This window comes from Castanea sativa, chromosome 6, assembly GCF_040712315.1.
Source record: "Castanea sativa cultivar Marrone di Chiusa Pesio chromosome 6, ASM4071231v1".
NCBI lineage: Eukaryota > Viridiplantae > Streptophyta > Magnoliopsida > Fagales > Fagaceae > Castanea > Castanea sativa.
In genome coordinates this window covers 33,747,217-33,819,305 of record NC_134018.1, presented here as the reverse complement: position 1 = coordinate 33,819,305, position 72,089 = coordinate 33,747,217, and the positions used below count along the sequence as shown (strand labels likewise).

The 72,089-nt window shown below is 35.7% G+C and overlaps 4 protein-coding genes across 8 annotated transcripts in view; 3 read left to right on the top strand and 1 right to left on the bottom strand.

Annotated features, from left to right (window-relative positions):
- Positions 1-5,604, bottom strand: part of LOC142639830 (uncharacterized) — a 6,360-nt gene extending 756 nt beyond the window's left edge. The window contains exons 1-7 of the mRNA XM_075813967.1: positions 5,556-5,604; positions 4,591-5,435; positions 4,052-4,235; positions 2,540-3,415; positions 1,706-2,193; positions 1,327-1,573; positions 634-779 (exon numbers count right to left, since the gene is read on the bottom strand). Coding sequence (XP_075670082.1) covers positions 634-779; positions 1,327-1,573; positions 1,706-2,193; positions 2,540-3,415; positions 4,052-4,235; positions 4,591-5,435; positions 5,556-5,604 — 2,835 coding nt within the window. The remainder of the gene's footprint in view (positions 1-633; positions 780-1,326; positions 1,574-1,705; positions 2,194-2,539; positions 3,416-4,051; positions 4,236-4,590; positions 5,436-5,555) is intronic.
- A 25,326-nt stretch (positions 5,605-30,930) lies between these two features.
- On the top strand, positions 30,931-55,223 carry LOC142641584 (geranylgeranyl transferase type-2 subunit beta 1-like). 3 transcript variants are annotated; one of them, XM_075816031.1, is made up of 7 exons: positions 30,931-31,092; positions 31,535-31,632; positions 47,519-47,658; positions 47,747-47,845; positions 47,980-48,055; positions 48,609-48,699; positions 50,977-55,223. In XM_075816031.1, exons 3-7 carry the CDS (start codon positions 47,548-47,550, stop codon positions 51,044-51,046), a joined length of 447 nt encoding a protein of 148 aa, XP_075672146.1. In that variant the 5' UTR covers positions 30,931-31,092; positions 31,535-31,632; positions 47,519-47,547; the 3' UTR covers positions 51,047-55,223. The 3 variants fall into 3 exon arrangements, with proteins under 3 accessions (XP_075672146.1, XP_075672147.1, XP_075672148.1); XM_075816032.1 differs by lacking the exon at positions 50,977-55,223 and adding an exon at positions 49,328-49,596; XM_075816033.1 differs by lacking the exon at positions 50,977-55,223 and adding an exon at positions 48,936-49,261.
- On the top strand, positions 41,769-42,983 carry LOC142639829 (uncharacterized). Its single transcript, XM_075813966.1, has 3 exons — positions 41,769-41,849; positions 42,562-42,691; positions 42,763-42,983. Exons 1-3 carry the CDS (start codon positions 41,769-41,771, stop codon positions 42,981-42,983), a joined length of 432 nt encoding a protein of 143 aa, XP_075670081.1.
- Positions 54,217-71,270, top strand: LOC142641583 (putative terpene synthase 12). 3 transcript variants are annotated; one of them, XM_075816028.1, is made up of 7 exons: positions 54,217-54,339; positions 68,279-68,549; positions 69,023-69,395; positions 69,527-69,745; positions 69,830-69,968; positions 70,364-70,612; positions 70,745-71,270. In XM_075816028.1, exons 2-7 carry the CDS (start codon positions 68,330-68,332, stop codon positions 71,039-71,041), a joined length of 1,497 nt encoding a protein of 498 aa, XP_075672143.1. In that variant the 5' UTR covers positions 54,217-54,339; positions 68,279-68,329; the 3' UTR covers positions 71,042-71,270. The 3 variants fall into 3 exon arrangements, with proteins under 3 accessions (XP_075672143.1, XP_075672145.1, XP_075672144.1); XM_075816030.1 differs by having other exon boundaries at positions 54,220-54,339; positions 68,397-68,549; XM_075816029.1 differs by lacking the exon at positions 54,217-54,339 and adding an exon at positions 66,650-66,929.
- Positions 71,271-72,089: the final 819 nt, after the last annotated feature.

Sequence of the window (72,089 nt, the reverse complement as noted above, 5' to 3'; positions counted from 1 at the left end):
ACTTTTGCTGGCCGGTGCATGAACATTGATATGTGTACCATTAATAGCTCTTACGCATTTCTGTTGATAGAACATACATATCAACTGACTGGTCATAAGGTAAGAAGTGTATAAATTAATAATTAAAATGAAAAATTTCCATTGATTGCCACACTATGAAATGAAGCCCCTACTAACAAAAGAAGATCACATTTTGAAGTTTCATCGAGCCTACGTTTGGTGGAAGCAGATAGTAACAACTGACTCAAATACAACATGGGATCCCTTAAGACTAACCAAATTATTCTCTGACTCTAGAGCCCATATTATTACGACATGACAAAACCACTAACCATATCATCATTAACTCCACCCCTAAGGAAGAAATAGCTTTTATATATATATGGGTGGGTTACATATGATGTTATTTTAAGCAATATTGCACCATAAACATAAGATTTCGTACTCAAAAAATTGCCACTGCTGGACATATAACAAATTTTGTGTCAATTTGATGTTATTTACCATTCAAAGCAGAGTGGGTATAAGAAGAATATCTACCCCCTCCTAACAGTATCATCCGATGTACATATTTGTCTCAATTTATAACTTGTCATATCATTAAAGACATCTATAATAGAGATGTATTCATACCTGAAACCATGGGAAATACTTTGTATTTCCATGAAGATGATGTGGGAGCTCAACTGCATCCTGATCAGGCCTTATTATCAGGCACCCAACGAGTGAATCGCCCGTAATGCCCGATGGAATCTTCGTTGAATTGTTTCTAGTGAATGCTGGAATTGGTTTGCAGTGACCCTCATGTCAGCATTATGGCCTAAAATATATAAAAGTACGCCAACGGACTCTTGAATAGAGACAATTCCAGTGTCCTCTGTTAGAATTCAAGCTCTCATACAGTTCATCAATGGAGAAAGCAACCAAAGAACGAGAGAGAGAGAAAATGTATTCTGCTTGTATATTAAAATATCTGATGCTCTGCCTTTATATATTAGGATCAGAGAGGGAAAATACAACAGCTGTAGGTAAGGTTCTGATCTAACTAATTACAGGTGTCAAAACAGAAAAAAAAACTAACTAAATGCTAACTAAATATTATATACAAAGCTACATGTAGCTTAAGCATTTCTAATCTAAAGTATTTGTAAACTACTTGTAGTTTAGAATCATTTACACAGTTTAATATTCCCCCTCAAGATGAACTGTATATATTGATTAAGTTCATCTTGGAAAGAAGATAAAAAAACTGACTTTGTCCAAGAGCTTTAGTAAAAAGGTCTGCCAGTTGATGCCTTGTTGGTATGTGGAAAGTCTTGATAATACCAGTTTGAATCTTCTCTCTAATAAAGTGACAATCCACTTCCACATGCTTTGTTCTTTCATGGTACACAGGGTTGGCAGCAATGTACAGAGCAGCCTTGCTATCACAATACAAGTAAGCAGCTTGTGTATGATGCACCCCAAAGTTCTTCAATAAGGCAAGTAACCACACAATTTCACTAGTTACAGTGGCCATAGCCCTGTACTCAGACTCAGCCGAGGACCTTGAAACTACTTGCTGTTTCTTGCACTTCCATGAGATGAGAGAATCTCCTAGAAACACACAAAAACCTGAGACAGATCTTCTTGTGTCAATGCAAGCCGCCCTACCGCATCACAATAAGCCTTCGCCTGCAAATTTGAAGCCGCAGAAGGAACGTACCTCGCCCGGTGTTTTCTTCAAATACTTGATGATTCTATAAGCTGCTTGTAAGTGAGGAACCTTGGGAGAGCTAAGAAATTGACTCAATTTATGCACTGAATAGCATATGTCAGGTCTGGTCAAGGTTAAGTAAAGAAGTTTCCCAATTAATCTTCTATACTGGGACACATCTGAAACAGGATCACCAATAGAGTTGCTGAATTTTGCAGATGGGTCCATAGGTGTGCTTGCAGGTTTACTTGCCAACAAACCTGTATCAGCAAGAAGATCCAAGGTATATTTCCTCTGACATAAAGATATACCTTTGGTAGTTCTGGCCACTTCAAGCCCAAGGAAGTACTTCAATGTACCAAGATCCTTAAGTTTGAACTTACTATCCAAAAACTGTTTGAAAGAGTTCACTGCATCCACATCATTGCTTGCAATTAAGATGTCATCAACATATACCAAAATGATAATAATGGAACATCCTTTAACTCTGGTGAAGACTGAATAATCGATTTGGATTGTACAAACCCATGATCAACAATTGTGGTAGACAATTTAGCAAACCATTGTCTGCTAGCTTGTTTGAGTCCATACAATGACTTGAGCAATTTACAAACTTCCCCCTTGCTGCCAAACCCAGGTGGGGGATGCATGTATACCTCCTCATAAAGATCCCCATGTAGAAAGGCATTATTGACATCAAGTTGTGTCAAATGCCATCCGTAAACAAAGAAGAAGAGCAAGTAAGGTCCGGACAAGAACAAACTTAACCACAGGGGAAAAAGTCTCAAAAAATCAATACCCTCGGTTTGGGTAAACCCCTTAGCCACCAAACGAGCCTTATACCTCTCCACGAGCCATCGACCTTTAACTTAACTTTGTAAACCCATTTACACCCTATAGGAACCTTTCCAGGAGGAAGGGAACACATAACCCAAGTATTATTAGCTTTAAGAGCATCAAACTCAGCTTGCATTGCCTCTTGCCATCTAGGATCCAAGATGGCTTCAGTATAAGAACCAGGCTCCTTAGAAACAGAAAGAGAAATGGCAAAAGCCCTATGACAAGTAGAAAGTCTATCATAAGATAAAGTAGAGGAAATTGGGTAAAGAATACCTGAATTGGTGGAAGCACTAGAATCATGAGACTGAGTAATAGAAGCTGAAGCCAACACATGTGAAGAAGCCAAGTTACAATGATAGTCAAGAAGATAAGAGGGTGCTTTGTGAGGTCTAGAGGATTTTCTAAGAGGCTGAGGTGATGGTGGAGAGATATTATTAGGAATCAAAGGTAAAGTAGGGGCAGAATGAGACTGCTCTAAGTCATAAGAAAGAGGCACCAGGTCTGGGAATTCATCAGGAGGAGTGGCAATATCTGTGGTAAAGGCAGGATTGAATTCTGTAGAAACAGGTGAGGAAATTGATTCAGGCAGAACAGGTTGAGGTGGAAACAAAGAATTAGAAGATGGGAAAGAAGGAATAAAAGTGGATCTATTAGGCCAATGTTTAAACGGAAAACAAGACTCTTTGAAGACAACATCCCTAGAGACAAAACATGTCCTAGAAGCCAAATCATAAAGCTTGTAGCCTTTAGTACCAAATGGATAACCAAGGAAAATACAAGCCTTGGCTCTAGGATCAAGTTTGGACCTATCTCTAGCCAAGGTAGAAGCATAACAAAGACAACCAAAGGACCTAAGATGATCATAAGAAGGAGTCTTACCTAATAACATTTGAAAAGGTGTGAGATCATGCAAAAGAGGACTAGGAATTCTATTAATTAGGTAAGTTGCAGTAAGAACACAATCACCCCAAAACTTCAAAGGAAGGTTAGCTTGAAATCTCAAAGCTCTAGCAACAAAGCAAGGAGATGCTGATGCTTCCTTTCAACTACTGAGTTTTGTTGTGGTGTTTCCACACAACTAAGCTGATGTATTATTCCTTTGGAAGCATAAAAGGAGTTTAGAGCAAATTCAGGTCCATTATCAGTTCTAAAAATTTTAATAGGAACATGAAATTGTGTAAAAATCATATTATAAAAGGTCTGAATTAAGCATGAAGTCTCAGATTTTTGTTTCATTAAGTAGACCCAAGTACATCTACTATGATCATCCACTAAAGTAAGGAAATACTTAGACCCATTTAAAGAAGGTGTAGAATAAGGACCCCAAATGTCAGCATGAATCAGATCAAAACAAAAGGGAGAAGAAGAAGTAGATGTAGGAAAAGGCAACCTTTTCTCGCTTGGCTAAAGGACAAACAGAACAATCAAAAGTTTTATTAATATTGCAAGTAATGACATTTGGTACAAGAGATTGTAACAAGACTAATCTTTGTGGAGAAGGATGACCTAACCTACAATGCCATAAACTAGTCTTGTCAACAGCAGATGTACAAGAATTGAAACAGAAAGAAGAAAACCTAGACAGTTTGGCAAGGACAGTAGAAACAGATGCAGGCAGTGAAGCAAGAGATTGGCTTTGCAATGTGTAGAGTCCACCTTGCTTCTTACCCAATCCAATCATCTTCCAGAGCGGTAAGTCCTGAATAAGACAAAATTGTGAAAGAAAGATGCAACAACAGGAAGAAGACTGGGTCAGTTTACTAATGGAGATTAAATTGAAAGAGAAACTAGGAATGCAAAGCACATTTTCTAACAACAAAATAGGAGAAACTTGGACAGTCCCAATGTGGGAAACTTTTGCCATATCACCATTAGGCAACCTAACAGAGATGTGTACAATGGAGGTGATGGAAGTAAAAAAATGTGTAGAGTGAATCATATGGTCTCGTTGCACCACTATCCAAAATCCAATCACTAGAACTAATGTGGGTTGTGATCGCACTAGAAGAAAAAACAGAATAGTCTAAGGAAAGACTCGACCAAATACCCGAAACCTCATGTTCCTGAAGACTAATGGTCGGCTGAGTGATGATATTGGCAACTTGGTGTGTGTCAAAACTTCCTTCTGGTGGTGCCTGTGTACCAAAGTGACTGTGGGAATTCAACAACCCAAGCAATTGTTGATACTCAGATCGGGTCAAGTTCACACTTTCATCAAGAGAAGCATCAGCTGCTACAACATTATTAGCAAAAGTAGTAGCATGTGAACCCTTGTTCTTGAACTTATAACCAGGGGGGTACCCGTGAAGCTTATAACACTTATCAGCAACATGGCCCAAAACACCACAATGGGTACATTGTGGTCTGCCAGACTTAGCTTTGTTGAATGTCTTGCTAGAACCATTAGCCCTAATCGCTAGAGCAGAAGACTCACTGATATGCTTTCTTCCAACCTTTCTTTGCTTCTCATCTTGAAGTAAGAGAGAAAATACCTTGCTCAAAGAAGGAATAGGATCCATCAGTAGAATCTGCCCTCTAACTGTGGTATAAGTTTCATTGAGGCCCATCAAGAAAGACATAACACAATCTTCTGCTTGATGTCCACAAGAACAAGTTCTATAATCTGAAAGTTCTTGCCACAATGACTTAAACTTGGTGTAGTAGCTGTTGATGCTCAAATCCTCTTGTGCCAAAGAGCTAATTTCTTGCCTTAACTCAAAAATGCGTGGTCCATTTCCTTGAGAGAATCTGTGTTGTAAGTCCAACCAAAAATCCCTAGCTGTCTTGAAATAAACCACACTAGGTTGAAGATCCTTGGATACAGAATTGAACAACCAGGCTAGTACCGTGCCGTTGCATTTGCACCAAGCGTGTAGAGAGGATGATCCACAAATTGAGGCTTCAACAAAGATCCATCAATGAATCCCGCTTAGACTTAGCATCCAAAGCTATGAGAACAGCCCTACTCCATGTGTTGTAGTTCTCTTCGGTGAGAGCTTGTACAACCAAAGTGAAACACCAGGATTGTCATTATTGGACAAGTAATATGGACTAGCGTAATTCGCCATGGCCGAATTGTTGGAACAGAGGTACTTGAAATATTATCACTCATTACTTCAAATCGTAGACCAAGAATCGAAGAACTACACCTAAAAAAGATGAACTTTAAAGCAGAGACACCAAGAATCGATGAACTACAGCCCAAAAAAAGGGCTTTGAACCAAATTTCGAAACGTGTCTAAATCTCGAAGAGTTGAGAATGTAGACAATGAATTCAATCAAAAGAAAAACTTAAGGTTCTATTACAAGAATTGTGAAACAAAAACCCTAAGATTCTCGTTACAAGAATTGAGAAATGAATTTCAATGAACAAATCAAGATCCAATGTGAAATTCAATTTCGAAAACCCTAAATTCCGAATTTAGTTTGCTTAGAATTGCAAAGAAAATCGAACGAGAGGAAAAAAATTGTGCGTGAATCAAGAGAAAAATACAAAAAAATTCTACTTGATTTGCAACAATGCACAAAGAAGACAAAGAATCGAGCTAGAGTGTACCAAGAATGAAGACTCTGAAACAGCTCGGCTCTGATACCATGTTAGAATTCAAGCTCTCATACAGTTCATCAATGGAGAAAGCAACCAAAGAACGAGAGAGAGAGAAAATGTATTCTGCTTGTATATTAAAATATCTGATGCTCTGCCTTTATATATTAGGATCAGAGAGGGAAAATACAACAGCTGTAGGTAAGGTTCTGATCTAACTAATTACAGGTGTCAAAACAGAAAAAAAACTAACTAAATGCTAACTAAATATTATATACAAAGCTACATGTAGCTTAAGCATTTCTAATCTAAAGTATTTGTAAACTACTTGTAGTTTAGAATCATTTACACAGTTTAATATCCTCTTCTAACAAGTGCAGCTTTTTTAACTCACTGCACAAATTCGGAACACGTGCTTGGCCATGTGAAACGTATTATAACATGTTTGTGGATGTCCCTCAAGTGTCTCCCGCACGTACGACTTCTCGGACAGAGCACTAGTGCACATCAAAGTCTACAAATAGTGTGTTTGGATATAGTCAGCAACTATGGCAACGTAGATTGTCATTATTTCGTGTTCTACGTCACTGAATTCGTCATCTATGTCGCGGTCAGCCATTGTGGAATAACAACTACATGGTGATAGACGTTGTCAACAATTGATGAATTAATAATAGAATCAAGCTAAAAATGTATTTTAAACAGCAAGCAAGCATAAAGGAATTCCAACCATCAATTACACATGAAATTTGACATTTACAAATTCTGCACTTATTGGCATCCTCTACTATTCACAAATATCAGAACTGATTTACCAATTGATCACATAATCTCAGTCTACTTTATACACACACACACACACAGACAAAGAGATAGAGAGAGAAAAGAGATCAGAGAGGAAACTTATACAAACCCAAAAAAAGAAGTAAAGCCACAATGAATCTGAATAGCTTCCATCAATGAATCACATGGTTGAATTTATTGTCTTGGACAATAATAAAATGTTGCGTTGGTCCATACAACCACGTGGTTGAATATAATTGAAGAACCTAAAGCTCAATACCTAAAGAATTGTATCTAAGTTTTACCCATATGGATATGTTGGAGTGTTGTTTTGGAGTTGTTGTCCTTCATTGTTAATCATATCCAAAAATTTATTAATTAGTGTGATACTATAAGTGATCCAGATAATGGTGGATTTATCTTAGCTACTCAGTTCATTACATAGTTTTGAACCTATAGGAGCACGTTACTCAAAATTACGTGATTTTGAAATATTATCTGGGTTGATATTCATCTTCTCAATATCTAGATGCCAAATAAAATGTGAATAGACTGCCTTGATTGTGTATTGTTTAAATATATATCTAAAAGCTTGTTTTCTATATTATTTTTCCCTGTAATAAGCCTTTATTTTGGGTCATGTATCGCTCCAGAAATCAACTTATATATATTCGCACACATGCACATACACATACACTGCGCATACACACACATTGTTTATTTTACATATCTTTTGGGTGCGTATCTTCCTTCCACAGGTACTGCTATGCGTTGGAAGAATGTGATTCGAGTGCCACAATAGATTACCTTTACAAATCTTGTGATGGAACTGAATTTGAAAGGTCTTCCAATAAGCTTGATCTGAGATTTATTCTTGACTCTATGGAATTTAAACACCCACCAGAGACGTTGCTAATAAGGCATGATTTTTAACCTTACAATGGTACTATGGGGTTTGGTGCTTCATTTATTGGAAGTTTACACAACAATCTAGTTTGAGGGTTAATATATATATATATATATATATATATATATATATATATATATATATATATATTTGTTTAAATATATATCAAATGTTACATTTTAGTGAATAATCCTGCCAAAAATTTTCCTGGGCAAATGACTTGTAGACAAATGGAATTTATTGGTTTTTTGGATGGAAACATCCAAGGTTCAACTGCCACTCCCCTAATTAAAATGTATAAACAAAAATCCTGGTCTCTCAAGTAGCAAACGCACAACACCATATTAGGAGAAGATAACCCTGATCCAAGAAGTAATGGTCTCTATTTGCTGCCTATGTGCCAAAAGTTGTGATAACTTGTTGATGTAATTCAAAAAATGAATGTATCTGAGATTCTTAGAAAATGAAGTTCTCAATGCCACCCTTTGTAAAATGGAAGTTGCATTTAGAGTGAAAGTGATGCAAGTTCACCTAAGAATTAATTTCACACACACACATGCACGCACAAGATTAGGAGTTACCCTATTAATTTCCCCAAGATTAGAAAAAAATGTATTGATACGGTCCATTCAAGATCCCACATTTGAGCTTATAGGTAAAGTTGCACCAACTAAATTTATTCTAAAGCAATCATAGGTTAGACAATTTAAAAATCTTTGGCGTAAATGCACTTTTGGTTCATACATTTTGCACTTTTTCCATATTAGTTCTTACATTTTAATTTTACCACTTTTAGTCCCTAAATCAATTAACGCCTGACATTTAGGTCATTTTCGTTAGTCAACCAATGGAAATAGCTGACGTGGCTAACGATGGAATAAAAAAATAATATAATCACACAGTATATAATGCCACGTCAACATATAAATTTTAAAAATTAATTTATTAATTTTAATTAGATAAAAAATAGAAATAAAACCAAAAATCACTAAAATTAAGATCTAACAAGTATCTTGACTCTCTCTGGGAAGAGATCACAAACTGGGTTCAAATTATTTTCTCTTCCATCTCACTTTGTTAAATTAGCTTTTCTTCTCTCTCTCTCTCTCTCTCTCTCTCTCTCTCTCTCTCTCGTGTTTCTCACTCTCGTGGTAACTGGTGGTTCAGTGGCTCGTGGTAGGTTGAGATCAGGGTGGGATGGATTGAGATCAGGGTGGGGTGGATGGGTTGAGATTGGGGTGGGATGGGTTGAGGTTGGTCTAGGGTGGGTGGGTTGAGATAGGGGTGGGATGGGTTTAGATCGGGGTGGCTGGGGTTGAGATCGGGGTGGGGTGGGTTGAGATCTGTCTGGGATGGGTGGGCTGAGATTGGGGTGGCTGAGGTTGAGACCGAGTTGGGTTTGTTTATGGCAGTTGGGATGATGGGTTGTGGTGGCTGTGATGGTCGGTTGTGGTTGTTTGATCGGTGGAGGTGGTGGCTGGATTTTTCTGTGTTTGGGTAGAAATAAAATTTCTGGGTCTGGGTTTGGGTGGAAGGAAAATTTCTGGGTTTGTGTTTAAATTAGTTGTTTGGGTTTGTGTTTATGTTTGTTGGCTGGGTTTGATCGGTGGAGGTGGTGGCTGGATTTTTCTGTGTTTGGGTAGAAAGAAAATTTCTAAGTTTGGGTTTGGGTGGAAGGAAAATTTCCAGGTTTGTGTTTAAGTTTGTTGTTTGGGTTTGTCTTTATGTTTGTTGGCTGGGTTTGATTGGTGGAGGTGGTGGCTGGATTTTTCGTGTTTGGATAGAGAGAAAATTTCTAGGTTTGGGTTTGGCTGGAAAGAAAATTTTGTGTTTAAGTTTGTGTTCTTAAGTTCTTTGATCTGTTCTTCATATTCTTCCTGAGTTTTTTTTTTCTTTTTAAATTTTTTTATTTATTTAATATTTTTTTTAATTTAATTAATTAATGTGCAATTATATTATTTTTTTATTCCACCGTCAGCCACATTAGCTATTTCCGTCGGTTGACTGACGAAAATGACCTAAATGTCAGGCGTTAATTGGTTTAAGGACTAAAAGTGGTAAAATTAAAATGTAGGGACTAAAAATGGAAGAAAGTGCAAAATATAGGGACTAAAAGTGCATTTACGCCAAAATCTTTCAAGATGGCTTGGATCCTTTCAGTCTTCCATTGACTGATACATATACTGAATGCTCATATAGGAACGTAGACTCCCTAGTTTGGAACCTGGGGGTTCCTTCAAAAATCCATACTTGCCAAATAGGCATTGTATTTGTACAATAGAAATGACCTAATAAGCCATCTAGGTCTTGTAAGGAAGGCTTTGGTCAATGGTAAGAGCTGCTTCGTATGCAGTGTAAAAATTTCTTTTATGTATCCTATAATTTAAGAAGTTTTAATGTATCTCTTTCTTGGAATTTCACATGAGATTTAAGTTAAGTTTGTTAATTTAGTTGCTGCAAGAATTGCAAGAAAAACGAAAGCAAAAAATGAGCATGCAAGAAGAATTGGAGGAATTGAATGAATCATTGAGATCTAATAAATAGAACCTAGCAAAAGTTACTTCTGATTGTGACAGACTTCGATCATGGTGTGATGAAAAGGATAAGGCACTTTAGGTTAGTATTATTAACCTTGTGGATTTAAATTTTTTTTAAATTACCCTATTAACTATTTTGAAATTAATTACACACACGCACAAGAATATGAGTTCCCCTAGATTACTTAATACATGGTTTTGGCAGGTGAGGTTGTGTATCCATGGTTTAGGTGGGTCCAAAGGGCCTTTCCTTGGTGAGGTTCAATCATGTGGTTACAATGACTAAAATGAATCATTCCACAGAGTCAGGAATTGTGTAGAAAATAGAAATTGTCCAGAAAGCATTCATTTTGCAGAAATTGTGTGGAAATCAGAAATTGTGCAGAAAACGGAAATTGGCCAGAAAATAGAAATTTTGCAAAAAAAAAATAGAAATTGTGCAGAACACAGAAATTTTGCAAAAATTGTGAAAAAACAGAAATTGAGGCGAAAATAGAAATTGGGGAGAAATTGTGCGGTAAAAGATAAGTCACAAGTTTTTTATACAATAATAAGTCAACGACACAGATAGGTCTTAACAAGAGAAGGTAATAAACATAACAAATCACCGAATATAATGACATACATGTTCAAATATAATAACATAATTGTTCAAATATAATAACATAATTGTTCCTTAGCACAATGCAATGTGCCCCCACTAAACTATACAAGCAAGTCAACAAAAATTGGTGGTAGTGGTCATTAGCTTAGTAAACACTAACTACGGAAACTGGAAACTCTACAAAGCAACCCTTCACTTCCTCCCCTTCCTCACCAACTCCCCTAGAGTAAACTACTCACTAAATCCATCCAGCCCTGTCGTCTTTCTAGATTCAAGGTGATGAAAGCAGCCCTACTTTCGATCTTATGTACTTCGTTAAGGACCTTGAACAGGGTGTAATTATCAATATCAGGAATAGTGTTGAGAATTGCCATGGCCTTGGCCATTGAGAAGGGATCATGCATCGATGCAGATTATACGGTTTTTTGACTTTCACTTTCCTTTTCACTACGCCTTTTCCTTGACATCTATGTGAACTTCATGATAGCATCGGTGGCTCTATCAAGGGACCCTGCTTTCCTCTTCTTCCCTGTTGAGGTGTCGGAGTGAGCTAGCTATTTTTCTTTTGGGTTGCTGCATTGCCCTATATTTTGGGGGGGGGGGGGGGGAAGCTCGTCCACATCATCTAGACTATCAGGTTCAACACTGATGTGTACTCCTTGCATGAGGAAAGTAGCATCCAATTCTTGCTCTTCGTTACTGTTAGGGGCTGGTTGGGTAGAGGATATTTGTAACAATCCAGTTGTCATGCCCATGTTGAAGAGTCGTCCTAGCAACTCATAGTGGTCTAGCCCCTTTTTACGAAATTCTTTGCAGGTAGGGTTCAACTAGAAAAAGACAAGATGTGGTATAAATGAGATTAGAGACACTAGTATATACGGGATTGTTTACATGAAGAATTTACAAAATGAACGGCGTGAAAATTAATTAAACGTATAACACTCACCGACGCTGCGTGTGCCCAAGCCTCGTCACTACCTGTGATAGTGTTGGTAACAGGATCCTATCCCATTCTAGTTCGACCAATTAGTTGGGCAAACACATGGTATCATTTCTTTAACCGTTGATATTTTTGGCTTAATTGCTCTTTGCTATATTTTTTTCTGGTTCGTCGGCTAAACTCAGCTTGGATAACTATTCAAAGGTTTTTCTTGAATTGCCCAGAAGGCACGTTCCCTTTGGCATCTTCTTCCACCAACACATCAATGAAGTGCTTTTCTACTGGTGTAGGCCACAACTTGAAATCCTCAGCGTCAGATGGGTCTGCCATCTAATAAGACATACACACTTAAGCCATAAATATCCACTAACATGGATAGTAGGCATGACAGACTTTACATGGTTGCCTAGTAGATTCAGGTTTCTATTGTCCTAATTAGTTTTATGATTTCTCAACTTGAACCTAACCCTATGGTTTAAACTAGTAATTGCACAATAGTAAAATGATCGTTTGAACAGAAAACTCTACCAAACAAGTTGTAGCATTATGTATAAAAGAAAGTGATACATCTAGAGCAACACATAGTCAAGATTAACTCAAAGCAATTATTACTGGTATATTTAAAATCATTCTTTTGCAGACAAGTTACATACAGCGTGGAAAAAAAACCATATCTAGAATCACAATTATAAATGATTTGCAGGGAAGCAAATTACTAGTTTAAACCTTTATTAGCTTCAAGAAGCACATTTCACAAATTATACGTATATGAGAAGGGCATGGAGGAAAAATGTGTCTAACATCAAGAGCAACAAGCAACTGCAACCAAGAACAAATTTCAGTAACAGTAAACATGAACTTCAAATTTAACACAAACTTTAAACACTTACCTTAGGTGCAATAACTGCGTTGGAGGAGCATGATGAAATTGGTAGAATGACTAAGGAGGACGATGCGGAGTCTGCGAGGTCCATATGTAATACCAGATGCGGTTCGAAGGGCAATTAAAGGTGATTTGAGATAAAACCTGTTGTGGGTTTGACAAAATCCAACAATAAATAATTCCTTAAGGGTGTGGCTAGGTTGTGGGAGTAAATATGGTAGGTGGGGAGGTTGAACGGCCATACGATTTGGGGAGATGTTTATGGTAAATTTGGGGCTTTGATTTTGGGGGATTTGCTCAACAATTGTGAAGGAGATGATGGCCGTTGGAAGGAGTTATGGTGGATTGGGTGGGTGTGTGAGATTAAAGGGGGGTGTGTGAGATTAATGGAGGGTTATTGGGGTAATGGTGATGCGAAAAGCTTATAGGATCCTTGTTGCACAGACGTGTGGGAGAGTCGTTGTAGAGAGGCCACACTTCACTGACGCGTGGGAGAGAAAAGACCATCTGCTTATATGCCTGGGAGAGCACAGTGAATTTACGTCAGCGACAGCTAGAGCATTGGACTCTCATGTGAAACACATACGCTAATGGACGCTTGAACACTAAAGTCAAACAACGATAGTTAAGACTCATTTACCAAACACATATTTCAGCATGGGGCCCACCTATTTGGGTGTTTAAACTATGAGCAAAATTGCTTAAGATGGGCTACCAAATAGGCCCTACATATTTCGGTTTTTTGAGCTTTTAATTGTTCTTGGGAGGGGCTTGTTTGCATCTCATTGCTTTCTACCTTAGTTTTGTCTACAGAAACTAAGAGACAATTAACACTCTATTTGTTTTATTGAAAACCTTCTATAAATATAGTTTTTCACATTTTTTAGTGTTTGGTAGCATAAAAAAAAACTGGTAAATGAAAAACTATCTTTAGTCATCGAAAAACCCTAATAAAAATAGGGCCTATTTTTTATAGGTTGTTTTCCAATATTTTTTTTTGGAAAACAATCTCTCTCTTACGCTACACATAACTCTTATAAATATTATATTTTTCTAGCTTGGGAAACAATATTTTCTTTCATGCCTTTAGTCTTTCTTACAGTAATGCTCTGTATGTTTTAGTATTAACATTTCCTGGAAAATGGTTTATTTTTCAAAGAGTATTTTCTAGAAAACTATCTCATTTTCTAGTGTTTGGTAACGACCTTAAAAATGAGTTAGAGAGTGTTTTCTAGTGTTTGGTATTGTGGACGCAACGAATTTGGAGTCGCTACCTAGTTTTTGCAATGGCCTAGGAATCATATATATAATGTCCTCTCGAGGAAGGACCTTTTAATCTTATTGATTAGAGATATGGATTCGGAGTTAAGGTACGATCTTAGGAAAGTGCTAGGCACCCTAAAATGCCCAACCTTAAGGTTGGCTTCCCATCACTGTATCTTATGTCTTAACCTTATTAAAGGCATACTCAATATTGTATCTAACTCACACACACACACACACACACACACACACACACACACACACTAACATGCATCTAAACACTCAACATGGCATCAATCATCCCTAAAAATAAATCTATCATGGCATACCCTAGCATTCATGTAGCATACATGTCATGGTATCAACGCATTTCATCACACCACAAACCCTAATCATACATCTAGCATACATGCCAAACCAACCTAGTATTCATCTAGTAGGGTAAAACATCATCCTAGCATGTTACTATCATCACATTGTCATATTCATTCAAGTCATAAACATAAGAACATTAAGAGGTCCAAATAAACATTTGATAAAGCACAACTCATCATACAAGCATATTCACGTATATCATTAAACAAAACCCTACTCAAAGATGCATGTTCATGTGAATGCATGACTTACCTTTACTTACCTCGCAACAACATTAGCACCTATGGCATTATGCATAAGCATATGAATCCATGATCATAGTATCAAAATAAAGACAGAACAAACAAACCCTAATCTAAGCATGTGAAGACAAACATCTAATTAATCATGTGAAACAGAGGCTTTAATAGCAAAAAAAACATGGAAAAAAAGTCTAAACAAAATGTATTCATGTGAAAGCAGGAGCAAAAGTAGAAGGAAACAAAATTAGGGTTTCTAGGCCGGTTCATGCGTATGCATGAACAACCATGCGTGTACATAATCAAGCCTGCGTACGCAACCTTGATCATGCGGACACAGGTTTCTGCCTAGAAACCCTAAAAACACAGCAAATAGAGCAAAGATTCACAACACAAATTCTAGCAACCTAACATGCTTGAAACATAAATAAAATGTAAACCTAGTCTAAACAAACATATTATAAGGCATAAAACAAACAAAGAAACATATTAAAACATAAACTAAAAGCAAAAATGAAAGAAAAGTTTAAAACGAGAATACCTCAAAGCAAAAGCACTTAGGCTTGATTTTTGACTATTCCCCTCAATCAAATCTATCACAAACCAATAATAATGTGATTGGAAATCTTAAAATTGAATGATCAAGGTCAGAAAAGACCATAATCAAATAAAATTGGCTTAAGGATGTTTTGTGAAAAACTCACCCTTTGATTCAATATTTCTATTGAATCTTAATGTTTCCTTATGGGATTTCTATGTGTTTTTGAAAGGTATCATGCATGGTTATTTATATTGTGAAATTGGGGGTTTGGAATGGCTCCCAAACGATGTAGGATTCGTTCCAAACCTCTATCTTAAATGCAAAAAACTTGCATTTTTGGTGCTTTTGAAACCCTACTTGCGTGCGCAGGCTCGTGCCTGCGTACGTAGGCTTAAGGTTTCTCTTGGCCTTTATTTTTCAAAAATAGATTTTTAGCTCATTAAAAGTTATATTTTCCATTTTAACATCTCTCAAGTCAATTTGTATTCTAATTCTGCCCTAAACCAACCTTGGGCCTTAGAATTTTAACATCACTAGGGAATAGAGGCCTTAGTCATAAGAAGTACAAAATGCGGTATCTACAAGTATGCACTTTTTTTTATTATATTTCATGTATAATTTAAAACATATGTATTATGTAAACCTAGTAAGGTATTCAATTAAAAAAAAAAACCAAGAATAAATTTGGTTTTCATACTAAAATTTAGAAAATAGTGTTAGAACATATGTGGATATTGTTAGAGACATATGCTATTTAAATTGGTTAATCCTTTGACAAAACACACTTTACTTGTAATTGGGTAGATTTAGGATGGTTTAAGATTTAGGATGGTTTAAGATTTCAAGAAACATGTTGTTCAAGTCAAGTGTTAAAGCCATGCAAGTCTGTTCAAGAAATAAGTGAAGAAGTACTATTCATTAAAGCTCGACAGAAACATATCTATTAAGGTTTAATGATAGATCTCGATAGCAGCTCGATAGAAACTATATCTATTGAGAATTAAAAAAATTTAGATTTCCAAATTTGATTTCACGCATATCCAAGTGTATTTGGGTAGGGTTTCTTCTCTCATAACCTTGACATATATAAGGATTATTTTATGGTCCGTCTCAAGTGATGTAAGGTGATTATTCATGCATATTGTGACCGGAGAAAATTTACCGAAGTTCATGATATTCTCTCTAGAAGCTACTACTTTTTTGTGACAAGGGTTTTGTAACCAACGAGCTTCTTGATCTTCATCATTGGATGAACTGAAGAACTTTGCAACTAACATCTTCCTCAAGTTGGTGTGTTAGTCACGTACTTGGATTCGTGCATCAATTGGTTAGTCACATATTGGGAGCTGTGCATTGAAAGGAGGGATTGTTACTACATCACAAGTCCAATTAGGTATTGGGGTAAGGGTTCAACTGTAGGTTGGTATTAGGTATTGAGATTCCTTTTACTTGTAATTGCTTGTTTTGATAGTAGTGAATTCTCGATGACCTTAAATTTACCTAGTGAGGTTTTGCCTTGGTGGTTTTCCCTATTCGTAAACAAATTACTTGTGTCAAATTTATTTTCCATTACATTTAACTTAGTTGGTGATTTGTTTGTGCTACCACACTTATTGAATCTAATTAATTAACTTGGCTAATTAATTGATTAATTTACCAAAGGGGTCAATACATTCTTGGCCTATCAAGTTGTATCAGAGCGGGTACACTCTGATTGGGGTTAATCTTTGTTGTGTGATCCATTGACCCTTGTTTGTCATGGATAGATGACAATCTCTTATTATACCGCTTTTATTTGATGGTACTAATTATGCATACTAGAAAGTATGCATAATAGTTTTTTTGCAGTCTTTAGATGAAAATGTGTGGCAAGCTATGGAGATTGGCTAGACTAAGCCAAAGGAAGCATCGGTTGATTGGAATATTGCCAAGATTAAAGCGACAAACTTCAACAGCAGAGCATTGAATGCTTTATTCAGTGCGGTCACCAATAAGGAGTTCAAGAACCGTGTTATAAAAGGGAAGAGAAACATGAAGAAAAGAGAGATAAAGACAAAGAGATAAAGGGATAGAAGGTGTATGAAGATTATAGGAATTGGTTTTGTGCCACAGTATTTCCTGCTTGCTAATTTAGAGCTACTTCAACTGATGAAACTTGTCTTTTGGATCCATCTGGGTTGGTTCCAACAAGATTTTTGATTTTCCAAACATGCTTTGTGCTGGTCTGAGGATGCTCAAAACTTTCAAAAGGAGGAAAATCCTATGAGTAGGAAGGTGAGGCATGGTCAAACATGTAACAAGGTAAGGGTTTTTGTGGATAGATTTGATTAGTAGGAAAAGGTTGACATTTAGGTATTTGGGAAAGAACTTTCTGGTGGTACGGGATTAGTGAAAGTTTAGGGTTTTGATCATGATCATCTATGGACTTGGATTCTTAACATGCAGGGGGAAGAGGCATTTTTTGCTTTTTGGTTCTAGGGTAAAGAACATAGTAGTCAAATTTTCCAGAGGGTTTTCCAAAGAGATCAACTTCTGGATCACCTGCTTCATATCTTTATTTGAGGATTTGTTGAGTGGATTTTTTCTTCCTTCTTCTTGAATAGTCTTTCTAAGAGTTTTTATTTTTTATTTTTTTTATGAATTTAGCATAATCACAAATATCCCACCATATGTGAACAAAGGGTGATTTGCCTTCATAACAAGGCTTTCCGTCTTCACAAAATGCTTTAATCTTAAGGCCATTTTCATAGACATATGACATAGGTTGAAGCATAGCAATTTGATTTAAAAAAACTATCACATCTTTCTTTTTTGGTGGGGCCACCAAAAACCTTGTCTTAACTTGACCATTTTACTTCAAAATAAAAAAATATTATTTGACTGGATTGGATTAATCGCTTGGTGGAGTGTCTCATACTTCGTAATCCATGATTCTGGGAAAAGTGAAGTCATCTGGTCTCTGTTGCGTTGTCTTGGGACAAACGTACACATAGGGGTCATTCTTGGATCAACAAAGCATCAGGCCATGTCTGGGACTGCCATATCAAAGGCATGATTTTGAAGTCTGTAAGTGAGCTGGTAGTGAAGTGTAGCAGCAATAGTGTCTTGTATTTGAGAGGCTCTTGTAATCTGAATTTGCACCTTGAGAGCATCATAAAGGTGAGGATCTTTGGGGGGCATATTAAAGTTTGGAAAGAGTGTGACAAAAGCTGTTCCTGTATTTTAGAGTGGGCTGGAAAGTTCTTATGACTGCATTTTGATATTCCAAAAATCTGGAGTCAAAGAGTGAAATCCTAGAAGCCACAGGGAGTCCCTTTCTTTCATGGAAAGTTAGTACCAGCCTTACTGCACCAAAATGAAGATGTGTGTACCCTTGTTTTTGCCATAGAATTACAAACTCTCAAGGTAAAGCAAGGGTGATGAAATTTTCATTTTCACTTGCTGGAATATTGAACTGGTCAAACTTGGAGGCTTGGACATATTGTTTTACAGTAAAATGATGAGAAGAGCCAATGATTTTTTTGAATGAAGGTTGGGGTTTTGTTAAACATAGTATAAGGATTTACAATAGGGAAATTGGTAATGAGAATTTACTATCTTCGGGCACATAGGAAATCTCATACAAGTAGTCTTACCTATTTTGCAGTGGAAGTATGAAGGGAAAGGTCAAAGACGGGTTTAGGGGTATCTGTGACTACTGAAAATGAACTAACCATGATAGTTTCTTTAGGAAAGAACTATTTACCCAAAACCTAACAGGACTAGGATGCCAAGTCCAGGCTTATATGTCCACAAGGTGACAATGGGAATCTGGATTCTTCAAGACTTTTGGAAACAAACTCCTTAGTGTTCTACTTGATTATCAAGTCCAGTGTTCTGATGTGACTAATACAGAGGATCCACGTATTGTGGCAGCTATAAATCACAGAGCATACTAATCAGGAAAATAATTAAAGGAGATAGAAACTATACAGTGGACATGGCTCTGATACCAATATTTAGATAAAGACAAAGAGATAAAGGGAAAGAAGGTGTAAGAAGATTATGAGAACTGATTAAGAAAATATAATGCTACAGAAATATAGAAAATTACTTGAAAGCATGGAATAGAACAAAGAACTAGATACATCAAACTGACTGATATTAGATTCAACAGACTATATATATTTGTCTTTCTTCGCTCTTTTCTTCATGTTTCTCTTCCCCTCTATAGAGAGAGAGAGAGAGAGAGAGAGAGAGAGAGAGAGAGAGAGAGAGAGAGAGAGGTCTCTGGGAAGAGGGGAGACCAAAGTTAGTGACAATGAGGGTGTGGGAGAGAAAAAAGTGAAGGGAAGAAAGAAAAAGTAAAAGAGCTTACCAAGAGATAGAATATGCCAAAAAATTATGTTTCTGGCAGCTATAGATGAAGATAATATTTATAAAAATGCAATGCGTGAGAGAGAGATTGTTTTCCAAAAAATATTTTGGAAAACAACCTATAGAAAATAAACATGATTTTTGTTAGGGTTTTCCGTTGACTAAAGATAGGTTTCCGTTGACCATATTTTTTTTTACCAAACACTGAAAAATGTGGAAAACTATCTTTATAGAAGGTACTCCAACAAAAAAACAGAGCGTAAGCTCACTCACTTATTCTCTTCCCTTTGTCTTTCTCTCTTCTCACACTATCACTGTCACTCTCTCTGGTCTCTTCTCTTCCCACATATTTTTCTCTTTATCTGTCTCTCTTCTCTTTGGTTCTCTTCCACTCTATAACACTATTCTCTAATAAGGTTCCCCCCTATAGAATGGTCAACAGTTCTATAACAATTTGGCATTTTGGTATTTATCAAACTACTTGTACTAAATTATTTTGCTGGTCAAACTATTTGGCCAATATGGCATTTTGAACTATTTAAAATGGAATTTATGGTTATTTTGAATTATGAGAAGTATGGTTGATATATATATGTGTGTGTATGTGTGTGGGGGGGGGGGGGACAGATGTCCTTGTAACCTAAAAAGTGACTAAAATACCCTTAGAACCTAAAAAATGACTGAAATGATCCCGAAACCTAAAGAATGACTAAAATGACCTTGTAAGCTAAAAAGTGACTAAAATACGCTTATGATCTAAAAAACAACCGTAATGCACTTGAAACCTAAAAAACGACTGAAATACTGTCGAAATCTAAAAAAGATCAAAATACTCCCCAAAACCCTCTAAAATTGCCAAAATAACCTTAGAATCTAAAAAATGATCAAAATACCCTTAGAGCCCAAAAAATGACCAAATGAACCTAAAACCTAAAAAATGACCGAAAATCCTTAAAACATAAAAAATGGCCGTAATGCCATATAAACAAAAAAAAAGACTAAGATACCCATAGAATCGAAAAATGACTTAAACGACCCTGAAACCTAAAAAATAACCGAAATACCCTTGAAACCTAAAAAATGTTTAGCTATACCCCTGAAACCCTCTAAAATTACTGAAATACTCTTAGAACCTAAAAGATGATCAAAATATCCCTAGAACCTAAAATATACCGAATGACCCTGAACCTAAAAAATGACCGAAATATCTCTGAAATCCAAAAAAAATGATCGATAACCCTTAGAACGTAAAAAAAAAAAAATGACCGTAATGCCATCTAAAAAAAAAAAAAAAAGACCAAGTTACCCGTAGAACTGAAAAATGACCAAAATGACATCGAAACCTAAATAATGACTGAAATATCTTCGAAACTGATGGGACTGACGAAATCAACTACAGACGAGACTAAGGCATCTGATGGGACTGACGAGATCAACTACCGACGAGACTAAAGGTATCTGATGGGACTGACGAGACCACTCTCTAAGACGAGCCTAAACAAGTATACACGTCACTGACAAGGATATCAAGATCATTCAATGCTACCAATAATACCCCGGACGGTTACAGAACCAGCTGGACGAACCGTTGAAGGCATATTAAAACCCCATTACTCAGCAAGAAGCGTTACTGAAAGAGGCATTAAAGCCACAATAACTGCCACAACGGCTAGAATCTAGAACAACATATATAAAGCCCACGCATTGCCAACAGAAGGTATGAACACAGTGACAAGATATCCCTAATCATTTTTATAGTCTATTATTATAAACTCCCTTATACTAACTTTGGCATCGGAGACGTTGTGGCAGGCACCACACCGGTGACCATTCTGAAGAATTTCTTCTTCCGTCGCGACACAAGCAGACCTCTAGTCCCGTCTGGACGACCTCACTACGATTGACGAACTCGTGATTCATCAGTCTGGTCTCGTCTGGACGACCTCACTACAACTGACGAACTCGTGTTTCATCAGTTTGGCGCCGTCTGTGGGGACGACATTTTCGTACTAACGGTTCGAAAGCGTAGTTTCTACCAACTTCAATATTCAGATGGAGTCCAACCAAGATTCAGTGGCCTTAGCCCAGCAAGTCAAAGCTCTTGCGGCCACCGTTGAAGAACTCACCAGGCAGAATCAGGAGATGAGACAACAGCTTCAGCATAAGGAGAATCGGTTTAGAGTTGTACAGGAGGATGAAGGAGACAGCCATGGGAGAAGCGACCGACGAAGGACCACTACTCCAGACGAACAAAATTCTGATCTTCTTCAAGAGATGAGGAAAGAGATGGACGAACTGAGAAATGCTATTAAGGAGAAGACAGATCAGAGCCTAGATAGAATGGTCAGGGCAACAGATTCTCCTTTCACCGTGGCAGTCTTGGAACGACCAGTGCCGGCGAAGTTTCGGTTGCCTCAGCTTGAGCATTTTGACGGGCTTAAGGACCCCCAAGATCACCTTAATACCTTCAAGACGACATTAGGCCTCCAACAGCCCCCTGATGAAATAATGTGTCATTCCTTCCCTACCACACTTAAGGGAGCTGCAAGAGAGTGGTTCATAAAGTTGCCAACCTCATCCATTGATAGCTTCGAACAGTTGAGTAGCGTCTTTCTGCGCCATTTCGTCGGAGGGCAACGTCCTAAGAGACCAGCGGACCACCTACTCACTATTAAGCAACGGGAGAAAGAAACCTTGCGGTCATACGTGAAACGCTTTACCCGAGAAACCTTGGAAGTGGACGACGCTGATGACAAAGTACAACTGATGACCTTTAAAGCAGGGCTGAAGTCTAGAGAGTTTGTGGTTTCGCTGGCAAAAAATCCACCTAAGACGATGGCAAAAATGCTCTTAAAGGCGCAAAAGTACATGAATGCTGAGGATGCGCTAGCCGCCATTAAAGATATGGAGAAAACAGAAGAAAGGGGAAAGAGGGAGGACGAACGTAAAGGACAAAAGAGGGAGCATCCAGATCGTCGGTTTACTGACGAAGACAAAAGATCATCGAAAATGGCTAGGTAATAAGATTCCGCCTTGACGGATGTACATTACTGACGAAGCCAAAAGATCATCGAGAATGGCTAGGTAATAAGATTCCGCCTTGACGGATGTACATTACTGACGAAGCCAAAAGATCATCGAAAATGGCTAGGTAATAAGATTCCGCATTGACGGATGTACATTGCTGACGAAGTAAGTAATAAGATTCCGCCTTGACGGATGTACATTACTGACGAAGCCAAAAGATCATAAAAAATGGCTAGGTAATAAGATTCCGCCTTGACGGATGTACATTATCGACGAAGCCAAAAGATCATCGAGAATGGCTAGGTAATAAGATTCCGCCTTGACGGATGTACATTACCGACGAAGTAAGTAATAAGATTCCGCCTAGACGGATGTACATTACTGACGAAGTCTCGTGATAAGATTCCGCCTACATGAATGCTGAGGATGCGCTAGCCGCCATTAAAGATATGGAGAAAACAAAAGAAAGGGGAAAGAGGGAGGACGAACGTAAAGGACGAAAGAGGGAGCATCCAGATCGTCGGTTTACTGACGAAGACAAAAGATCATCGAAAATGGCTAGGTAATAAGATTCCGCCTTGACGGATGTACATTACTGACGAAGCCGAAAGATCATCGAGAATGGCTAGGTAATAAGATTCCGCCTTGACGGATGTACATTACCGACGAAGTAAGTAATAAGATTCCGCCTTGACGGATGTACATTACTGACGAAGCCAAAAGATCATCGAAAATGGCTAGGTAATAAGATTCCGCCTTGACGGATGTACATTACCGACGAAGTAAGTAATAAGATTCCGCCTTGACGGATGTACATTACTGACGAAGCCAAAAGATCATCGAAAATGGCTAGGTAATAAGATTCCGCCTTGACGGATGTACATTGCTGACGAAGTAAGTAATAAGATTCCACCTTGACGGATGTACATTACTGACGAAGCCAAAAGATCATAAAAAATGGCTAGGTAATAAGATTCCGCCTTGACGGATGTACATTACCGACGAAGCCAAAAGATCATCGAGAATGGCTAGGTAATAAGATTCCGCCTTGACGGATGTACATTACCGACGAAGTAAGTAATAAGATTCCGCCTAGACGGATGTACATTACTGACGAAGCCTCGTGATAAGATTCCGCCTAGATGGATGTATACTACTGACGTAGCCAAAAAATTATTATAAAAAAAAAAAAAAAACCTTTCATCTTCTATGGTCGTCATGGAACATCATGACGACCACAAAATCCGGGGGCATCTGATGGGACTGACGAAATCAACTACAGACGAGACTAAGGCATCTGATGGGACTGACGAGATCAACTACCGACGAGACTAAAGGTATCTGATGGGACTGACGAGACCACTCTCTGAGACGAGCCTAAACAAGTATACACGTCACTGACGAGGATATCGAGATCATTCAATGCTACCAATAATACCCCGGACGGTTACAGAACCAGCTGGACGAACCGTTGAAGGCATATTAAAACCCCATTACTCAGCAAGAAGCGTTACTGAAAGAGGCATTAAAGCCACAATAACTGCCACAACGGCTAGAATCTAGAACAACATATATAAAGCCCACGCATTGCCAACAGAAGGTATGAACACAGTGACAAGATATCCCTAATCATTTTTATAGTCTATTATTATAAACTCCCTTGTACTAACTTTGGCATCGGAGACGTTGTGGCAGGCACCACACCGGTGACCATTCTGAAGAATTTCTTCTTCCGTCGCGACACAAGCAGACCTCTAGTCCCGTCTGGACGACCTCACTACGACTGACGAACTCGTGATTCATCAGTCTGGTCTCGTCTGGACGACCTCACTACAACTGACGAACTTGTGTTTCATCAAAAACCTAAAAATGTTTAGCTATACCTCCAAAACCCTCAAAAATTACTGGAATACTCTTGGGACCTAAAAGATGATCAATATACCCTTAGAACCTAAAAAATACCAAATGATCTCAAAACCTAAAAAATGACCGAAATACCCCCGAAACCTAAAAATGATTGAAGTACCTTTAAGACCTAAAAAATGACTGTAATGCCATTGAAACCTAGGAAATTACCAAAATACCCGTAGAACCTAAAAATGACGGAAAAACCCTTAGAACCTAAAAAATGACCGTAATGCCCCTGAAACCTAAAAAATTATCGAAATACCCCTAGAACTTTAAAAATGACCAAATTACCTTTAGAACAAAAAAAAAAAGATCAAATGATTTGAAATTCATTTGGAAGGCAATATTTGGACTTGGCTTTGGATTTTGAATCAATGGATTTAAAATGTCTTGATTTGAAATCAATTGATTTCAAAATTCCTTGTTTGGGTCTTTTTATACAACAAAGGATTAGAAATTCCATTGTTTTGATACCTAAATTTGGATTTGGATTTAAGATCATAAAATATTTTTCCAATTATTATTTTTCTTAAACCTTCTACATTTTAATTTCAGTAACATTTTAAATAAATATATGAGGTAATGAAAAAGCCATTAATAACCCAATTGACAAGATGTTGACTACAAAACTGTCATCATATGATATGATTCATATCCAACTAATAATTTACTAGTAGTAACAAGTTGAACTTGCAAAATATGAATTTATCATATTACCAAAAAAAAATTTATTGCTCCATCATAATCATTGTCAATGGAGAGGACAATCATAATTGATCCAAATATTATGGACAATAATGCACATTCATGCAAAAGATTATCTTACATGAGAAGTAATGCTTAGGCATAAGAAAATAGAAAAGAAAATTACGCTTGTTACATATATTTTATTTATTTAACACCTCGTTTTATCTTGCTTTGCAAATGCTACACCTTATCGAGCACGACTTTTGTGATTTGCACATAGATGTTAATGATTGACGAGTAACAGTAGTGAAATAGTTATTTATGCCTTTTTCCAAGGATTTTTTAGTCCTTAGAGCATTCACAACAAAAGAAGATAAATGTTTTAGTATTTAGCAACTTAAAAGGCTACTTTATCTATTTGAACAACACACTTTACAATACACCCAATATCAAAACTTTTATTTTAACATACACCACATTAAAATAATATAAACAAACTAATAAAATAAATATAATAAACCAAAAGGCACAACCACAACCCACTACCACCATCACCCACCGAAAACCATTGCCTCCATCAACCACCACAACCCATAAACACACCCATTGCAACTCACTGCCTCCAGCACCCACTGTAACCTACCATTTCCACCAAACAACCCTTGAAATCCACAACCCACAAAATCCTCAACCCACCAAACAACAACCTCCACCACCCATCGAATCCATGAACCCAGCAATGCTGAAATCCAATGCCAACGCTGATCTCAACCAAATCCAATAAACGAATGCCGATCTCAACAGAATCCAAAACTCCACCACTCACCAAACCCATGATTCCAAAATGCCGGAGTAACCACTATCTCAACTGGATTTTAACAACTCAAAAACTCCATGCCCCACATCGATGGGAAGAGAGAAGAATGAGAGTAAAAGAAAAGAGAGGAGAAAAGAAGAAGAAGAAGAAGAAGAAGAAGAAGAGAGAAACAACACTACACTGAACAGAGAAGAAAGAGGGAGAAGAAAGAGAATGAAAAGAAAAATAATTTTTTAAGGAAAAGAAGAAATAAAATATTATATTTTATTATAAGTTTGTGGCTACAGTGAGTTGTTATCTATAACAACCTACTGTAGCTCCGTTGTTATTTTTTTAAAGTATATCATCTTTGTTGTAGCATGCATTTTAATGTTTTAGTTGCTAAAATAACATTATAGCATTTATTACTCCTTTACTGGGAATGCTCTTACAATCAAAATATGTGATATAAAAATCAAGATCGTTTGTTTAAAAACTATAAACAACTTACACAATTAAGTACTACATAGCACAGATTAGCAAAGTGCAAAAAGTAGCTCATCAAAGCTAAGCAAGGTACACAACCATGAAATGTAAATTTCAGTGGCCAACCTTAATTATACACTTGATGGTGTGCAATACATTTTTTTTTTCATTTTTTAAAAATATCTTAAAAACATCCTAATCAACCCTAGAATGAAATGCTGAAAAGAAAATCCTAAGGAAAACATTTTGTTCAAAGAATTGAAAGATTAAGCATGAGGATCACGTCAAACAGACTCATTGATGCTAAGTCTTTTGCATCCACACTTTCTTAGATGCAAATCTGAAGTTGGAGTTTCTAAACACATGAGATTGTTGATGGCATAGAGGCAGAGAGCCTTTACCAATTCATGAATGAGTGTTATGGGATCTTGTGCTTTTGACATAGACACTTTTGGTTTAGTTACTAGCTTGCAACTTAAAGTAGTTTGGGTGAGTATGCCTGTCTCCACAACAGAAGTGACAAAATCATGGATGCTTGTGTTGTTTGTTACCTATAGGATGTGTAGGTTTCTTGAGTTTAGTGTTAGTAGGCCTGTCCACGGGTCGGTTCGGGTCGGGTTTATGCCCAACCCAAAATCGACCCGATAAGTTTGGGTCTTTCATTTCTGGTCTCACCGCTGACCGGTGAACGGAATCGATTCGGGTGGGTAGACCTCCTCGGATACCGGTCGGTCCTTGGTCGAAGTTGAATATTTTGAAACTATGCCAGATTTCGCTGGAAACCACCAAATTTGGATGAGATTGGGCCAAATCTGCCGAGACCCAGCCAAATCTCAAAGAGATCTAAGTAGATCTCGAAGAGATCAGGCCAACTCGACGAGATTTCACCGGATCTCAGCAAGATCTCGGTGGATCTCGAAGAGAATAGGCCGAATCTCGAAGAGATCTCACTGGATCTTAACGAGATCTCGGTGGATCTCGAAGAGATAAGGCCGAATCTTGACTAATCGGACAAAACGACTGTCGAAACACACCCATCGGTGGAGAAAAACTAATTTCCCGGTGTACAGACGGTCAGATCAGTTGAGATCTCGATTTTTATGGTAAAACCTATTATCCGACCCATCATTATCAGGTTTTGGGGGTGAAGACCCGTCGCCGACCGTCACCGGCATCGGGTTGGGCGGGTGCCGGGTCTGGTTGGACACCCTTAGGTGTTACTTAAATCTACCCTAATTTTCCTAATAGCTAGGGCCTTTTCCTTAGGTACCCTAAATTCTAGTTTAGGCATAGACATAGAAGGAACAAACTTAGTGGGAGTCACCATAGTTGACAAACCAATCTCAACATATCCTAACCCAGTCTGATTAGATGCAGATTTTTGAACACTCAGCATGTTATTAAGTTTAGAACTAGAAGTCCTACCAATTTGTTCTCTAGCAATAAGTAATTCAGATTCCAAATTTTTAACTTTTTAAATAAAGGACACATTCTTAATCTTAACAGCAGTATAAGTACATTGGCATTAAATAGTTTGACCAAAAGATTTTTCTTTTCATGTTCAAGAGTATCTATCTTTTTCAATCTTTGGTTAACATTCATTCCATCTTTTTCTGCAATCTTGCATAGCTTGTTGTAAGCCTCTCACAAGTCAGTATTCTTAGAGAGTTCCCCCTTAGAAGGGTTGTCCTTAACAATTTTAAATTCACCAACTATAGCAGTAGTAGTGAAAGTCATGAAATTCCTTCTTGATAACTTTCAAATTCGTGATTAGATTCTTCATCATCACTAAGTGTAACAGCCATAGCTTTACCCTTTGACTTCAAGTATGTAGGACATTCAGATCTTACATGTCCATACCATTGATAACCAAAACACTATTAGCCTAAAGAATTGTTAGAAGATTGAACAACTTTATCTTTGGATTTTTTCTGAAAAGTTGTTTTTGACTGGTTCATTCTTCTTCACATTCTTAGGATCAACACTATTTCGATTTCTTGCCCTTCGATTATTGTTTTCAAAAAATTTTAAAATTTTTTGGCAAGGTAAATAATCTCTATAGGTGTGATCTTATCATCAAACCCATAACCATCTAAATCATCTATAGATTTCAAGGCCTTAAATTTGGACTTCTCAGTCTTAGGTAGGTCAGACTCATAAGGTTGAAGGGATCCTACAAGAACATCAACAAGGATGATGTCCACATTCTTACTCTCAATTATGTTAGTGACTTTGGAAGTCTTCAGTTAATGATCTTAAGATTTTCCTAACTACTTAGGTTGCTTATAAACTTCACTCAAATTAAAAGCAGAGTTTACTATGTCATTCAGTTTCGCATAGAACTAGTCAATGGTTTAATCTTCAGCCATTCTAATGCTCTAAAACCTAGAAGTCAACCGTTGTAGTTTATTGATTTTTACAGCTTTTGTTCCTTCATGCATAATGTTGTAAGATATTCTAGGCAGTGTGTGCTATCTTTACATTAGAAATTCTTTTGAATTCTTCTATTGAAATGGCAATGAATATCACATTCATAGCCTTACTATTAGAGCTTACTGCTTCTTTTTTAGTATTAATCCATTGAGCCGTAGGAGTGGCAGGTCTTTCCCAACCAATTTCCACCAACATCCAAACTCTCTCATCTAGAGATTTTAGAAGGCTTTCATCCTCACCTTCCAATAGGCATAGTTATTCCTATCGAAATGGGGAAGGATCACTAGAAAGTGACCACGTTCCATGACAACAGGGGTCATGGATCAACTTAAGGTAAGATTACCTAATCAAGAGCTAACCCGCTCAAATACCACTTATTAGTTTGTTTAGATCCTTGTACACTCAGATTGTTTAACCTAATTAATTAACCAAGTTGATACTTAGATTTATTAGTCAGATCTAGGTTAAACATAAACAATAATATAACATAGTGCGAAAAAATAAAGAAGACAAGAGATATGATTACCTAGGAAAACCAATGAAACCGTCCAGTTTCAAGGTAAAAACCTTGGGGAGGATTTAACCTAAACAATCTTTAAGGCAACAAATTCACTATGATAGAATGAAAGTTTTACAATAGATTTTTCCCTAAATCTAAAGCTACCTCTTGTAGTACTTACTCATGTGACCACACACAACTCCGAATCCATGGACCCTTCTGTCTTAATTTGTTGAACACAAACATCCCCGTTTGTGACTTTGAGATCTCACTCAAAGGTTTAGATCATCAGTAGTTGTTGATTTATATGAAACAACTTATTCCACCAATTCTTGAATATAGATATTCTTTTCGGTAGATGCTTGTTGAGTTAGAAGGCTATAGAAACCTTACAAATCTTACAGGGATAACTCACAAGACTTCCAAGAACTTCTGAAACGTATTTAGGGTTTTTGTTTTCATAAGCTTTGGTCTGATTAAAATTTTGCAAAATACGATTCTCGATCGGTTGAGCTTGCCTTTTAATCGGTTGAGCTTTGCAGATTCTGAATTCTTCTTTCTACAACTTGACTGTTCTTAAATCTTGACTTGAACTATCTTGAGTAATGTCTAATACTGTTCTAAGACTTAAAGAATCTTAAACTAAACATGTTTTATCTCTCGGTTTGCCAACTTATATAAAATTAGAACCTAAACATTTATTCCTAAATATTTAGAACCTAACAACCAACAAACAAAATCTAGGATAGAAATTGCAACGAAGCACTCCAAAATTTCAAGGCTTGATATGCAGACAACATTAGTAATTTTTTTTTTTGAAAGCACAACATTAGTAATTTGAAATTAGGGTTTCGAATTAAAGCCATTACTGTGGGTGATCTGGGTGGTGAGCTGGGACACATAGTGCAAAACATCAAAGACATTTCATCCTCTTTTTCCTGGTGCTCTTTTCAGCATTTGAAAAGGAGTGGCAACAGAGCAGCCCATGAGCTTGCAAGAGCTGCTAGAATTTCTAGTGTTTCTCAAGTTTGTAAAGGTGTGTGTCCAAGCTTTGTGGAGCATGTAATTTTAGAGCAGGGCAGCGTGTAGCTGTTTGTTTTTGGCCTTCCTGTTGTTGCTTTGTTTCTCTCTTTGTAGCTCAATTTCAAATAAATGAAAGCTTTTCGTTTTCCCCATCAAAAAAAAAAAAAAAAAAAAAAATCGGGATGCGGAAGGATTAAAAAGAAAAAAGAAAAGGAAAATGAACAATTTTCTCAAAAGGAGCAGTAACCAAAACAATCCCCTTTAAGCTAGTCATGCATGGGTTCACTACTTAGGAGTGCGAGAGAGAAAGAAGTTCTGGTTCTTTTTTTTTGTTTTTTCTTTTATGCGGTAACTTGGACTACCAGTAATTGGTATTCCATTAAACTAAAATATACGGCCAAGATTAAAACCATTGAAACTGATGGCCAAGATTTAGCCCATACAATAGCGTCAGGTTTGGGTTTTCTGTTTTTGTTTTTAGGATTTTTTTAATTAGTTAATTTAAAATTTAAATCCCGAATATTTTAATTAGAGATATAAAGTGTCAAAACCAATTAAGATATAGTATAATGTTTAAAAAAGAAAAAAAAAAGAAAAAACAAAAAAGAGAAACAGCTTGGTGTTCCTTAAAAAAAGACTCACACACGGCAAGGTCAGATCGTCATCTCCGGCGACATCGGTAGCCGCTCCAGCGACAAAGGCGAGGTCATATCACGGCATCTCTGGTGGGTTTTGCATTGGGTTTTCTTATGGCGGTGGTGGTGGGTTGGGGGAGGTTGATGTTGGCTCAATTTTTTTTTTCTTCTTCTTCTTCTTCTTCACAATGAAGGTTGAATCTTCTCTTCTTCTTCACAGTGAAGTGAAGAGAGTACAGGGAGAGGATGTGAGAAAAAAATAAATAAAAAACAAATAGGGTACAAAGCTACGTAATCGAGTACCTATGAACAGTGTTATAGAGCCACTGACGTGGGTAGTTTACTTTTTGAACAAAAAATGCGTAAAATTAGTAACTTTTTGTATTTTACAATCACTGGTGTGATTGCTGCGCGAAGTTGTTTCGCTTTTCAGTTTTCAGCCTAATGAAAAACAGAAATGCCCATGAAAGTTTCACATGATAAGAATTGACAAATAGAAACCTTTATAAGCCACATTTTCTAACTGACACAGAGACGGAGACACCAGAGGCGAAGAAGAGTGAGAATCGAGGGCGTCGCTGCCTGTGACTCAGAATCAAAATTGAAAGTCGGCTTTTGAACTGAAAACCGGTAATCTTTCTACTTGTCATTCTCGTCGCCTAATTTTTGGTTTCTGTTAGATTGAATTTATTGGCTTTTAGAATTCTCATTTTACTAATAATGCCCCTCCTTTATTAATTATTACCCACTGTTTGAAATTTCATTATCGATTCATTGCATTTACATTTGACATTGTTTTCTGATACGATGCAGTGTGTGTTTGGCTCCTGTAATTCAGTTATTTTTGCTACTATTTATGAGCTCACAGTATTTTTTGCTACTATTCATGGGTCATCTAGCTTTTATTTACCCTACTTTCAGCAAAAATCTTCAGATTCAGCAATCACAGCAAATTTTATTTTATTATTATTATTTTTTCAGTAGATAGACCATTTGATTCGTAATTAGTTGTATTACTTTACTGGACAAGCATCATGTTAAGGCACCGCTGATCAAGTATAGGGGTTTTGGTCTATCCAAAAGCTAATTTATCTTGGCTTGCATGTATGTATGACAATCTGCCTAATTCAAACACCTTACTTATGGCCTTCTTGTTAGATCTTGGTGGTATTACTGTATTACTTCAATACACCATCACTCTCAAGGCTGTGATGCATTAAGTAAAAGGCTTAATAGACTGTAGAGGTGATCAATCCCAATGGAACTGCTGGGGATAGGTGTATTTTTAAATATGCTCTTTTTGTGCGTTTCATTTAGCTTAACTAATAAAATGTCTTGTCATCGAATAAGGGCCTTAGTTTGAATCTTGTTTACACAAACAAGAAACACATTTGTATCTTGACTTGATGTTAAAAAGCAATCATTATGGAGCGGGTGTCATAGCTTTCAAGTATCATCATATCTATCAAAAAAGAAATGTACTCTCTTCTATGTTTTGTTTGTCAATTATTTCATTTTGGGACTGCCCTAAATATGTCGCTTTGAAAGTCAGTAGTCAATGCACACAATCTTAATAACTTTCATAGTTTACCAATTTTTTGATAAGTACACATGTAGTATACAAGCTGAACATCACAAAGGAACTCTAAAATTACAATGATCAATAAGCTCAAATAACTTTGAGAAAGAGAACCTCCCTGAAGCTTATTTGAGAAAAAGAAAAAAGAAAAAAGAAAAAAAAAAGTCCCTTTCAAATGTAAACTTGTCTTCTTGTACCCTTCAAAGTACCTTGCATTTCTTTCTCCAAATACTCCACATCAAGCAATGGGGATTGGCCTTCCAAATTTCACTACTCTGATGTCGCCCAACTTGACATAGCCAACAAGCTAGTAAGTCATTAAGCATCCTAGGCATCACCCACAAAATCCCAAAAAGGGTGAAGACCATTCCCCACAATTCTCTAGCAATAGGGCAATGCAACAGAAATTGATTCATTGTGTCCTCATCCCTCTTGCACATAAAATACCAATTCACCTAGATAATGTCACGCTTTCTCAGGTTCTCTGTTGTTAGGATATTCTTCAAGGAAGCAACCCAAAGGAAGAAAGCCACTTTAGTGGGGACTTTTGGCTTCCAAAGTCCCCACTGAAGTGGCTAGTTTACCATTTATTTGAAGAGTCTATGCCTTTTTTCCATGCGTTTTAGTTGAGTTTACATAAAGAAAGGTACTTTTTGGAAAGGGTAATTTTGTGTTTAAAACACAAAGCATTAAATGGTGTCCCTTAAAAAGTTGGTTTTTTTAAAAGTGGACAAACAAAATGTGAAGGGGGTACCTCCCAAATAGCTGAACTACTTTTCAGTGACATCTCTTCTCATGAAAGCTACATTGACCAAAGCTCTAAGACAAAAGCTTTACTGCTAATAGCAATCTCAAACTTGCCTTAAGGGCCTATTTGGTTAGCAAATTTTTGATAATTTAAAATTGCAGTGGGTTTAAACCTCTGACTGTTTGAATTTTTGAGAAATAAGATCCCAATGTTTGGTAGTCCCTACCAAACTAGTTTGAGAAATCCTGAGAGGTTTGTTTGTTTGTTTTTTTTTTCTCTCTCATAGCTGTCTTATAAAAATAAGAAAAGAAATCCTGAGAGTTTAAAGTAAAATCAATGGGAAGTAAAAAAAACCCATGTGACCATTATGGTAGGTGAGACTTGGCAAGGAAATATAACTAGGCTATATATATATATATACATATATATATATATATATATATATATATATATATATATATATATATATATATATATATAGAGGCAAAGTTGAGAGAAAATCTAATTAGATTTTAAATTGGAATTCAATTTGAGTCTAATTTTGTATCATGTGTCCCATCTAATCTAAGTTTTTAAAATTTTGTTCCAAGTTAGTTAATTCAGTATAAAAATTGGAATTCAATTTGAGTTTAATTTTGTGCCACATATCTTATCTAATGTAAGTTTTTAAATTTTTATGCCAAATGAGTTAATTCAATGTAGAAAATGAGGAGGTGAATTTTTATGCCAAGTGACTAAAGATGGTCCATTACTAAACTAGTTTATATATATATATATAACCGATGCTTACAAAAAGTTTAATTAGATTCAAAATATAATTTTACTTTTGTTAGCTTTTCATACAAACTAAATTATCTAGTTTTTTGTTATTTTTTCTCTGAACTAATAAACATATTTTTTATATTGTTTCTATTCAAATATTTTGTATGCCAGGATCTTGACTGTTTGAATTTTTGAGAAATAAGATCCCAATGTTTGGTAGTCCCTAACAAACTAGTTTGACTGTTTGAGAAATCCTGAGAGGTTTGTTTGTTTGTTTTTTTTTTCTCTCATAGTTGTCTTATAAAAATAAGAAAAGAAATCCGGAGAGTTTAATGTAAAATCAATGGGAAGGAAAAAAAACCATGTGACCATTATGGTAGGTGAGACTTGGCAAGGAAATATAACTAAGTTATATATATTAATAGACAAAGTTGAGAGAAAATCTAATTAGATTTCAAATTGGAATTCAATTTAAGTCTAATTTTGCGCCATGTGTCCCATCTAATCTAAATTTTTAAAATTTTGTGCTAAGTTAGTTAATTCAGTGTACAAATTTGAATTCAATTTGAGTTTAATTTTGTGCTACATATCTTATCTAATGAAAGTTTTTAAATTTTTATGCCAAGTGAGTTAATTCAATGTAGAAAATGTGGAGGTCAATATAAATAAACCATAAAAAAACTTAATCATATATATATATATATATATATATATATATAATAGATGCTTACTGAAAGTTTAATTAGATTCAAAATCGAATTTTGCTTTTGTTAGTTTTCTATACAAACTAAATTAGCTAGTTTTTTGCTGTTATTTTTTCTCTGAACTAATGGGCATATTTTTTATACTGTTTCTATTCAAATATTTTGTATGCCAGGATCTTGAACATAATAAATTGTAATTAAGCTGAATAATCTCATGCACCTATCCTCATTCAATATAAGAGATACTATTGGACCAATTTATTCTTTTATTATGTGTTGTATTTAGTGAAATTTCACGAACAATGATTATATGATTATGAATTGATATTGTAAACGTAGTATCCAATAATGATTTTCAAAATTATATACATAATAGCAGTGTAATGAGAAACTTGGCGTAACCAATATCATGAAAATTGCGAGAAAAAATTATTTTGGTAACTCCAAATGTCTTGGTTGAACTAATATCCTATATGCTTCATAACCCAAGCTAACATCAATAACACTATTATTCATCATTTTTGTGTGTAAGAACGGGTTACATACTTATTCTAATAAAGTGCAAGACACGGGAGATTTAAATTCTTAGCTTTTAGATGAGATTTAGAATCTGATAAATTCATGGAATTGAGATATCCCATGAATTTAAAACTGATACAATATTAGTCAACTAAACACATAATTTTGGTGAGAATTTTAAATTTTCACCTTATCAAACCCAACTTTTAAGCATACTTATCAGAACCTTGGTGAGCAATAAACCATTAAGGGAGTGGTATGATGGTTCACTAGTTCAGTCGTTGTATTAATAATATACTAGCTTGTAACTCCATCCATATGTATGTTAATACTTAAAAGATATACATTAAGACGCATAGTATAATTCCTACATGTATAATTTAAGTACTATTGATATGTAGTGAACGTTTGGTTTGCGTGTCTCTCCCCTTGCGTTTGCGTTTTATTTTTTTATTTTTTTAAACTAGTGCCTGTTCATGTCCCATGAACAGTGCATTTACGCTAATGAACAGTAACCGTAGTATGAACAGTAATTTTTTAATTATTTTTTTATATTGTTTTCAGTTTTTAGCAAAATAAGCGGTATTCAAATGGACCCATAGTCATTCTTATATTTTGTTAACTCTTTAAAAAATCTTGTAAAAATATTATTAGATAGAAAATGTAAAATTTTCATATTTTTTTTTAAATTTTTTTATTAATTCTTAATTTTTGATATAGTGAAGCACTTTTTTTTAAGGTTCATTAATTTTAGACTTTTTGTTTTTTGTACTCAATAACTCAGATGAATATTTATGATGTGATCTCATATTTGACTCCAAATTTAAGAAATAAATTTATCTAAAAATATATAATTTAGGACACATGGCGCAAAATTAGGCTTCAATTGTAGAATCTAATTGGATTTTTTCTAAGTTTTAGCTATATATATATATATATGTGGGCCCGAGGACCGAGAATAAGGCTTAGGGGTTGTAGTGAAGGATGGTAGGGTTGAGGGTCGCGGAACCGAGGAAGAAGGCTGCTTGGAAAGGTGCAGAGAGGAGTCTAGGAATACATGGCTAAGAGGGAAGTCTCTGGCTTGGGGTTGCAAGCCTATGGGTTCTGCATTAATTGCCCTGTAGCTAGCTTCCTGGCCGCATTAAATGGAGGGCAACAACTTTATTAGTTGCATTGATGTGGAAGTGACCTGAACAGTGCAGATGACAGCTAGACAGTTTCTTTCCACCACCTTCTACCAACTGTGGGAATGGACAAGTGTCAAAGGAGAAAATTGGTTAGGTGGGAGATGAATGGTTGAGATGCAAGGAAGGAAAGAGTATATATAGGGAGAAGGGAGATTGCATAATGGTGGGGGAAAAAAGATCAAGAAAAGGAGAGATGAAAAAAATAAGAACATGGTCAGAACAGTGTGATGAATAGTATTACTTTGTTGTAACCTATGCCTCCTCAGGAAGGCTTTAATTGAACAGTTGAACCATTAAATCTAAGGATTTCATCTTTTTCTTCTGAGTCCAATCCTCAGAACAGGACTATTCGTTGTTGTGTTGTTCTCTCTCTACAAATTCTTTGTTTTGGGCCTTAAATGAGTTGATCCAATCACTGTTCTAAGTGGGCTATTCTTCAAACCCAGTATTTTTAGGTCCTTACAAGGTAAAAAACACATATAATATAAAGGTAAACTATATAAAAAAATGAGCTGGTACTCAATAAATATGCATGTACTCTAAAGATTAAATTAATAGAATATTATTTTTCATTAAATTTATTATTCAAATATAATTCTTTATATAAAAATGACTAAAAAAAGGACTCTTGAATTGATCTTTGACTACTTATTTCAAGTTTAAAAGAAAAATAAAAAACCTATACATAAAAGTGTAAACTAAAGGAAAGTATGATTATTTTGATGAAAATAATGTAATATTAAGAAACTGGATGGTTTAATCATGTAATTTAGTATTTTTTTTTCTAAAAAAACTGTTGGCTTTTCATAGTTTATCATTTTTTTGTTGTTGTGAATTTGGCATATTTCTTTTATATGTCGACTCAGGATTTTGCACAGTTCACCAGTTTAATGCTCACACTACTTATTTCAAGTTTAAAAGAAAAATAAAAAACCTATACATAAAAGTGTAAACTAAAGGAAAGTATGATTATTTTGATGAAAATAATGTAATATTAAAAAACTGGATGGTTTAATCATGTAATTCAGTATTTTTTCTAAAAAAACTGCTGGCTTTTCATAGTTTATCATTTTTTTGTTGTTGTAAATTTGGCATATTTCTTTCATATGTCGACTCAGGATTTTGCACAGTTCACCAGTTTAAGGCTCAACTGTTGGTTGGGTATGGTTTTGATAACTATATCATGTACCCCGATTTGTTCAACGGGTTAAATTTGAGATCCGAGGATCTGGAAAGGTATGACTTACTGTGGTAGGTTTTGATGGAAAAATGGTGGTTCCCCAGGGAATGATTAGATTGCCTGTTCAAGTCGAGGATGAGGAAGTGCAAGTCAATTTTATTGTTGTTAAAGCTTATTCTCCTTACACAACCATCTTGGTTAGGTCGTGGCTTCATGCGATGGGTGCGGTCTCGTCGACATTGCACTTGAAGGTCAAGTATCCCACTCATGGAAGAGTGGGAGAGTTACTCGGCAGTCAGGCAATGGTAAGACAATGTTTGGTATCTGCAATTACCTGGCCTCCCGATCATCCTAGAGTGGAGGTAGGCAAGGAAATTCCATAGCAGCTAAAGGGCCCTGTAAAGGGACATGAGGTCGGGACATGTGGTGAAGCGTTTGAGGACCTGGAGGGGGTGTTAATAGAGGAGGACGAGGAAAGGTATTTTCAAGTGGGCTCCCATTTGCCAGACTTGGAGAAAGTAAAGTTGGTGAAGTTTCTGGAAGCCAACATTGATGTTTTTGCTTGGACTACGTATGATGTCCCAGGGATTGACACTGAGTTTATTTGTCATCAGTTGAATGTTAATCCCGAGGTTGTGCTGCGCAAACAGCCTCTTCGGCGTGTGTCTTGGGACCACGTCAAGGCAATAAGGATAGAAGTGAACAAATTGAAGCAAGCTGGAGTTATTAAGGAAATCTTCTATCTCTAGTGGTTGGCCAACACTGTGGTAGTTAAAAGGAAGAATGGGAAGTGACGAGTCTGTGTAGACTTTACTGATCTGAATAAAGTATGTTCAAAGGATCCCTTCCCCATTCCTAGAATTGATCAGTTAGTGGATGCTACTGTGGGGTATCCCCGGATGAGCTTCTTGGACGCTTTCCAGGGTTATTGTCAAATACCCTTATCATTGCTCGACCAGGAGAAGACAGCTTTTCGTGCTCCCAATGGAAATCACCATTACCGGGTGATGCCTTTTGGCCTCAAAAATGCAAGATCCACGTATCAAAGATGGTGACTCGAATGTTTGAGTCACAGATAGGAAGGAATATAGAGGCTTACATTGATGATATGGTGATTAAGAGCAAGCGTGCAGAGGATCATTTGGTAGACTTGGAAGAGATATTCTTAGTTGTGAGAGAACACAAGTTACGCTTGAATGCCTCCAAGTGTTCCTTTGGGGTTAGCTTGGGGAAGTTTCTTGGTTATATGGTAACGCACCGGAGAATTGAGGTCAATATTGATTAGATTAAGGCCATCAATGGCTTTCATCCTCCTCGGAATCCCAAAGAGGTGCAGAGATTGACTGGAATGACAGCTGCTTTAAATAGGTTCATCTGCCGATCCGCGGACAGGTGTCGTCCATTTTTCCAACTTCTTCACAAATGAAAAGATTTTCATTGGACGAGGAGTGCGTAATGGCCTTTGAAGATCTTAAACAATATTTATCCAATCCTCCCATACTTTCTACGCCCGAGAAGGAGGAAGTGTTGTACGCTTATTTAGTAGTCACGGACTATGCTGTCAGCCTCGTCCTGGTCAGGAACGTGGATGGGATTCAAAGGCTTGTCTACTATGTTAGCAAATCTCTGCAAGATGCTGAAAGACATTACCTACCCTTGGAAAAGGCAGTGCTGGCTATTGTACACGCCACGAGGAAGCTCCCTCATTATTTTCAGGCCCACACTATGGTGGTGCTCACCCAGCTCCCTTTACTAGCTCTTCTGAGGAAATTAGATTACATTGGCAGAGTGGCAAAATGGGGAATAAGATTCGGGGCCTACGATGTCAAGTACATGCCTGGGACTGCCGTCAAGGGGCAGATCCTCGCAGACTTTGTGGCAGAATTCACCGAGGGTAACATCGGGAGGGACGAGGATATTCTGGGGGTAATGGTTGCCTCAACCATCATTATTCCCTTATGGGAGGTTTACACTGATGGAGCATCTAACCGAAAGGGAGTAGGAATTGGTATTGTGTTGATTACTCCTGAGAAGTTGATCATGGAGAAATCATTACTGTTAGGTACTTAGTTTTCCTAGCGACTAATAATGTGCACAGTATTCAAGTGGGACCAAGCTAGATGGATCTTATAATGGCTTTTTTGAAACAAGGTTTGTTGCCCAAGGACAAGGTTGAGGCAGAAAAAGTGCGTAGAAATGCTCCCCGCCATTGGTTATCTGAAGAGCAGAAGTTATACAAGCGCTCTTATTCAGGGCCATATTTGCTGTGTGTACATCTTGAGGCTGTTGAGCCCTTATTAGAAGAATTGCATGAAGGCATATGCGGGAGTCACACTGGTGGAAGGTCTTTAGCTCACAAGGCTCTTACCCGGATATTGGTGGCCGAGCATGCAAAAAGCCTTTCAGGACTATGCGAAGAAATGTGACCAGTGTCAGAGGTATGCACTGAATATCCATCAACCGGGGGGAGTCCTAAATCCATTATCCAGCCTTTAGCCATTTGCTCGGTGGGGCTTAGATATTGTCGGGTCCTTTCCCCGAGCACTTGGTAATCGAAGATGGCTCTTCGTCGGCATAGACTATTTTAGTAAGTGGGTGGAAGCTGAGCCACTTGCTAACATCAGGGATGTAGATGCTAAGAGATTCATCTGGAAGAATATTGTCACCCGGTTCGGAATTCCACACACTGATCTCAGAAAATGGTTTTTAGTTTGATAGTAAAGCCTTCAGAAGATATTGTGGGGACCTGGGAATTAGGAATGAGTATTGTACACCCGCCTATCCCTAGGGAAATGGTCAGGCTGAGACCACTAACAAGGTTATCGTGGCTGGATTGAAGAAAAGGTTGGATGATGCTAAATGCGTGGATGAGCTACACCATGTGTTATGGACCTATCGCACCACCCCCCGTAGATCAACAGGAGAGACTCCTTTTTCAATGACGTATGGGGTAAAGGCTGTGATCCCTCTGGAGTCAGGATTCCCGACCTTGAAATCTGATTAGTTTAATGTTGAAGAAAACAATCATATGCTCCTTGATAGCCTTGATACAGTTGAGGAGAAAAGAGAAGTAGCAGCAGTTAAAATGGCCTCTAAGTCATAAAATTCAAATTGGAGTCAAAGGTTGCATCTTTGAGCTACGGTTGGTCATGAAGGTAGAGGAATTCAAGGCTAGAAAATAGAGATGGATGTGATGAGGCATATGATTGAAGATTTGTCACAATCTGTGCAAGTCTATAGAGATGGGAACTAGCAAGGGCCTGTACAAAGATTCAGAAAGGTGACTGCAAACCTTGGGTCATATTGGAACTCGGAAGTTGGTCTTTAGGATGAGAATGGCGATATAGAATATGAAAACTCCTTTCTTGGCACAAGATAGATTGAAGGATCGGTTGGTGTGTGCAGTTGAGTTGAATGATGAAAGTTTTAAAAGATTTTGAGCTGTAGACTAGAATTCTATATTGATCTATGATGTCTACTTTGATAATGGTGATTTAAAGCTGAGTACTTCAATAAATTTAAAGAAACTATCCTAGAGAGTGATGCAAACCAAGTTATCTAGGAGAAGTTAAGCCCAAATGGAAAAAAAGCCCATTTGTCCATTGTCTTTTATTTCTGTACTTTATTTTTAGCCTACTATTCTGTCTTGGGTATTTATTTATTTTTTAATAAATAAAATTAAACTATGTCCTGAGTATTTTAAAAGCTTATGTGACTTCAAATGAAGTTGGATGGTTGGGATTTAATTGTTATATGTAACATGAAGGGTTAGAATTCTAGGGTTACTTAATTGTCTTTTAATTCATTGTATTTAATTGTTATATTTAATTGTCTTTTAAGTCATTGTAGTCAGTTTTTCTTATCTACATTATAAAATTTCAAATCTGAATATTTCTTGAGCTCTTTGGGCCTAGAAATTGATATTGATTGTATCAACTTCAATCCTTTTATCTTCCCTTTGCTTTAATGTTGCTGTTGTTGCTACACTAGAAGTACGTCCTTATAGCATCAAGTGGTATCCGAGCAAGAGATCCTAGATCTAAGCCATAGAATTCAAATTTGAGTTAAAAGGTTGCAACTTTATGCTATGGTTGGTCATGGGGGTAGAGGATACAACCATTTTGGGGCTGTTGGAGGTGGGTGGGTTGGTTCTGAGGAGGATGAGGAGGTAAGGGTCAGGTGGTTCAGTTTTATGAGTTCTTGTATGAAGAAACAAAGCAATGGAGGCTAAAGGTTGTGGACTTAATTTTGCTACGATTGGGGAAGCTAAAGTACAGTGTGCTCAAGAAGCCAATTGAGAAATGAGATACTATACAGGTAGTGAAGGATTTTCAGGGAGATAAAGCTCCAGGCCTAGATGGGTTTACCATGGATTTTTTCCAACAATGTTGGAGGGTGGTTAAATCAGATGTGTTAGTTGTTTTTGAGGAGTTCCACAAGTATAGTAAGTTTGTAAAAAAACTTAATGCATCATTTATTGCGTTAATCCTTGATAAGCTAAATGCTAACAATATAAGGGACTTTAGGCCCATCAGACTGATAGGAAATGTATATAAAATTTTGGCCTGAGATGTTTTCCAATAGATTGAGAGGGTCATGGATAAACATATCACTGCTTCACCGAACACATTTGTGGGAGGAAGGAAGATTTTGGATTTGGTGTTTATTGCTAATGAGTGTGCGGGATAAAAAGTCATATCCCTTGCATTATGTAAGCTGGATATAGAAAAAGCCTATGACCTTAACTGGGAGTTTCTTCTCTATCTCTTGGAGAGGATGGGGTTTGGTGAGAAATGGAGAGGTTGGATTCGTACTGTATTACCACGGTACAATTCTCTGTTTTGGTTAATGGTGTTGTGGTTTTTTTTTGGCACTTCTAGGGGATTATGGTAGAGGATCCATTATCCCCTTTGCTTTTCATCTTGGTTGTGGAGGTTCTTAATAGATTGTTGAGGAGCATGGAGGAGGAAGGTCTAATTAAAGGTTTTGAAGTGGGGAATTCTGAAGATGGTGGGTAGTCTATCTCACATTTATTATTTGAAAATGACACCATTTTGTTTTATGATGCTAACACTGAACAGATTTTGTACATTTGGATGTTGTCGACTTGTTTGAGGCGGTATCTGGGTTAAGAGTTAATTTGGGGAAAGGTGAGATGGTGCCAGTGGGTGACGTGGAGAATGTGACTGAATTGGCTGATCTTTTGTATTGTAAGGTGGGGTCTTTGCCAATGATTTACCTTGGCATGCCATTGGGGGTTGCTTTAAATCAATGGCAATTTGGGATCCTACTTTGGAGATAATTGAACATTGCTTAGCTAGTTGGTAGAGGAGGTACTTGTCAAAAGTGGGGAGGTTGACATTATTGAAGAGCATGCTTTCAAGCTTTCCCACACGTATATTTTTTCTCTAAAGCATGCTCTTCAATAACGGCAACCACCCCTAAGCCACCCCATAAGAAATTCCTCTATAACCTCTCTGTTTTATTCGCCACACTAGCTGAATTGTTAGCTGGTGAACCATACAATATATCTGTTCGATACAAAAGAAATATTGGATTTGTAAAAAAACTGATTACACTGCTAGAGTTTTTTTAGAAAAATACCAAACAACACAATTTTATTCGAATTGTTTGGTTTTTAAATGTTAAGTTATTTTGATCATTAATCATACTTTCCTCCAATTTTGCACTTTTATCCATGGGCTTTTAAGTTTTTTGTTTTTGTTTTTTTTTTTGGATACAAAATAGAAATTTTACGCTAGCATAATTTAAGTGTATGTGTGAAGCTCCTTCCTAGAGACTTAAATCCTGACCCTTTCCCTCCTACCCCATAAGAACTTTGTACTTGTGGAATGACCATCACGCCAAGGGTGTGCGGTGGTAAGTTTTGTTTTTAAAGTTGAAGTAAGTAGTCAAAATATCAATTCAAGTGTTAGTCATTTTATATATTAAAAAAAACATTAAATTCTATATTTGAATAACTTTTCTGAAGAATAATATTCTATTAATTTCAATCTTTAGTATGCTTGCATATTTATTCTTAAATTGAATACTGTCTCAATTTCTTTTTACACACACACACACACACACATACGTACGTACGTATTTACATATCTTCAAATAAATCAGTTATTAGTCCAATGGTTGAACCAGTGAGCCATCATACCACTCTTTTGACAGTTCAATGCTTGGTTCAGTTTTGTAACTATGGTCTCACCGCCTCTTTGAAAAATAAATTAGCAATATGTGTAGCATCAAAAGTTTTGGAGCAAGGGATGAAGTGCACCATCTTGAAATAACAATCAAGCATGACAAGGATGGAGTCATGTGGAGTCCCAACATGAATTCCATACTCAAATAAACCCAAGGAGCAAGGAGCATTAGGTTCAGGCAATGGTGTGTACAAGCTGGCATTTTGTGAAACCCCCTTACCAAATTGGCATGCTTGACAATGTCTTAGAAACCTAACCACATCTTTGTACATTCCTGTCCAGAAATAACGATCATATTCTATTGTCAATGTCCTGTCTCTACCAAAATCCCCCCCCTCCCCCCACCCATTACCATGAAGTTCTCTAACAATCTGCTTAAGCAAGGATCTTTCTAGAATGCACAACTGATTGCCCTTGAATAAGTAGCCATCTCAACATACTCCTTTTGGTTCTCACAATTGGGCTATGATTTAGCCAAAATATGGATCATTTTCATATTGGTTCTTTAACTCTACAAAATCAATAACTTTGGGTTGTCATCACTTTTAGCATCAAGGATTGCCTACTCAAAGCATCTACAACTTTATTACACTCACCAGTCTTGTATTTTAGTGAGAAATTGAACTCTTGAAGGAAAGAACTCCACCCTACGTGATGTTAATTAAGCTTTTTCTAAGAATTCAAATATCTCAATGTTCGATGATTCAAGTATACCACAAATTCTTGGTATGCCAAGTAATGTTGCCAATGGTGAATAGTGACATTTAGCATCAATTAAGTTTTCAGCGAAAGACTCCACTTGCCTTCCCTCGACTAAGAACAGTCCCATTCCTGTGTGTAGCATTACACTCCTGATGCAGCCATGGATGAATGATTTGCTATGACTTTGCAAATTTTTCTGATTCTGATTTTATAAAATTCACGTGTGAAGTCCAATTGAAGTAAAAGTTGTGGTTTTAAGGGTCTAGGCATGAGTCTTTTAGGGCTAAAACAGTTAATTTATTTTATATTTTTTATGTGGAATTTTATTGTAATAGTTATGGTCAATTTTGTAGTTGGGCAAATATGTAATTTCTACAATTCCTGTGAATTAAGGATATTTTGGTAGTTTAATAGAGTTTATAATTTTCTAGGAGATCCTTAGTGTCTTAGGTTTTATTTTCTTTGTGCCCAAGGTACTGTTATATTAGATCTTGGTTTACTAGTCAAACTAGGAGTCCTAATACTACTAGAACCCCAAATCAAGTACATTCTTTTACCTATCAAAACCCTAAAATCTCACATACTTTATTCTACCAAATATCCATCAAATAACTTATTAAGCCACTATTAATTTCTAATACAACCACAAAACTTGTTCTCCAACAATTCTAAACCTTAGACCCCACCAGTTCTCCTAACCCTAAACCCACCAGAAGCACTGTAGACAAATTCCCCAATATGTCCTATGCCACTCCACAATAAAAAGTTTCCCAAAATATGGTAGTGCAGTAACAGGAGCTTCTGTCATCAATGTTTTGATATGTTCAAAGGCCCTTTGTGCTGATTTGGACCACTGGAAATCAACTCCCTCTAAAGCACTCAGTGATAGAATTCATGATTGCGCTGAATTTTTTATATTTATTACACACACACACACATATATGAAATCTCATGTAAAATGAAGCTAATCAGTACAAACATTGGCCATGGATTGTGGCACAGACCAATCTTTGATAGCTCGCACCTTCTCAGGATCCGGTTGCAATCCATCTGTCTACGCAACAAAGCCAAGGAACACAGCTTCGTGGCACAAGAAAGATCACTTCTTCAAGTTTACATAGGGTTTCTGTTGTGAACAACCGCCAACACTTGATGCAAATGACTCAATTGCTCTTCTTCAGTTTGATGATATATCAATTTATCATCAAAATAAACAACTACAAATGATCCCAAGAAAAGGTCATATCCCACATGAAAGTGTTTGGGGCATTAGAGAGTTGACATGACATTAATAGCCACTTGTAAGCTCATTCAGTAGTCCCCATTCTAATATGATGGTATGGGTACCTACTCTTCAAATCTATTTTGGAGAACACCTTTGTTCCAACTAACTTGTCGAGCATATTTTCTAGCTGATTGTGATTCTTATTAATGGCCCTGCTATCCATACACATCTTCCATAAATCATCCTTTTTAGGTGTAAGCAAGGCGGGACAGCACAAGCGCTTTTGCTCTTGCCCGCAAAACCTTTGACAATTAACTCCTCAACCTGTCTTTGCATTTCAGGTCATTGTAGAGGGACATTCTATAGGTAGGCAGATTTGGCGAAGCTGTCCCTGGTATTAAATCAGTAGCATGCTGAGTGCTTCTAAATGCTGGCAAACATTGCAGTAATTAATCACCAACTAGCTTCTTGTGGTACTTTAAGAGTTACTGAATCTCAAAGAGATCATCATCAAAGTCTAAAGCTGGACTTTTTTTCGAACTTTGGAAACTGAGGCATAAATAAGTCCCATATGTGTCTCAGCTTCAAACTTTGCTGTGACAAGAAGCCATTAACCTTACTGAATTGATTCTTAATAAAACGAAAACCTTACTGAATTTAGAGGAATTAGTGACTTCTTCCTTGAGAGGATGCAAGGTATAGTTTTTGTTACTCTTTCGGAATGAATTATTATTGGCTCTATTGTGATGGATCATGTCATTGTCATATAACCATGGTCTCACCAGTAGGATGTGGCATGCATCAATGGGTTCAATTCGCATCAAGCCCACTCTATCATCTCATGATCTATTTTGAGTGAGCTTCTTGAGCTGGTGGTAGTTGAGCTTGAATAACTTGCCTTTCTAGGAATCAAAAGTTGAAAAAAGCTATGTTAGAGAATTTGATTTTTAAGTTATCAAGTGCTCAATATAACTTGATCTTTTATTTTTTTGATGATTAAATATCCACACCACCTGGTCTTATGTGAAGTTTGAATAGCTTTGTTTGTTTTATAGCCTTATCCTGTATATATACACATCATAATTGAGTAGTCTGTGTTGTAATCAGAAGAAAAGTATTTAGTGATTAAAACAGTTATATGTGACTTCTCATCTTTGTGATCACGTTCACCGAAGAGCTTCCACAATAAATTCCAGCTGAAACTTGAAAATAATGTATTTTTAACCTTTAGCTTATCAAGTGCCTCACTTTCCATTAGAGCTGGATATTTCACTCAAGCTGCTTGAAACTCTTTGATTTCATTTCACCAAACCTGCAATCTTAAACTCTTTGAACTAAATAAGTTGAGTTAAAAAGTGTTGAACATTAATCACTTCAAGGTGAAGCTGATTGATAAGTGGTATAACTGGTATCGTCTGTATGTTAGACCCAAAATTTTTATTCTCCAAATCTGAAATGTTAGGTTCTTAAAAACCTTGAGCTCCAATTTGTTTGATTTCCTAGACTCTTGTAATATGTCATAATTCTGTATCTCCAGCATGCATCTTGTGTAGTGGAGGTGCATTCCTTCTTTCTAATAAAATCTCTTATTTACCTATCAAAAAACAATTCCTGTGAACAATTATGACTTGAGATTTGTCTGCATGTCAAATCTAGGCTTGAAATCTAAAAAAACTTCTCTGCTTAATTGTTCTGCAGTTTTCTGTTGAGTGGGTGCACTTGCTATAATGGGGTCATTGCATCATATTGACAAGGACCTTCTTGGGTGGTGGTTATGTGAGCGGCAAGTTAAATCTGGAGCTCTTAATGGCTGTCCTGAGAAACTTCCTGATGCCAGTGTATCTTTTTATTCTTTCAATTGAGACTTAGTTTTCGAGACATTGATCATTTTTTAATCTTTCTCATTGATTTTGTTGCATACTTCAGGTCTGCTACTCGTGGTGGGTTCTTTCTAGCTTGATCATGATAGACAGGGTTCATTGGATCAATAAGGAAAAGCTTGTTGAGTTCATCTTGGACTGCCAGGTTTGAATAGGCTACTATGTGGATTCAAATTAGGCATGTTGGGAAATCCAGGGTGTTGGTCCTGTATCTTATTTCTGCATTATTATTTTGAATGATTTTAATTTCTCTGAGATGTGGTTTGTCAAAAATCTCAGGATATGGAAAATGGAGGAATTTCTGATAGACCAGATGATGCTGTAGATGTCTACCATACATACTTCGGTGTAGCTGGTAACTATATGCTGCATTACTGCCTTTTTAATTTTTTCTTTTTTCCTTTTTTGATCTATGGATATGGCATGTGATAATCATTTAAATTGTTGTCAATGCTAATGTTGTACTTTAATTTAAATCACCTTTTCAAGTTCCCCTGCATTTGTTAAGGAATAATGGAATCTGCTTAACAATGGCTGATCATTAAGGCGAGAAACTGATTCAACGAATGATTTCATAATATCTGTTATTATGATTATTTTTATATTATTTAACCTATTGGGAGGGTTGGGGATAGGCAGTGATGGGGAGAGATCGAAGGTTTTTCACCCCTTTGTTGGATGAGTATTCTCTCTCTTCTTTTTATGGCCATTTTTTAACAGGTGGGTTGCAAATCCAACAGACCTAGGAAGGTTATAATCTTTTCAGTACAGAAGTATTTTGTATCCATCTCCTCCATACACACAATGTTGCTTTTTTATGAGAGGTTTCTGGCTTCAACAATCAAGGTTATAGTCTTTTCAAGACCTTTATCTATCAAATCTTTAGTCATTCATCTTTGTTGTTGCAGGACTTCCACTTCTTGAATATCTGGGATTAAAAGCCATTGATCCTGCTTATGCTTTGCCTATTGATGTTGTAAATAGAAATTTCTTTGGCAGGTAAGTGATTCTTTTAAGCTTTCCTTTCTACATCACTTGCAGCAATTTGTTTCTTAAACATTGTATTACTACATACTATATGCATCTCCTTCATTTGCTGTTTTTTTACTTTTCAACATATTCACATCTAGATGTGTCTGAAACCATGCTTTCGCTGGTTCTTTCTAGCTATATTATATATATATAATATAACGGGGTCATCTGTGTTATATTCCATGTACATCGTTGTTAAACAGGGGAATACGTTGCTTAATTTACTTATGATGTCAAGTTTAAACAAACCATTTACCATCAGGTAGGTTTCGAAAAGGTATATACGAACCCCAAAATAACAATAATCTTGATGAATTTGCTTTCATTTTTGAACTCTTTTAATCTTCTTAAACATCATTACCTTTAGTTTTTCTGCTTGTGGTTAAAATATTTTAAACAAAAATCGTTTCAAACGAGTTTTTTAAACAAAAATCGTTTCAAACAAGCAAGGGAACGCAAAAGCATGATCATTAAAATGTACTTGTGGTCTGGATTTTGAGTTTGCTTTTGAGAAGTGGGTTTTCAATTTTTATTTTTTATTTTTTATTTATAAAATTAAGAATTGATTTAAGGTTTTACATTTTCCATTCTGAAGCTTAGGATTATCGTTTTGGATTGAAGTGAAGTTGGGTTCCGACTGTAGACAGTAGGCATCGGAGGTCTCTCTCAACAACAAAACCCAAATTGACTGTATTGGCCTTGCTGTTTCTTTTTCCTTTTTATTAAAAAAAAAGAAAAATTAGTATCAGGTGGCATTCCATGTGACATCAAGATTAATATTTTAGTACCAACATTAGCGATGCCAGATTTTCCATCCACGACTATCTTGAAACAATATTAAAATGTTAGTGACTAAATTAATACATTTGAAACACAATAGATCATTTTAGAATATGGTGCAAAGGTCATCAAAATGGTGATTAAACCAACTTTCAATTGCTACATTTCACTTATTGATATCATAAGAAATTGTTAGGGTTCCATTGAAACTATCCTAAAGATTTCATTTTAATTCAAACCTTAGGAGTCTAAACTTACCAGTTGAAATAGCTTGTGAGACTAAATAGCAGTTTCATTTTAATTTTGATTTTAATCCATGCTTAGGATTATCTTAAATTGATTTTAATTGGTCCTTAAATGATTAACTAAAAGTTAATAGAAAAATCCATACCTATTGGCTTGATTTTCAAATTATGGCAGACATGAAGCACTAGATAATTCCAAGAAATAATGTCCAGTTTCTCTAATTACTTAAGACAATTATTTTATTTTGTTGGATGACGTAATTATCTTGAATAATTAAAGAAGAATTTTTATTGTGAAAGAACATAATCAAGAAAGTCAAAATACAAAATATTTTGAAAAACCTTATTTATTTGGTAAAAATGATGAAAATAATAATAACTAGGATTCTTTCATGTGAAGGTGCCAGTGGGAGATGTTAAAAAAAAAAAAAAGTCCTAAGTTCAACCAAAATAAGATATAAGATAAGTGGATAAAAGAAAGGATGTCAAAGAAAATAATAGGTAAGAAAGAAAAATTGTAATTTCTTTTCTTGTATTTATTGAGGTAGTACACTGTGATTGATGTATAATAGTAGTTAATCTGTGCGATCTACGGAATAATTTAACAAAAGTTATATTTCACTTTGCTTAAAGGTACAATCTTTTTTTTGTTTTTTGTTTTTTGTTTTTTTTTTTATAATTAAAGGTACAATAACATGAAAATGAAAAACAGTTATAATTTCAATACAAAATAAAGGTTGAAAATAGACATAGAAAGATTGATCAAATATACAACATTCATCTCAACATGTCGTTTGAGAATAAACTTGTGTGCGGTATATACAGCAATCTGACCCAAGTGAGAAGGTTTGGTTTTGTGTCGTGGCCCAATACAATTAACTTGTAGAAGTAAGTTATCAAGATCAATATTTCAAGCTTAAATAATTATGTCAAATGATTAAAGAAGAATGAGCAAACAAGGAAAAACTTCATGGGAAAAGATAATAAAAAAGATTAAGATGTTGGGATAAGTTTTTCCTCGGGATGGTCCAAGGAGCCTTAACTTGTATGATAACTCTTTCTCGGTTATAAAGTTCTTGGTTAAACTTTATATTTTTCCCTCTAATTTCTTCGTTTCCCTTTTTGAAGGAGTCTCTTTTCCTTGTATAGCTACTTGAAGTGCATTTCAGCCATCCATTTGGACATCCACTAATCTTCATTTGAATGCTTATCCCATTAGGGCATTACTGGAGGTGGTAGAATGTGTTACAAGTTGCGAGGGTATTGTGCAAGGGTTACTCTGCCATTAATGCGGCCAGCTGAGTTGGTGTAGTGCATTGAATGTAGAGGTGATGAGTACTTTACCTAGAAACTTCTTTTCTTTCTTTACTTGTACATCTCTACTTCTTTCCTCGGTCTTCGGTCTTCTGGCCTAAGTGGCTTATCTATAGTCTTTCGAGAAGTGTTCGCTCCTCGAGCAGGTCGCTTCCTCGGTTTTTAATATCTGGGGTTATCGTCATTGTGCTTGGTTGGAGCTGATGAGAAGTCGGGCCCACCTTCTCCTCGGGTCGGATCTATTTGGTAATATTCCTTCTTCAAGCCTCATCCTCCCACAATAGCCCCCCAAAACTCCACTTTCTTTGCTATTCGGGGGAGTGGGGTTTTGGTAAGTGGTAGGAAGGTTGGCATGTTTTGGATGCGTTCCCATGTTGGAGTGTCTTTTCACCTGTCCCATTCACGTTCATGAAACTTTGGTATTCTCAACGCTGCAATTAATGCAGCAGGTGGCTACATGTCCTCCATGTTCTATAGTGCGATAGAGATCCAATGACTTAGATTTTCCTAAATTAATGGGTGGGAAAACTATTACTCTTTTTTTTTTTTTTTTTGAAACTGAATATTCATTTCATTCAAAGGAAGGCAGTACAACCAATACAAAGCTTAGAAAGGACAAACAACAGCAAAGGAGAGTAAGAAGACAAACCACAAACAAACCAAACAACAAGCTAATTCCTTTAGCTGAAACTATCTATATTAAGAAGATTAGCTACAATATCTGGTGTTGTACCAGTCCAACTCCTCAACTCCCCATCTCTTTTGGCCTGTTGAGCAAGTTCATGGGCTATTTTATTGTCATTCTTATTTATGTGTCTAGCCTTTGCCATCCTGAATTTGGACATTTCATAGATGATACTAGAAATGATGTGGCCAGTCATCCTTTACACTCTCTTTTTACCCTTATATAAAGAAGTGTGGAGATAATTCTTCTTACTTTAGAAAAAATGACCTGTCCCTCAAAGAGTTTGCCTGAGGAGCCCAGCTTTTTGCGCTCGTAAGTTACCTCAAGTTCATATTTAGGACAAAGTTCCCTTTTTCTGTTATTTTTCTTCTTTTTCTTTTTTCATTTCTTAGGATGGGAAGGTTTGCTAGCCTAGTGAGCACCCTTAAGATAGGGAAACCTTCAAGGCTAGATACAATATTTCCACTAGGGTCGAGATAGAATACTGTCATTTAGGAGAGTGGTACACCAAGAGACCAACTAGGGCTGTGGTCATCCCTATGATTGCCTTTATAGAAGGCGAGATGGAAATCCCTATGGGTAAGGTAACAAGGGATTTCTTAATTCCTTATAAACTTTGCCCCACCTAGTGCTCCCTAAACCTCTTTCGAATATTAGGTATTGTAGATAGGTGTCAAACTATCTCATCACGATGTCAATTGGGTATATAGTTGTCAAAATAGCACGGAAACAAGGTATTAACTTATGACTAAGGTTCTCGTAGTTAGACTAATCTCTTATCTTCTTGAGACCAACAAAGGCATGGACTAGGATTTTTTGATCATTTCGGGAAATTGGCATGATGGGCTACACTGTCCCACGAAGGATGGGGAACCAGGTGTGGTGATTGTAGGCCCGAAAAGTCAGCTCCCCTTTAGCTCATAGAGAACCCCTTCCCTTGATTTTGACTTAAAAAAAAAAAAAAAAAAATTTTTTTACAAGCTTATATGCCCAACTCCGAACTTTTCCTTCTTAAACTTATTGTAGATAAACATTTCACCGCTAGGAACTACAACTTAGTGAATTTCAAGGACCTTAATAGGATCTTGAAATCCGAGATCTTCCTTCACAAGGACGGTAAACTCTGAGCAGCTCACGTAATCCTCGGATATACTCCTATCTCAACCCGCTTTCAATCCCTAAAGCACGTCATCAAGGTCAAGGATCCTCGCTAGCAAGGATAGACGTAGCTATTGAAGGGTTTCTCACTGGTCCTCCGCCTAAAGGGACTTAAGCAGTTGAGCTTACTGCCTAATAGGTCACTGATCTCATCCAAGCCGAGGAGGAACCTATATCCTTTGAGGAAGAACAAGAAGAGACAGCACAAGAGCCCTCCTTTGTTGACCTTGAAGAGGACTTCAAGGTTTTCAACCAACCTGATCTAACTGAGCACTCTAAACCAGCTCTAGTCCTCGGGCCACAACACAAGCTAGCACTAACCAAGGGATCACAGACATACTAGAAGGTATGGTCATCCAAAAGAAGACTCCCAATTTGTTGGCCTTGTTCGAATCCCACGTCGGGGGTGCCGCACTTGAAGTCCCAGTAGATCCGAGACCTCCTACCCTTATCCCATCTCGGTCCTTTCCTATTAAGTCCGGGGAGAAGAAGAGAGAGAGAGAGAAAAGGCCTGGCAAAGAGATCTCAGAATAGGGGGAGATCTAATCCCTAGTGGGGGAAGAGCCTTCGAAGGAGTCCAAGGCCACTAGGGCCGAATAGAAAAAGAGTGCCATTAAGGGCACGGGCTCTAACGTTGTTGCTGATCAATGACATAAAGTCCCTCCTTGGACCCGTTTGCGGGTACTTGATGGGGCTCCTTTTCCCTTTGATTCCTCCATTAGAGATTTTAAGCAAGGAAAGGCTGGCTACGTGGTCGACTTGGTTGAGCAGGCACTGCTCCTTCCCCGAGATATGACGGAGCTGAGGAATTTGGAGAAATGCGAAATGTTCCCTTGACTATTGGTTAGCGTTAATATTTTGAACTAATAAATGCAAGATTTTAATGTCAAATACAACAGGGATGGACCCAGGTGGGGGCCAAAGGGGGCTCGGCCCCCCCCCCCCCCCGGGCCCAAAAAAAAATATTTTAGTACCTAAAATTCCCCCCCCCCCCAAAAAAGGGCTTGGGCCCCTCCTTAGATTTTAGCTTGGGCCCCCCCCCCCTTAGTTTTAGCTCGGGCCCCCCTCCCAAAAATTATGAACCCCTAGCCCATCATCCGGCCAGCCCAGGAGCCCATGACCCATGTAAATCTATAAAAAAAAAAACTCAGCTCTCAGTAGTCCAAAACCATACGGAGAAAGCAAAAAAATGAAGGAAAAAAAAGAAAAAAAAGAAAGAAAGGAAAGTGCGAGTGAGAGCACTGAGAGAGCGAGATCCATCCCCGTGATGCCGCCACCCACGCCCACGCCGTGACACTTGTGAGAGCGAGACCCATCTTGATCTTGCTACCCAGTACCCACGCCGGCGAGACCCACGTGAGAGTCCGAGACCCACTTGCTGCCGTCGCCGGTTGCTCAAGACCCACTTGCCGCCGCCACTCACAGGTATTTACTCTTTTCCTTCAAAACCTAATAAATATAATATGTTTGTGATCTGATCTGAGAATCTGAGATTCACAGAAACTGTGCTTGTGCCTTGTGGACTTGTGGTGTTTCATGTTTGTGTTTTTACTGATGAGAGTGATGAACTGAACTGATGTTGGTGATTGACTGATTGTGAATTGAATCTGCCTGTGGTGTTTTTTTGTTTTTTTTTTGTTTGACTTTTTGGCTTTGTGACTCTGTCACTCTGTGTTTGTAACTCACTCTCTCTTGTGTTAGAGAGAGAGAGAGAGAGAGAGAGAGAGAGAGAGAGAGAGAGAGAGAGAGAGAGTAAAGTTTGTAGTTGTAGAGATTAGTTTTTTCTTTGTTGACTAAGTTGGGCAATGGACAAGTGACAGAAAAAAAAGAAAAAAAAGAGGTAAAGTTAAAGAAAAGTTTTTAGTGTCGGTAGTGGGATTCATTGCGTTAGTGGGTCAGTGTTAGAAAGATGGAGACAACACAAAGACAAATAAAGGCAGACCAAAGACAAAAAGAAGAAAACAAATCATATAATATAGAAAATTTTCACAAAAATTTAAGAAAATAATGGTGATTCTTATATGATTCTTATTTTATTTGTAGATCATGAAAAAATCAACTACAATGCTTAATTTTTTCAAAAGAAAATGTTCAACTTCAACTAATGTAGCTATTCCAATTCTAGAACATGTGGATGTTCCAATTCTAGAACATGTGGATGTTCCAATTCTAGAAGATATGAATTTGAAAGAGTGTCGAGTTCCCTTTTCATAGATGATTGTATAAAGAAACAATAATGTTTCATGTCTTTTGTTTTTGTTAGTAGATGATTGTATCTTAATATATTAAGAAACAATGATTTTTGGGTATTTGTCTTGGTTGATAGTTTATTAATACTATATGGATGCGTATTTGAATTTTTTTTTTCGCTTATCTCCGCCCCCCCCCTCCCCTCCCCCTCCCCCTCCCCCCAAACTTAAAAAAAAGGGTCCATCCCTGAAATACAAGATCATAAACCCTAAATGCTTAGAAAGCCTCTCTCTATAAATAAGAGAGATATCCAAACTGAAAAAAGGGCCAAGTTTAGTGCTTGAGTCTATAGGAAAACTCACTCAACACACGCAAATAAATTTTGTACTTTTTTTTTTTTTTTTTTGCAATTTTTAACACACACAGCCTTTACTTTGGAATCAGGTTTCCTCGTGACTATCTTTTGCTTGAATCTTGGCTGGCAACAATATTTTGAGCTAATAAATGCAAGATTTTATCACCAAATGCATGATCATAAGCCCTAAAAACACTGAGAAAGCCTTTATATATATATATATATATATATATATATATATATATATATATATATATATATATATATATTGGTGAGGTATCTAAACTGAAAAAGGTGCTAGAATTTTTATGAATACAAATCTTCTGTATCACATTTTGTGTTTCACTTTATGTTTTACAAATAATTATTTGTCACGTGTTTATTTTTTTCCATTAAAAACTTTGGTTATTTTATAAGGAAGGTTAAATAAATACATGATAAGTTGTGATTAGTGGAACATAAAGTAGAACACAAAATGTTATAGAGGATTTGTATTCAATTTTCATATGTTGTTTAGTTTAGTGCTTTAATGGGTAGGAAACCCACTCAACACACACCAATAGAATTTTGTACTTTTTACTTTTTTTGCAATTTTTGGCACACACGTGTGCATGCTCTTGCACACACAAACACACATGCGCAGCGTGCACCCACGGCCTCATGCACACGCATACATGCGTGTGTGAACACACACAAGACCTACTCCACCTTTAATCTCAATTAAAATCCATATATACTTAAGCACATTTTTTGAAATTATATAATTTCTATAAAAAAAATTGTAAGGTTATTTATATTTTGGCTAAAATGAAAATTACACCATATAAGTTTGATTGAAATTTATTTGAAGCCTCGAACTTTATTTTTATTCAATTGAGTCCTTTAATTTTTTTGTTCATGCTCAGCGCTAAAAAAAGTTTTCCGGCTCAATTTCAAGGTACTATACTTAAGAAGAATGAGATGGTTTTTTAGAAAATTCTTTTTGAAAAATTACTCATTTTCCATAAAATGTTTACGTCGAACCCAGCTACATTGGGCAAGACCTCATTTTTATGAAGGATAAGGGCTAACACTGCTTCATTAGCGGAAAAAGGCCTTGAAACCAAGATCTAAGGCCTGATACGTGTAATAAATGAAATATCTTAAAAAGTCACAAAATATTTTTTTTATAATATAATTATATATTGGTTCCCTCGAAATAATCAATAGAAAAATATTTATTGAAGATATTTTTATTCGGCCCCGGCTCGGCCGCTGGACAAAGACTTGCAAGTCCATGATGGGATGGAATTAAAGAAAACCAACGAAGACCCGTCCACCACAAGTCTACGTAGTAGTAAACTTGGTAGGTTGTCTTCTTATGATTTTGTTTTATTAGCAATTTAGCATGATTGAAGGCTAGACTTTGTTCCCATTCTCACTTCTGGGCGGGGTGTGTGCGATTAGCATTGGGAGTTTTTTCAACATAATCTATTATAGTAGGTTAAAAAAAATTTAATTTAACTCAACCTATTATAGGGGTCAAACCCAGCTCACGCGAATTAGATTGGACTAATGGGTTAGACAATTTATTAAATTACTATTATTATTATTATTATTATTATTAACGCTTCATTTGTTTCAATAGAAAATATTATATAAAAATAATTTTTCGTATTTTTCAGTGTTTGACAGCATCAAAAAAAATGAATCAAAAGAAAAATATCTTTGGTCAACAGAAAAAAAAAAAAACAGACTCATTTTTAGAGATTTTTTCCACTAAATTTTAGGGTTGCTACCAAACTAAATAAGGGGAGTTAGAAGAATATTTTTTTAACTCATTTAAGGTTAATACCAAATATAGAAAAATGAGAGCTTTATAGAAAATATTTTTTGAAAAACAACTTATTTTCTAGAAAACATTATCGCCGAAACAAACAGAGTGTTAAATTGAGCATTATAACAACATCATCAGAAATAAGAACAAATTTATAACCAAAATTCTTGAGCATAACGCTAAGCTAATACAAACTATATGAGGAGAACATAAAGTTTGAGTTTTATTTAGAAAGAGGGACAAAAGGTAAATAAAAAAATTGTAAATTATATTTTTAAAATTTTAAATATATATATTAATAATAGGTGGGTTGAGTTGGGTAGACAGATTTGTGAATTTTATGACTCAAACCTAGCCAGACTCATTGTAAAAAAAAAAAAAAAAAAAAAAAAAAAATCCCACAACCTAACTCAATCCACTAACCCCAAAAAATTGACCAAATTCGGCAAGTTCGGTATGATCGGATCAATTTTGGTAGGTTGATTGCACACCCCTTCGTTTGGATAGAAACAGTTTTATTCAGAGCAAAGACAAAAGCTTATGTCGTCGCTGGCAATGTTTCTTTGAGAGAGAGTGAAAGAGACCATGATTACATGGAAAGTGAGATTGAGAGGTACGAATTGATTGAGAGTGTTAGGCATCTAATTAATTAATTTTAGTAAGTATTTGACAAATAATGATATACATATGTTAATATATTAAAAAACTAATTTGGATGAGGATTAGTTTTATTTTTATTTTTTGATGGGGAGGATTAGTTTTATTGATAGATTTTAGGGAATTTACTTTTTTTTATCTTTATTTATTTGGAAGTCTCCCATTTATAAACTTTGATATTGACAATGAATAAAAAATGGTCGTGAGTTTTTTAAGTTATAAATTATTATCTAGTCTAATGTGGAGGTTAATTTGTAATCATTCCAGATAATTTATTTATCAATTCGGAAGACTTGGTTTCCTAGAAACATTCAAATAAATAATTGGGTGGAATAAAAAGAATTTTTTTAGCACAAAAACTAAGATCTAAACTGTTTTGGGGGGGGGGGGGGGGGCGAGGACCGAGGATGAAGATCAAGGGATGAAGGAGATCTTAGTTAAGGATGAGGGCTGAGGACCCGAGGACAAGGTTGCATGGAAAAGTACAAAGGGTAGACTAGTGATATATGGCAGAGAAAGAAAATATCTGGTTTGGGGGTAGACAGCCTATGGACTTTGCATTGAATGCTCTGTACCTAGTTTCCTGGCCCAATAAATGAGAAACAACAGCTTTATCAATTGCATTGAAGTAGAGGTGACCTGAATAGTGTGAATCACAGCTAATCAGTTCCTTTCCACCACCTTCTACAAGCAATCGGACAAGTGTCAACATAAGAAGGGAGTTAGGTGGGAGATTGACGTTGCAGATGCAAGGAGGAAGTAGTATAGATAAGGATGAAAGAGACTAGTAAAAAGGGGGAGAAGAAAGAAATGAAGAAAAAAAAGAACTCTGAGAATTGAAAGAATAGTGATAGTTGAATGTGATAGATTCTTCCACGGGCAAGCCTGTGGGAGCGTGTTTTCTTATTCCTTTAGTGTTAATTGCTATCATTGGGACATATCTGTCTGTTGTTGTTTTGTTCTCTTTCTACAAATTCTTTGTTTTAGGCCTTGAGCGATTGGATCTACTTTCAGCTCTAAGTGGGTTTTAATACTTGGTTGGATTTTTGGTTCTTACATAAACAATTGTGATAATTTTCATTGTACTATTATAAAAAAAATTGTGCCTTTTTTTAATAAGTAACAATATTGAATTGCACTTTACCAAGGACAAAGTTTACCTACAAAATTGATTGTAGTTTAAGGGTACAACCTTACTCAATAAAATAAATATTACTACATATTTTAGAAATCGAACCGTTGAATTGCATGTTTTTTACGCTCTTAACACATATGTCAAATTTTGTGTTAATCGGATATTATTTATTGTATAATCTATAAGTTTATATTTTATGCATAATTTTAAAATACAAAAACTTGCAATTTAAATAATTTATTGATGACATAACCGTTGATCTTTAATTTTTTAGAAATTTCGCAAGCATGGAGGATATAAGATGTAATCTAATGGTAGATTTGTTAAAATTTACCTCTAATAAAAAGTTATTTTATAAGGTTGTAGTGTTAGGTTGCAACCAATCTTATAGTTAAATTTTGTTTTTTTACCAAACATATTTTGGTATTAAAAATAAGAAATTTATTTATTTTATCTTGTTTTTAAGTACCCATATTGAAAATCGATATCCACCCTAGTAATGGATTTTTTTTTTTTAGGCCTTCAGTTTAGAGGTCAAATTTTATAACAGAGATACATGCTACCATGCATATGCAGACATACGCCATTTATCTATTACACTGCCTTTATTTATTATTATTAAACCATATTTTAATTTTTTTATAGTCAAACTTTTATGTACAATTCTCATCTAATGGATTTTAGTAGCTGAAAAACTTTAATTACAAGTTACGTGACTTTTTGTCATATTTAAAATAATTAAATTGTAAGTCCATGCTGGGATGGAAACAAAGAAAACCAACGAAGACCCGTCCACCACATGTCTACGTAGTAGTAAACTTGGTAGGTTGTCTTCTTATGATTTTGTTTTACTAGCAATTTAGCATGATTGAAGGCTAGACTTCGTTCCCATTCTCACTTCTGGGCAGGGGTGTGTGTGAGTAGGATTGAGAGTTTTTTGTACATAATCCATTATAGTAGGTTAAAAAAAATTTAATTTAACTCAACCTATTATAGGGGTCCAACCCAGCTCACGCGAATTAGATTGGACTCATGGGTTAGACAATTTTTTAAATTACTATTATTATTATTAACGCTTCGTTTATTTCGATAGAAAATATTACGTAAAAATAATTTTTTGTATTATTCAGTGTTTGGCAACATCAGAAAAGATGAATCGAAAGAAAAATATCTTTGGTCAACAGAAAAAAAATGACTCATGTTTAGAGATTTTTTTCACTAAATTTTAGGGTTGCTACCAAACTAAATAAGGGGAGTTAAAAGAATGTTTTTCAACTCATTTAAAGTTGTTACTAAATATAGAAAAATGAGAGCTTTATAGAAAATACTTTTTGAAAAACAGCTTACATTCTAGAAAACATTATCGCTGAAACAAACAAAGTGTTAAATTGAGCATTATAACAACATCATCACAAATAAGAGCAAATTTATAACCAAATAATATTGAGCATAACGCTAAACTAATACAAACTATATGAGGAGAACATAGAGTTTGAGTTTTATTTAGAAAGAGGGACAAAAAGTAAATAACAAAATTGTATATTATATTTTTAAATATATATATATATATATATATATATATATATATATTAATAATAGGTGGGTTGAGTTGGGTAGGCAGATTTGTGAATTTTATGACTCGAACCTAGCCAGACCCATTGTAAAAAAAGAAAAAAGAAAAAAAAAAAATCTCACAACCTAACTCAATCCACTAATCCCTAAAAACTAACCCAATTCGACAAGTTTGGTATGATCGGATCAATTTTGGCAGGTTGATTGCACACTCCTTCCGTCTGGGTAGAAACAGTTTTATTTAGGGCAAAGACAAAAGCTTATGTCGTCACTGTTGACGCTGGCAATGTTTCTTTGAGAGAGAGAGAGAGTGAAAGAGACCATGATTTCATGGAAAGTGAGATTGAGAGGTATGAATTGATTGAGAGTGTTAGGCATCTAATTAATTAATTTTAGTAAGTATATTGATAAATAATGATATACACATGTTTAATATAATAAAAAACTAATTTGGATGAGGATTAGTTTTATTTTTATTTTTTGATAGGGAGGATTAGTTTTATTGATAGTGTATGGACACAATTCGAGCCCGAACCCACAGTCAGAAGGGTATGGGCCTAAAATACCTTTTTACAATAAAATTTGTAGAGAATGAGTTTGAAATCTAGGTTTTAATGATGTTTAGATAAGTAAAAATGATGGACTTTGATCACAATGGTACACGTATGGAGCTGTTCATATGAATATAAAAGAAATCTTCTCCTCGGACACAAGCCGAGGATGACTTATATTATCGCTTTCCAAGATAGATTACAATTATGGATTGTGTGGTCTACAGTGTATTTTCTCTTCTCCTATTTTTTCTCCCTTTTGCTTAAGGTCCCTTCTTTCTTTTATACTCCCTCTTTCCTTTGCTCTTCATCCTCCACGTCAGGGTTAGATTGCTGGTTTAGATACTTGTCCTATTCATCTCCCTTGAAGTCTTTGGAGATAGGAGCAAAGTTCCACACTGATGTTCAGGTCCCACTTTCCTATTAATGCGGCCAGAGTAGCAGTTGCAGAGCATTCAATGCGGGGGCGGTGGTAACGGCTTTATCTTAGATATTCCACTGCCATTCTTCTTATCTTCCACCTCTACCATTTTTACCCTTACCTACAGGATTTCTCTAGAACATATCCTATAAATGTTAACTAGGTCTTCACTTACCTCGGCTTTACATAACCGATGACATAATCATTCTCGGACTGTCCTTTTGGACATATTTATTCAAGCGTTACCTCTTCATTGTTTAGTATTGCTTTCTGAGTCGACATTCATCCATCCTCGGACAATTCGATGTCCTCGGATTGGGCTTTTAGCCCAAAAGATACCCTTGGGCCATCTACACATATTCCTGGGCCTAATGACCTTACAGATAGATTTTAGGGAATTTACTATTTTTTATCTTTATTTATTTGGAAGTCTCCCATTTATAAATTTTGATATTGACAATGAATAAAAAATGGTCATGAGTTTTTTAAGTTAAAGATTATTATCTAGTCTAATGTGGAGGTTAATTTGTAATCATTCAAAATAATTTATTTATCAATTCGGAAGACTTGGTTTCCTAGAAACATTTAAATAAAAAATTGGGTGGAATAAAAAGAATTTTTTTTTAGCACAAAAACTAAGATCTAAACTGTGGGGGGGGGGGGGGGGAGGGGACTGAGGATGAAGATCAAGGGATGAAGGAGATCTTAGTTAAGGATGAGGGCCGAGGATCCGAGGACAAGGTTGCATGGAAAAGTACAAAAGGTAGATTGGTGATATATAACAGAGAAAGAAAATATCTGGTTTGGGGGTAGACAGCCCATGGACTTTGCATTGAATGCTCTGTTCCTAGTTTTCTGGCCGCATTAAATGAGGAACAACAGCTTTATCAGTTGCATTGATATAGAGGTGACTTGAACAGTGTGAATCACAGCTAATCAGTTCATTTCCACCACCTTCTACAAGCAATCGGACATGTGTCAATATAAGAAGGGAGTTAGGTGAGAGATTGACATTGTAGATGCAAGGAGGAAGGAGTATAGATAAAGATGAAAGAGGCTACTGAAAAGGGGGAGAAGAAAGAAAGGAAGAAAAAAAAGAACTCTAAGAATTGAAAGAATAGTGATAGTTGAATGTGATAGATTCCTCCTCGGGCAAGCTTGTGGGAGCGTGTTTTCTTATTCCTTTAATGTTAATTGCTATCCTTGGGACATATATGTCTATTGTTGTTTTGTTCCCTCTTTACAAATTGCTTTCCTTGGGACAAATTAATTTATTTTTTCTTGTTTTTAAGTACCCATTTTTGAAAATCGATATCCACCCTAGTAATGGAGTTAGGCCTTCAGTTTAGAGGCCAAATTTTATAACAGAGATACATGCTACCATGCATATGCAGACATACACAATTTATCTATTACACTGCCTTTTTTTCTTTATTTATTATTATTAAACCATATTTTAATTTTTTTATAGTCAAACTTTTATGTATAATTCTCATCTAATGGATTTTAGTAGCTGAAAAACTTTAATTACAAGTTACGTGACTTTTTGTCATATTTAAAATAATTAAATTGTAATTAATTTTAAAATTATATTGTAAACATTAATCATCTAAAATTTTATATTTTAACTTAAAAACAATACCAAAATTTGAAATTTACTATATAATTGTTTCTAAATCTTATTGCTTATAAATTAAATTTAGTAAAGAATAATAGTTTTTTATATAAAGAACTTTAACTCCTATTATAATAATTTAATAATTTTTAAAAAGTTAATATATATATATATATATATATATATATATATATATATATATATATATATATATATGCGCGCCCAAATATGACTATTAGACCTAAAATCTATTTGGGCTCACAATCTATTTGTATTGTGGGCTTTCGAATTTCCTACAATAGGTGGTTCTATGTTCGGCAGCCCACGTATCCAGGTTCCCTATGTTCTCAAGATCACTCTCACTCTTTTTCCGAGGATGTCCACCTTCTTTCCTTAGTATCTACTCTCCGGAATTGCCAACCCCTTCAACTGAATCTTCCTTGCTTATTTATAGTCAAAGTTAGTGGGATAGCCATAATCATTTTCCTGGTGGGTGGAAGGAGAGGTCCAATATTGTTTCTTCTAAGTGGGTGTTTAATTGCGAGTGGGAGAAGGTGACAGTAGCATTGGAACTAGCTCCACCGTTAGATTTGCTGCCAGGCAGAGGCATTTCCTAGGCAACAGAAGGAAGGTCCAATACCATTGTTCTTAAGTGGATGTTTGGTGGTGAGTGGGAGAAGGTGACAATGGCATTGGAACTAGCTCCACCGGTAGATTTGATGCCCGGCAGCGGCATTCCCTAGTTGATGCCGTGCATTTCAAGTTCTACTTGCCCGGGGGACATATTTATCGGAGGTGGTGAGACTTCACCTTCGCTGGTCATGTCATAAATGTTCTCATCCCTAGTCTTCGGGCTTTAGATGAGCATCAAAACTTGCCTAGGATGAGCTTGTATGTTTGATCAGTGTAAAGTTCTACATGTGGCATCAATATAATGGGCTTTTACGAACAACCAGGCCTTAAGGAAGGTAACACCCGTACAATATATATATATATATATATATATATATATATATATATATATATATTCATTCAATTAAGATTCTTCTTTATTTTCCTATTTTTGTTTTTCGTTTTGTAGATGACATTGATATATAAAAAATATTATTTATAATTATTTATTGAAATTTCAGTTATAAAAGTGGTAATAATCATTAACTATAACGTAAAACAAATACATAATCAAGTATAAAGGATAAATTTTGATTTCTTTGAGTCCCCTTTTCAGTTTAAATTAAGAAAATTTATTTATTTTCTCTAAAAAAAAGTATCATATTTATATTCAATTGAAAATTATGAAAGGAATACATTTCAGACAATTTTCGTTTCTTCTCATCCACGTGGAAGTCCATGCGTTCCATGTTTTTTTTTTGTGCTGTCACTGACAGCCTGTCAGTATCGTCCCATGATGCTTCTTGCAAGTTGCAACAATGTCCATGTAACCATGTTAAGTGTTCCGTGAACCAAATATCTTTCATAGTGCACTTTTCAACATTTTGTTAATGTGATTGTGGACACAGAACTGACGCCTGCTTTTAAAAAGCATTATTTGTTCTGTAATTCCCTGCGTAGGAATTAGCAAAGCCGGCCCAAGGATTTTAATTAAACAATATTTTTTTACTATTGTTCATCTATAGATTTTTATACCTTTTTAAACAAAATCTTATTTGTTTGTGAGATTTTCACCTTTAAAAGAAATTTATATTGGAGCAAAAGTTTCAAAAAAAGAAGAAAAAAAAGTTTTTCCAACAAAATAACAATTACAAAATTAATGCTTATGTATACATGTATCATTGTATCTCACTATTTTTCATTTTATAGGGCATATATTTCGTAGACTGTAATAAATACTGTAATATATAGTAATAGTATTTAACTATTTTATAGCTTGGTTTTGTTTTTATGACATAAAATAATTATATTTTATGAATAAATATTCTTTAAAATGAGGGATAATTAATTTTTTTCTAAAATAGTTGTAATAATTATTTCTTAGTACATGTAATAATTTCTAAAATTAATATATTTTCAAATAAACAAACTTTTCTCAAATTAAAAAAAATCATAAAAAATATGAAATTAAAAAATCATAAAATTACTCATCTCTTTCTCAAATTAAAAAAAATATTTTCTAATAAATATAATTGTAAGTAAGATATTTTCTAAAATAGATCTTTAAGTTTATTCTAATGTTTCAACTCACAAATAAACTTATGATTATGTTTAGTCATTTCATTATGATATATTTTATTCTTAGTAATAAAGATTATAATTCCTATTGTAAATTGTAACCCCCGTGCATCCAATGTACTAAACCTACCAATTATAAATAATATTAATGACTTAATTAGCAAGATAATGGATAAATTAATCACAAGATACTTGGGATAATGTGATAGAAAAATTTTGTAACAACTATTTGTCTTAATGTTCTATAATAAATGTTTCATAATATATTTTTTAACAAAAAAATTATAAGTATAATTTTAATTAAATTACACCAACATGTATTTATTTATTTTTTTTTGGAGAAGAACGCCAACGTATTATGTTATGTAGAGTAGTAACAAAATATATGGAGTAAGATAGGAAGTTTAGTCTCTTTAATTTGTATTTTTCACAAAGAAATAATTTTAATGTGTGTGTTTCTATAGCTTGGTTTGGATACAACTTATAGCGTCCATGTCTGAGTTTTCTACGTTTTCTATTTTTTTTTTTTTCTTCTTCTTCTTCTGCTGCTGCTGCTGCACGGGTCAGGGGGACAAAGGTTACTGTTCATGAACAGTAGTTGCATTTTGCTGACTTTTCAGCACATCTGTGGGTCCCGTGTACTGTTTACGGGACCTACAAACTTCACTTTATAAAATTTTTTTATTAAAAATAGGTCTCACGGCACTATTTACACATTTAAAAATTATTTTGCTACAGTATTTTCAATTTTCAGTTTTCAGCAATAAGCTCTATTCAAACGGACCCTATGTATAAGAGCATTCACAATTGGTATTCTTCAAATTTGACTGTTTGCGGCCCCCGCAGCCCCGGCCCCTCCCCCATGCGTTCCACGTTTTGCGAAGTATTGAAGTTCTATATATATAGCTTTCATGTGTCAGTGTAGAAATCATGAACATATAAGATTTTTTTTTTTTTTTTTTTTTTTTTTTGAGAAGGTAAGTGGAATTCATCAACAACAAAAAAAACAAAGGTGCTATAAGTGGAATGGCACTAATCCATCACTTCCCTTTGTCCCATTTGTGCTCCTTCGCACATGACTTACCAAAATATGTCACGAAAATTTCTCTTCCTATGCCCCACAGCCCCGGCCCCTCCCCCATGCGTTCCACGTTTTGCGAAGTATTGAAGTTCTATATATAGCTTTCATGTGTCAGTGTATAAATCACGAACATATAAGTTAGCTAGCTATAAGTGGAATTCATCAACAAAAAAAAAAAAAAAAAGTGCTATAAGTGGAATGGCACTAATCCATCACTTCCCTTTGTTCCATTTGTGCTCCTTCACACATGACTTACCAAAATATGCCATGAAAAATTCTCTTCCTATGCACCACCACCACCACCACCACCACCAATTCCGATGCTTGGCAAGTGCACCAACTTCACATGTCCAAGATGAAAGACGATCCGCCAATTACCAGCCAAGCATTTGGAGTTACGACTTTGTGCAGTCCTTAAAGACTGATTTTGTGGTGACTATATCTCTTTAACTCCTTTGTGTCACCCCCCCCCCCGTTCATTTCTCTTCTTTGAAAAGCAAAGAAAGTTTGTTAACTAAGATTAATAATAGGCAAAAATACGAAATTGACCCTCTAATTTTCACCGTTTTTTATTTCAGTCTTCTAATTTTCAATTTTTGTCACTGTAGGATTCCGTTACAACTCAATTAGTGGCTGCCGTTAGAACTCCTGAAACGAAGCCATTTTGAATGTTTTTTTTTTAATTTATAAATTTGGAATTAAAAGAAAATTAAAAAAAAAATCTGAAAAAAGAAGAAAACATTAAGGGGAGCGACGACAAAACGTGGTCTCAAAAGTAGTCTCATCTCAAAGAATTTTTCACTTGTACTGTGTTCAGTAACTGTATGGTGTGATACAAAACGTGGTACATGTTTCTGTTGATAATGGTAGATTTAGGTGTACTGAAACTTGGGAAATGATTAGGGAAAAACACAGCTGCATTAACTGGTGGAAGAGCATCTGGTTTCCTGGGCATATTCCCAGGCATTCTTTTTTTCTCTTGGCTGGCGATTAAGAATAGGCTGCTTACTAGGTAAAGAATATTTAAATGGGCATATAAGGCAGATATACTTATGGAATCATGGAATCAAGGGACTATTTGTATTTTGATTATTCCATGAGTCAACGAATTTGTCAAGAAGTTCTAAAGTTCTGTCTGTTTTTTTTTTTTTCCAGATTTTTTTATTATCTTTTAATTCCGAATAAAAAAAAAATGCAAAACAGTGTCGTTTCATGAGTCCTAACGGCAGCCACTAACTGAGTTGTAATGAAGCCCTGCATTGACAAAAATTAAAAGTTAAATAACTGAATTGACAAAACTGAAAGTTAGAAGATTGAAATGAAAAACGGTAAAAACTAGAGGGTCAGTTTTGCATTTTTACCTTAATAATAAGAAGTTTGTTAAATGCTAATTAATAACGTATCAGTCAAACCATATTTAACAGTTCAAATTAATATTTATTTACACTTGTACACACAATATACACATTTTAAAATGTCAAAAAGGTGATACCCATTTTTAAACGTGGAAAGGGTTGAAACAAGTACCAAAATGTGAAATAAGTTGTGTAGAAGAATCATTATCCTTATTTAATAGATACATATCTTTTTTTTTTTTTTTTTCCTTACAATAAGTGGGGAATAGAGGGTTGGAACCCAAATTCACCACGGGAGATATTGGGTAGTGTCTTTGAGCCACAAGGTTGTTGGCATTTTTGTCATATTTTGCTAACTCATGAAGTAGTCAATAAATGTAAAGTGTCACACTATATTTCTCCTATAATCATGTTGTGACCATGCAGGATGAACCATACAAAGATAGGGTAAAGAATGTGGAAGAAGATGTGAGGAGTATGATTAATAATGAAAATGCGGACTTAGTGGAAACACTTGAACTAATTGATGATGTTCAACGATTAGGTTTGAGGCACCGCTTTGAGAAGGACATAGCAAAAGCCCTTGTAAAGTTATTTGCATCTTCAAAAGGTTGTAACGAGAGAGTAGAGAAGAGTCTGCGTGCTACTGCTCTCAGCTTTAGGCTCCTCAGACAACATGGCTATGAGGTTTCTCAAGGTATAATTATATCTACCTTCTGGGACATCATGGGTTCTTTTCAATATATGGTCCTCATGATTTCCAGATTTTGTGATATTAAGGTAATGCAAATTTTACTGCATAAATTTTTTTATTTTATTTTTTACAAAGTAATGCAATCATCAATCATAGACAATGTAAATGGGACATACATATATTATATAATTAAAATTTGCCCATTATATTTATTTTCATATCAATTTATAATTTTTACTACATTTTATAATGTAAAAGTTTTACAAAGTAATGCAATCATCAATCATAAAAAAAAAAAAAAAAAAAAAATTGGGACATACATATATTATATTGTTAAAATTTACCATCATATTTATTATCATATTAATTTGAAATTTTTTTACTATAGTAAAATTTGTAATATCTATAGCATTTTTCATCTCATGTCAACCTCGTAACCTCATAATCTTATTGGATAATGTCTGTATGGAACCTAGATGTATTCAACAGATTCAAGGACGATGGTGGCAATTTCAAGGAGTTCCTCGCAAAGGATGTTAAGGGAATGCTCAGTCTATATGAAGCCTCGTATCTTGCTTTTGAAGGAGAAAACCTCTTGGATGAGGCCCTGGCATTCACAAGAATGCATCTCGAGGACCTCAAAAGGGATGTAAGTAAAAGCATCGCAGAAGAAATTAGTCACGCATTGGAGGTTCCTTTGCACCATAGAATGCTAAGGCTGGAAGCTCGATGGTATATTGAAGCATATAGTAAGAGGGAGGATGCCAATGGTGTTCTACTTGAACTTGCCAAGTTGGATTTTAACATTGTGCAATCAGTACATCAAACTGAGCTTCAAGAAATGTCGAGGTAAGATAATTCTCAATGTATTTATATGTGATCAATTACGACTTTTGTTAAATAACGTTACCAAAAAAAAAAAAAAAAAAAAAGATTGCCTGTTAAGTGACTAATTAATTTTGCTTCCCACTTGCATTTAGGTGGTGGAAGGGTATGGGTCTAGCAAACAAGTTGAGCTTCAGTAGAGATAGACTGATGGAATGCTTCTTTTGGACCCTTGGAATGGCCGACGAACCTCAATTCAGTCATCTTCGTAAAGGGTTAACGAAAGTGACTTCTCTTATAACCGCCATTGATGATGTCTATGATGTTTACGGTACTCTGGATGAACTACAGCTATTTACTGATGCCGTTGAAAGGTTTATACTACCCAGCTCTTCAACCTTCCAATTTTTATAATAGCAAGTCATAGCTTTAATTTGAACTCTTAATGATTTTTTCAGATGGGATATCAATGCGGTGAAAAATCTTCCCAACTGTATGAAATTGAGCTTCCTAGCTCTCTATAACACAGTTAATGAGATGGCATATGACAATCTTAAGGAGAATGAAGAAGACAGCCTTCCATATCTAACAAAAGCGGTAGATATATGTAGTCATTTAATCGTTTCTTTTAATGAATAAATAGCATGTAGGTTTTCTTTTATAGTTAATGGGTATTCCAGTTTATTTGATAACAAAGCCGTCAATGCAATATGTTGCAATCCTACTACAACCTTGTAGTAATTTTAAAACAATGCCAGGATCACAACAAAATTTACAATTTTTGCCACAATTTTCAACTTTTTTGTGGTCTTTTATAACACACACATGCACTTGCTAATACATTTTCTCGATTTCATAAAAGAAAGGTATTTTAATATGTATAATGGAACCTCAGTGGTTGTCTAAGGACACATGTTAATAATTGCTTTCTGTTAACACATAAATAGCATGTGGAGGAATCTAATGCATGTATCTTGTATGTTTTACTTTAGTGGGCTGATATGTTAAAAGCTTTCCTACAAGAAGCAAAGTGGAGTTACAACAAAGATATGCCAACATTCAAAGACTATCTTGACAATGCATGGGTATCAGTATCTGGGGTTGTCATACTTGTTCATGCTTATTTTTTATTGAACCAAACTGTCACAAAGCAAGCACTTGGGGGCTTGGAAAAATACCACGATCTCTTACGTTGGCCATCCATGATTTTTCGACTCTCCAATGATTTGAGTACTTCAGCGGTATTAATTCTTTTTTTTTTTTTTACCACCCCCATGTTGTTCTTTTTTGTGCTAAACTGGATTTTGAAGTCTATATCATAGTTGGTAAGATTACTTTACATTAATATATTTTGTCGTTTGTTTGAAAAACAGGCAGAGTTAGAGACTGGTAAAACTGCAAATGCAATCCATTGCTACATGCGTGAAACTAGTCTTTCAGAGAAACGTGCTTGCAAAGACATCAGAAATATGGTTGATAGAACTTGGAAAAAGATAAATGAAGAGCGAGTAGTTGATTCTTCATTTGGAGAACCGTTTGTGGAAATAGCAATAAACCTTGCTCGGATTGCCCAATGCACATACCAGTACGGAGATGGGCATGGGGCCCCAGATGAGAGAGCGAAGAACCAAGTGTTATCATTGATGATAGAACCTGTTTCAATAATTTAGAGATAAAATATGTGTGGCCTATGTCTGAGCTTAAGATAAAAATTGTAAACTATCGATCGGCCCAAGTCAATGGTGGCTATGAAATGGGTGCTAGACGGAGTATGGGGTCTAATATTTGTTCTTTGTGTTGAAAAGTTAAATAAGGACAAGAGTATCTGGGGTTCATACTTGAAATTGATTAAGTTTGATTATTGACAAGTGCAAAGCAATGTGGCCTACGCAATAAATGGAGAAGACATTTAAACTACTAGATTGATGAATGTGGCCTGGATTGATGAATGCTGAGGATTTAGTTTCCATTCAGTCTCACATAATTTAAAATCTCATGCCACTTAAGTAAATAACTATGTTTAATTTTTAGACATTTAAACCGATAAATTTATATTATCAAATTGACCGTTTATATTTTGAAATAAATGGAGGAGATTTTTATATTTATTTATTATTATTTTAAATATAATCACTTGAGATCCATCTAGAACGACATTCATCTTTATATATATACTCATCTTTATTATCACAGTCCTGGTTATGTTCACCTAGCCTTTCCACATCATGTTTGCTTCCTGCACAAAGCCATTTATGGCCTTAAATAGGTTCTTGAGGCTTGGTTTGAAAGGTTCACCACATAATTGCTTCACCTAGGTTTCAAGGCCGCAAGTGCAGATATTGATCTCTTCATTTATTATCAATTCAGTCCCTTGATTTTCTATTGGGTAAATTGTAAATTACACCCTTAAAGTTTGGAGTTGACTGAATTTTACATTCCAAAATTTTAGAAACTTGATTTTACACCTTAAAGTTTGATTTCGTTAGCAATTCACCCCAGTTGTTAAATGACACATCATCATGCTGATGTGTTTTATTTTTACAAAATTAGTCCCAAAACTACGCCGTTTAAGTGATGAACAAGTGGAGAGTTGGCACAATCAAAACTACGTCATTTCAGGCCTAAACTTAAAACACATTACTCTAGCTTAAACAACACCGTTCATGCCAAATAATAAGAAAAAAAAAAAAAAAAAAAAAAAAAAACAGAAACCATAAC

Bases quoted from the DNA above. Each gene is read 5' to 3' on its own strand.
- LOC142639829 (XM_075813966.1), top strand. From the start codon at position 41,769: ATGGTTGGTCATGGGGGTAGAGGATACAACCATTTTGGGGCTGTTGGA. The intron at 41,850-42,561 runs GTAAGGGTCAGG...TGGCACTTCTAG, and splicing joins GTTCTGAGGAGGATGAGGAG to GGGATTATGGTAGAGGATCC. The intron at 42,692-42,762 runs GTGGGTAGTCTA...AACACTGAACAG, and splicing joins AGTGGGGAATTCTGAAGATG to ATTTTGTACATTTGGATGTT.
- LOC142641583 (XM_075816029.1), top strand. From the start codon at position 66,696: ATGGCACTAATCCATCACTTCCCTTTGTTCCATTTGTGCTCCTTCACA. The intron at 66,930-68,278 runs GTGACTATATCT...GTGACCATGCAG, and splicing joins CCTTAAAGACTGATTTTGTG to GATGAACCATACAAAGATAG. The intron at 69,396-69,526 runs GTAAGATAATTC...ACTTGCATTTAG, and splicing joins GAGCTTCAAGAAATGTCGAG to GTGGTGGAAGGGTATGGGTC.
- LOC142641584 (XM_075816031.1), top strand. From the start codon at position 47,548: ATGGGGTCATTGCATCATATTGACAAGGACCTTCTTGGGTGGTGGTTA. The intron at 47,659-47,746 runs GTATCTTTTTAT...TGCATACTTCAG, and splicing joins AGAAACTTCCTGATGCCAGT to GTCTGCTACTCGTGGTGGGT. The intron at 48,700-50,976 runs GTAAGTGATTCT...TTATCCCATTAG, and splicing joins AATAGAAATTTCTTTGGCAG to GGCATTACTGGAGGTGGTAG.